Source organism: Dendrobium catenatum, unplaced genomic scaffold (assembly GCF_001605985.2).
Source record: "Dendrobium catenatum unplaced genomic scaffold, ASM160598v2 fragScaff_scaffold_1373, whole genome shotgun sequence".
NCBI classification, from domain to species: domain Eukaryota; kingdom Viridiplantae; phylum Streptophyta; class Magnoliopsida; order Asparagales; family Orchidaceae; genus Dendrobium; species Dendrobium catenatum.
In genome coordinates, this window is record NW_021319835.1 from 340,364 (window position 1) to 412,452 (window position 72,089).

At 35.7% G+C, this 72,089-nt stretch overlaps 1 protein-coding gene and 1 long non-coding RNA gene across 6 annotated transcripts in view; one reads left to right on the top strand and one right to left on the bottom strand.

The window, feature by feature from the left end:
• Positions 1-14,258: 14,258 nt before the first annotated feature.
• Positions 14,259-47,217, bottom strand: LOC110112224 (splicing factor U2af large subunit B). 3 transcript variants are annotated; one of them, XM_020844371.2, is made up of 13 exons: positions 47,028-47,217; positions 45,456-45,706; positions 30,608-30,730; positions 28,406-28,473; positions 27,730-27,800; positions 27,579-27,620; positions 27,454-27,513; positions 24,316-24,376; positions 24,114-24,226; positions 23,588-24,034; positions 15,719-15,851; positions 15,510-15,577; positions 14,259-14,594 (listed from the first exon to the last, which is right to left on the bottom strand). In XM_020844371.2, the coding sequence occupies exons 1-13, from the start codon at positions 47,133-47,135 to the stop codon at positions 14,457-14,459; spliced, it is 1,683 nt and encodes a 560-aa protein (XP_020700030.1). In that variant the 5' UTR covers positions 47,136-47,217; the 3' UTR covers positions 14,259-14,456. The 3 variants fall into 3 exon arrangements, with proteins under 3 accessions (XP_020700030.1, XP_020700027.1, XP_020700029.1); XM_020844368.2 differs by having other exon boundaries at positions 15,719-15,854; XM_020844370.2 differs by having other exon boundaries at positions 15,719-15,854; positions 45,456-45,703; positions 47,028-47,216.
• A 17,293-nt stretch (positions 47,218-64,510) lies between these two features.
• Positions 64,511-72,089, top strand: part of LOC114580882 — a 12,933-nt gene continuing 5,354 nt past the window's right edge. Inside the window, exon 1 of one of the 3 annotated variants that reach the window (XR_003702522.1) lies at positions 64,511-65,069. This is a non-coding gene — a long non-coding RNA (uncharacterized LOC114580882). Of the gene's footprint in view, positions 65,078-72,089 lie in introns of all 3 variants that reach the window. The other 2 variants (XR_003702518.1, XR_003702521.1) reach the window with 2 other exon arrangements.

Below are 72,089 nucleotides of genomic sequence, written 5' to 3' on the forward strand. Positions count from 1 at the left end.
TACAAATTTTTAATATCAATTAGTTTTTTAAGTTCAAAAAAATGTTATTAATGAAAACATAGCACATATGTGAAACAATATATGCATATTCATAGCAAAGTAAGCTGATTTAGAAGGAATCAAAATATAAACCTAAGGAATGCAACTGTTACTGAATGATGAATCAACGGAGGAAGAATGTTTGGGAAAATATATCAATAATTAAATTCTTTTTAATACAAAAGTTTAAGTTTAAAACTAAAGATTAATCACCTAATATTTTTAAATCAGCATATTTTTCCAACTCTTTGATGTGATATTAAGGTTTCGTCGTTTGGGATAATTTTTTTGCTGCTTCTTAAAGTAGCTTTCTAGTACAACTAAAAATATTTTTGTACTAGAAAGCTGTCTTAAGAAGCAACAAAAAAGCTGTCCCAAATGAAGCCTACACCTAAAATCTCAAGCGCCTTAACACCAACAAATCAAATAATTTACTTTTCCACGTTTTTTGTTTACTTGAACAATTGAATGATGCAACACCACAAGTCATAGCACAAAGAAAGAAAAATCTTGATGAGTTGCCATGTTTATTTGGCAAAAACAAACATTGGTATAATACAAGTTAAGCTTCTCTCTCCTTTCTCTTTTATGTTTCTCTTAGTGCTGAGTTTTCTGGAAATATTAAGCTTCGAACCTATGCCCTCTTGAACAATGGCAGAATCAGAATTTCAAATGAAAGGGGAAGAAAGGGTTTAACCAAGAGATAAGGCTTCTATAGTATACAAGATTAAAAGAAAATTTAACGATTACATTTTCAATTTATACCAAGCTACATACAATTTTCTCAAATCTAAGGAGACGAAAGCCAACCCCATCCCACTAATTCCATTAGTTCCTCCATCGCTCTCAAATGAGAGCGAAATCACCAACTATTACAACAATCAAACACTCATCAAAACTTTTTTGGATATTTAATTAGGAAATACAGCAAATTGCCTTATACAAAATCATAAAGATAAGAAAAATGGCAATTTCCAGAATCACAGATAAGAAGAGCACTTCAAGCGAAAATGAAAGCCGAAAGATAAGAAGAAGAAGAAAAAGAAGAGATTAATACCTTGAGCAGGATAAGGATAACCGTACTTCGGATCACTCATCGTCGAAGACAGAGAACTACCATTAAAAACAGAAAAATAAGAGAAGGAAACTAAAGCATTGAAGAACTTAACATGGCCTCGCAGAGCAAGCTATTATATACAAAGAAATAGAAGGAAAGAGAGAGGGTAAAGAAAGTTGGGAGCTTTGGAATAAGACTACCATTATGGACAAAAAATCAGATTCTTTGGCGAAAGAATAAGTTCCATATATACCTTTAGAAAAAAAAAAATGCTATGCAAACTTTTTTTAAATAACTATTAGATTTATTTTTACAATACTACTTGAAATTTGATCCGTTTATGAAAAAAAAATGTCATTATTTACTAAATGGGATAAATTAATATCCTTATTAATTAAATTTAAAATTATTATCTTTACAAACAAAAGGCTAAAGCATATGATTTTTATACAAATATTGTATTTAAAATAATCAGGTTTTATTTTAGATAGAAATTTGTTCATGTTTCAACCTCTTTGTTAATAAATATTCTTAAAATTTCTAGAAGAATTCCTTGAAGAATTTCTTTCCCACCGACATTCCCAGTTCGGTGAATGCGAGCACTTTGCCTCCAAAACAAGTTATCTGCATTTACACTACGGAGAAAGCTAAGAACTGTAACGTTTCAGCTTATTGTTTAGGCCGGGTAAGGTTGGAATACTACTACTACTACAACAACAACATCAATTTTTGTCCCACTACGTAGGGTCGGCTATATGAATCCTTTTTTTTCAGGGGTTTTCCACGTAAAAACTTTGGTGTCTCTTATGAACGTTACACCCTCTCACTTATCTGATTGTGTGCTGGATCTTCGTACAACGCTAAGACGTTAAACCATATATTTCTCTACCGCCGCGAATATTCCAGGACGCAACAAAAATATCTAAGTGAAAAAGACTAAGGGGCCGCTGAAAAAGGAATGCATAATAAAATGAATGCAGTGTGCAATAAAATTTAGGTGTTCGGTTTAATGAACAATGAATATAATGTAAAATTTCAGTGAATTTTATTTTCACTCCCTAGTTTATTTTTGATGTATTGTAAACTTGCCTAACTTTGGTCCAATTCTTTTTTCACCGCAAGCTATTTACATTGTGACAGCCTGCCACCATCATTGCCCACCCGCAGACCACCTTAACTTGTTGCCTGTCACCATTAGCCACTATCACCCATCGCCGCCTGCCAATCATCAACATTGTCATCCATCGCCAGGCATCATCATCATTTTACTTTACATTGCATTTATTTTGACTTCAAGTCAAACCAAAAAAATAATCTCTTGATTCATTTTATACTCATTCAAACAACTTCAAATACTTTAAATACATTGCATTCTCTTTTGAGCAAACCAAACAGAAGAAAAATTGGGGGAAAAAACAAACTAGTAAGTATAATCCACCAAACATTTAATTAAAAATGCATTATCACTACAATAATTTTCATTTATAATTTTTTTAAAATATTATATTACATATTCATATATATATATATATACAATATTGATTTTCTTGTAAAATAAGTTGTGCTACTCATATAAAGCAAATACCATTTAAGAGACCGCTCAAGCCCCCAGCTGTAACCCAGCTTCACTGGAATTATATGGACCGTCCATCTTCCATTCAAGGATCAGGATCAAATGTAGTAGCATGGCTAGGTGTTTTAAGAAAACTTTGGAATTAAATGAGTTTTAAATGAACAAATTTAAAAAAAAGTATAAATGCAAGTGGCACTTTCATACTTTTCTCATACATAAATGAAGGGAAGGAATAAGCAGATTCCCATTAATTTAGCTATGATATTCTTAAAAGTCATTGATAATCTCCATCTCTTCTACATTTAAATTTACACTTTACATCAAGGAACAAGATTCCAAAGCAACACATTCTCTAAAGCTCTCCGCAAGCAAATAAATAAATAATAATAATCAAATAATGATACAGAAAAGAAAGTACGCAAATGAGGTCAAATATGACTGTTCTCTAGGGGTTTCAAAAATTGACACGAATCGAAATCCGACCCGAAAAAAATTAGGTTTGGGTCAACCCGTTTGTGAAACGGGTTGGGTTCGGGTTCGGATTTCCGACCCGTTTAAAAAACGGGTCGGATTCAGATTGACTTGGAAATCCGCAGGTCTACAAAATTTGACCTGAAAAATGGCTTTCGTGGCGTCGCCGACCCTCCGTGTCGCATCTGGTCCGATGTCCGAACCCGCGTGGCGCGTGTCGGCTACCGCACATCTAAAGCCCTTGCTTGGCTTGCCCGCTGCGCTGGCCTCACCCGCGTTGGCCTCGACGGCTCGACCCGTGCTGGTGTCACCCGTAGGCCGCACTCGCGTTGGCCTCACATGCGCTGGCCACGAGCCCTCGACGCCTCGCCTGCAGCATTGGCCTCAATCGCACTGGAATCAAAGCCTCATCTGCCACACTCGGCCGCTGGCCTCGCATATAGCGAACATGTTAGGAATGCCGAATAGGTTAGGTTTCGCAGGTCGGGTCGGGTTGGGTCAACCCAGTAAACCGACCAGGTCGGGTCTAGGTTGGCAATTCGAACCCGTTTAGCTAAACGGATCAGGTTCGGGTCAACCCGTTTACATCTAGGTCAACTCGGGTTGGACCCGAACCCGACCCATTGAACCGAATTGACACCTCTACTGTTCTCCACTTTTATGTCATCAAAATAAATGAAGTTCTAAATTGAGCATCCAAAATCCCAAAAACAGCTTACTTGCACTTAATGGCAGAGCTTCAACCTTGTCCTGTAATCTAGCCTAAGAAATTTAGCATTGTAAACTTTAACATATTCTACTAGTTTCATATGAATGGATCCCTAAAATTTACAAATTCTATGAAGTTCATCAATATGGTGTCTCAATGTAGATTAATTAATTCTATGTGGACGTTGAATACCATCCGAAGACCAACCATAATGCACCACGTCACCCTTCTCTCGGTACCTTGACTCGGTACTGCTGACGTGGTGCACTCTGATTGGTCTCCGGACGTCATTTTGCATCCGGCCTCCGCACAGAATAATTTCTCCACAATGTAAACCAATTCATTATTTCTCATTAACATGTCATTATTTCTCACTTAGAAGCCAATCATAGGATTCAAAGTTGTGAATGGCACATGCAAACCAGAGTTTATACTGACATAAAAGCTAAGAGTTACAAAGATTGCATGAAATATAAATATATTGGGCAACAGTAACATGGAGCTACCTAAAATTTCACTTATTTCAGATCATTTCAGCTGAAAGATATTCAAAATTGACAAAAATTTCATTTTCTATTAGTTATAGCAGTTCCAATAAAAATTGCATAAGCTATGCTAAATAATCAAAACTCAAACAAAATCATCAAAACTTGATTGAAATCACTAGAAGTCAACCGAAACTTATCCAAAAAAATTGTATATATAATTTTAAATGTAGCAATAAATTAATTGTTTTAAAATACTTTTTTCTAATAAATTAAGGAGAATAGAAAATAACACCAAAATAGCCAAATATTATCAAATCCGACCAAATTCAAGCTCAAGGGACAGGATCGAAACAGAAATTAAGTTTAAAAAGATTGAGATTATTCATCTCCTAGAACTTTTAACCTGTAGAAAAAAAAAACTTGTAGCTTAGATTTCATTTCAGTAACGTCATTATTAACCATATCCCTAATGTTTTGGATTGGCTTTACAAATCTATAGATGCCCTAGTTCACTTTCTTTGGACCAACTAATTTCAGGGTTTTGAAAACAGAAAGAGCTTGTAGTGCTTGATCAGAGCTCAATGAAGGGTTCCCAAATGTGTTAAGTGTGGCGAAATAGGCCAAACGAAATTGTTTCAAACGTCAAAAGGGAAATATAACACAACATAATAAATAACGAATGCTAAAAAACACTTGAATTATACACATCACCGAATATATAGCCATATGGTATTAAAACCACCACAGATTCACTATGGTTGATTGTAGAGGTAAAAAATAACATAATTTCTATTTTAACCAATAAGATGATTCCTCCTCACATTAAAAAGAAAAAAAAAATAAAAAATAAAAAAGCTAAACAATACAATAAAATTTTCAAAATGGTTTTAATGAAAGAACTGCAAATATTTGACATATTTATGCACATCACGTCATCATTGAATTAATGTTCATTGTATTAACACCACCGCAGATTTCACTATGGTTGGTTGTAGAGGTAAAAAAAAATAACATATTTTCTATTGTATCCAATAAGATGGTTCATCCTGTGAAACCCCTTAAATATAAGAAAGCTACTAACAGCCCAACTCTTAACTATCGAAATATTGTCTCTTAGGCCTAAGAGCCTCACAATTTTGTCTTGTTGGTGTAACTTCGCGGTAGGTTAACCATCCCAGAATTGCTTTGCGATGTGCACACTTAACCGTGGAGTTTCTTAAATGAAATTTCAACCATTACACCAAAAGACGTCTCGATGTTTAAGAGTTTAGCTTTCATATACTTTAAGGGGTTTCACAATCTCCCCCATTTAAGTAACTGATGTCCTCGTCAGTATCATTATCCTAGAATCATCCACTAGACATATGAGATTCTAGATGTGGCCCTAACAAGTTCAAGTGAAGGCTCCTGTCATGTAGCACTTTATCCCAAACAGGGTTTAAGAGGTGCTCCCGTGACATAGCACTTTGTCTCGTATGACACTTAGTTCCCATCTTCTGACTGGTGTATTTCTCTGATACAATTTGTAATAGCCCAATCTCTTAACTAACGAGACATGTCCTCTTTGGCCAAAGAGCCTTACGGTTTTGTCCTCTTGGTGTAGGTAAGTGATGTTACTCAAAAACTATAAAATGGTGAAAGTCATGATTTGTACACATAGATGTTCTAAAATATAAGAAAACTGCAATTTTTTTAAGCTCCATGGGTCCACTCTTCTTCAGGGCTATAACATAATCCTAAAAAGGTCAGAATGTTGGATTCACTGCGTTCGTCGCAGTCACGAGTGTCGTAGTCGTTCTTTGCATAGGCTTCAGGAAAGGTGACAAGATCTTCAAAAGTTTTCTTCTCGCCTCATTTATCTGTAAGTCCACCATGATGTACCACTTTTTAGCCTGGTATTCAGTGATTTGCATGGAATTCCGAGTTCTTTGAGAATAGGTAGGCAAGTTGGTTATTGGGTAGCAATAAATTCAGTTTTACTATGTCTTTCATTAGTAGTTCCTTCCAGGTAAGTCGGAGCGATGAGAGTGTTCTTTAGTGCCGTATGATTTATGTATTGATCTTAACTTGACGGAGAGAGCAGACATACACATGTCTATGACATAAGGAACAATGTCCTTAATTTTCGCGTCAATTTCAGATATTTTATAACTTCCGAAATAGTGATATCGGTGGCGGAGAACTCTGGTCATTATATTAGAGATGCATGCTCAAAAGTAAGAGATGTTAATCTCCCAAGTTATAAACTTGGGAATCTTATTGCCCAGGATCATTATCTAGAAAAGTTGTAATTAGTTTTACAGAACGATTCAAGTGCTTTACACCTATGGCAGCTGCGAATCCAAAAATCAGAGAGATTCATACATAAGACATACAACCCAATAAGAAGAGCCGATGAGTTATCTACGAGCAAAGCCATCATTCTTTCAAAGCCTTCTAAAAGCGCAACTGAGAAAGAAGCTACTAAGAAGGATTACCAATCCATTATTTTTATGGACTCCCAACAAGTCCAATTAGTTGTTGATATTAACCTGCTACTGATTAAACAGCTGGAAGTAAGAAATGAAATAAGATTTTGACATCTTATGGGCAATAAGAAGCCCGAGTTCATACCTTGGTAGATTAACGTCTCTTACTTTCGAGCATGCATCTCTAATGCAATGACCAGAGTTCTCCGCCACAGATAACACCATTCCGGAAGTTATCAAACATACGAAATTGACGCAAAAATTAATGACATTGTTCTTTATGTCGTAGACATGCATATGTTTGCTCTCTACGCCAAATTGAGACCAATACATAAATCATACGGTACTAAAGAACACTTTCATCACTCCGACCTACTCGGAAGGAACTACAAATGAAATACATAGGAAAACTGAATTTATTGCTATCAAATATATGGCTTACTTACCTACTCTCAAAGAACTTGGAATTTCATGCAAATCACTGGATGTCATGCTGAAAAGTGGTACATCAGGTGGACATACAGAAAAATGAGGTGAGAAGAAAAATTTTGAAGATCTTGTCACCTTTCCTGAAACCTATGAAAAGAACGACTATGACACTCGCGACTGCTACGAAACGCAATGAATCCAACATCTGGATATTTTTAACATTATGTCATGACCCTGAAGAAGAGTTGACATACGGAGCTTAAAGAAAACTACAATTTTCTTATGTTTTACAACATCTATGTGCACCAATCTAGACTTGCACCGTTTTAAAGTTTTTGAGTCACATCACTTAGTTATACTAAGAGGACAAAACCGTGTGGCTCTTAGGCCAAAACAGACAATATCTCGATAGTTAAGAGTTTGGGCTATTACACCTCCTCTTTTTATAAAGAAAAAAAACTAAAAAGGTTGAATAATATAATAAAATTTCAAAATGATTCTAATTAAAGAACAACAAATATTTGACAAGTTTTAGACACTCCACCCTCAAATCCCAGGGAGGACTCCCCTGCCCAATCCATACGAAGACCTTACCACAAAGATCAATCCACAACAAAAATATTAACGATTTCTGAAATCAAAATATTGGCCCTACAGTGTCTTGGGTGGCAAAATCAATGTGACAGGTAAAACCTTGTATCTCAGCAAATAAAGTTTAGTAAGAGAAAAGTCATCAATTCTAATATAGTTGATGCCTCCAGATTTCATTTCAGCAACGTCATCATTAACCATATCCCTAATGTTTTGGATTGGCTTTACAAATCTATAGATGCCCTAGTTCACTTTCTTTGTACCAATTGATTTCAGGGTTTTGAAAACAGAAAGAGCATGTAGTGCTTGATCCTCTAAATAATGAGCTCAATGAAGGGTTCACAAATGTGTTTAAGTGTGGCGATATAAGCCAAAAGAAATTATTTCAAACGTCAAAAATGAAATATAACACAACATAATAAATAAGGAATGCTAATAAACACTTAAACTTTATACACATCACCGAATATATAGCCATATCGTATTAACACCACCACAGATTCACTATGGTTGATTGTAGAGGTAAAAAATAACATAAATTCTATTGTACCCAATATGATGGTTCCTCCTCCTTTTATAAAGAAAGAAAAAAACAAGCTGAACAATACAATCAAAATTTCAAAATGATTTTAATGAAAGAACCACAAATATTTGACATGTTTTAGGAACTCCACCCACAAATCCCAGGGAGGAGGAAGAACCCTAAATTGTTTGTTTCGGAATCCAAGCAAACTTCCTAATCTAAATTTCAGGAAAAACTCCATTGTTTTTCACTAAAGGTATCAAATCATCCAAAACCTAGAATGAAGATGATCGACATCTCCCATGAATGAAAATAGCAGTACAGTTACTTCAAATATCAATAAGGCTTGTTGTTATGATGTTTGGTATGAAATAAGCTTACAAGAAAGATTTCTTGTTAACCAAAACTAAATTAGTCCTACACAAAAACAAGAGTAATGATTCAATCAGTCGTGTAAACACTTCTAAACTGATATCTTCAGCATAAAACTCAATCTACCATAGAAGATGAAGTGTTTCAACTCAACGGAATAACAGTGGATCAATTGCACTAAACAGACCCTAAATATGATGAAGCATTTCTTCTTTAGGCTTCAAAAAAAAGTTTAAGGTAAAAAGCTCAACTCCTAAAATGCTTAAATCCTACAAAATACCAGTGTGAGACTGGTTCAAACATTTCATCAAACATGTGGCGGTCATTCTCTCCAACGGCCTCAAAAGGCTATCTTTCCCAATCGCTCCTTCTCCTAAGCCGCATTTCGATCTCCCTCCTTTCCATTCCTCTTCTCGTTCTCTTTATCTCCTCCATTTGATCCCCAAATCTGATCACTTATTTCGAAGGCCGTGCCGAAGACATCAGCATCGGCCTCGCTGCTGCTGATGCGGAAGCGACGGCAGCACATATCCTCGTACCTCTTACGGAGCTGCTTGGTTTTTTGCACGATCTCCTTCGCCGTGAAGTCTCCACCGACGGCTCGCCTGACGCGCTCCACTGGGGAGACCGTGGCGTCGAACGACTCCACCCGCTCTCGAGCAATCTCCAGTGCCGTACGAAGTAGCCGCACTTCCTCCTCCTCAGTCCACTGCGCTGTCTCCGACTTGTTTTCGCTGCCGCTAGCATCGGCGGCGGCGGCGGCGGCGGCGGAGGATGAGGAAGGGGAAACGCGATGGTCCTGTTGCATTTGGGAGAAAAAAAAAGGGAAAAAACAAAGAAGCTCATATGAGCTAAAAAGTAAATAGTCCTGCGCTAAGTGCATCTCCAACCGTACTTTTGGAGCTTGAATGGAGTCCCTCCTGCTGTTTGACTGCGGGTGAACAATGGGACATCAATATTAACATTACATTGCATTGTTTATCTTAGGGGTATCAATATTTGACACGACACGAAAATCCGACCCGGACCTGACCCGGAAAATCCGGGTTGGACCCGACCCGATTTCAAAACAAGTCGGGTTCGGGTTGACCCGACGGGTTGCCGGGTCAACCCGCAAACCCGTTTAATTTAAAAATTTTCGAATCCCGCCCCATGCCCGAATACCGTGTGACCGGCTGCCCCACTGACTCACCTGTCCCCCTGCGTGACCGATGCCCGCTGCCCGCGGTCGCTTCGGGTCATTTCTGCTGGCCCCGCGTCGCATCCCACCGCTTGATTCGTGACTACCCCGTGACCGTGAGTCTGTGACAGCTGCCACTGGACACCGAACATCGCTCCCGTCGGAAGCTGCTGCCGCGCTGAAGGCTCGATGCCGCCACGCTGAAGGCTCCTTGCTGATTCTGTGGGTTGGGTCGGGTTGACCCGAACCAGAAGTGGGTCGGGTTCGGGTCCGGTAAATCGACCTGTTTGTAAAAACGGGCCGGGTTCGGGTTGACCTGAATAGTGTCGGGTCATTTTCGGGTTCGACCCGAACCCGACCCCGTGACCCGAAATTGACACCCCTAGTTTATCTCCGTCATTTTTACCTATATATTGAACTTGCTTTGGAAAAGAAGAGGCGACCGTTACCTGCAAAAGAGTGAAAAATGGAGTTCGATTGGAGATGAATCACGGCATTTTGGAGTGAAAAATGAGATTTTCGGTTGGAGATGCTCTAAGGCCATCTACATCCGAAAAACTCAATTTTAAGTTTTTAAGTTTTAACTCTAAAATGCAATAATACTAAAAAAAATTGTAGTAACTCGTCTCCAATAGTAACTCGTCTCTTCATCAATTTTTTTGTTTAGTTTGGCTTTCTTCACCCCAATAGTTCATTCAGATTAAGAGTCACAAACATTATATTCTTCATAATCTAGATTTAGAGAATGAAGTGTGTCCACGAGATTGTTGTTTACTAGATTTAGGGGTTAGATTTTTTGACTTCAATGAGACATAACAAATGCTCAACATACAAGATGCATGTCGAGAACTAGATTGACCATCTTGAAATTTTTCAAATTTTTTATAATGGTCCACACATGGTCAAACTTCCAATTTAGATTAAACTTCTTATCTTGTACAAATAATAGTTTGGCTTAATCTAACTGCAAATTAATATAAATAATTATAACTAAATAAGTTGTGAAATGAATAAGAGATATTTTAAAATAATCATTAATACTCACAATATTTTCATTTAAACACCACTAATATGTCTATTTTCAACCTGTTGAATGCATACATGCATCTTCCTTGTTGTTTTCTCAATAATATGAATACAAGACTAAACAGATCTTTTTTAACACATCTCCCAACAATGATATAAATTTGTTGGAGTCTTTTCATCTATTTTCCAATCTCACTTAAGATATAGCTCCTTCATGTCATTACGTCATTCAGGGAAAATAATATAACATGGGTTATTATTTGGCTGATAATATATATCCAAATTAGTCTACTATTGTGTAAATTATTCAAGAATCACGTATTTCAAAGGAATAATATTTTGCAATAAAATAAGAAGCGTGTAGAAAAAATGTAGAACGTGCTTTTGGAGCTCTCTAATTTCTTTTCACAATTGTAGCAGGGCCAATACAGTTTTGAAGCAAAGAAGTACTACATGATATAATGACTACATGCATAACTTTGCATAACATGATAGTTGAAGATGAACAAAATCTCAATTGACCAATTTGTTGATTATTGATTAGGTTGGTAAACATAATCTATTATCCCAAGGTTAATCAAGAGGATGGTGAATTGGTAATTTTAAAATTTTCTCTTAGATTTTTAAATTTGAAAACCTTTGATGTTAATAGCAAGTTAATTAAGATTTAAAAAACAAAATTTTCAACTACAGTAAATAACTTGTAGTAAATCAAATATGAAAATTTAAAAGAAACAAAAATCTATAGTGGTTTGATCAAACACGACCTACATCCACTCCCTGAAGTCTTCCTCTTCAGGTATTACACTATTACCAAAGTGTCTATCCATTTGCCCCCACAGCAAGGCGGAGAAGCATTTATAAATCCTCTCTTCCACCAATCCCCGGTGCAGCAGAGAACTGTCATCCTTTCACACTCTCCAAGTGTCGGCAAAGAACCGTCATCGTATCACACTCTCCAAGTGTCGGCAGAGAACCTTCGTCCTTTTACACTCTCCAAGTATCGGCAGAGAACCGTCGTCTGTTTACACTCTGAGTGTCAATAGAGTACCAGATCTTCTTCAAAGATTTTTCTCATGAGCAACTAAAAAGATAAGAAGAATAGTGATAACCAAAATCACAAAGAGATCATTAACTTTGAGTAATCTTGTGAACTCTTCACTTTCTACTTGTAAGAAATCTCTCTCAAATAGTCTCTCACACACTCTTTTTCAATTGCCCTTGAAAAATCATGAAGACCAGACTTTTTCACATCAATTTTAGTGAACCTTTTATATCAAAGACACAAAAAACAGTTGAGAAAATTGAAATTTTTTATTTTGAGCGTACACGATCGTACAGTATGATCGAATATTCGTACGTACGAATAGTTAAAAAAACTGTTGTGTACGAACCTGTTGTGAATCTGTACGAAATAATTCGTACACGATCATCGTCTCGTACGAACTCAATTTGTACAATACGAACAATTAGAAAATTTTTCAACTTCGTCAGGACGAAGAGGCACCCCACAATTTCTTACCTTATATGGTGTACGTACGATGACGACATCGTACGGTACGATCAGTTATAAAATTTTTAAGTTCGTCGGGACGAATAGTGACTCCTCCATTTTGTACCCTGGACGGTGTACGTACGATGACGACATCGTAAGGTACGAACTGTTCAGAAAATTTTCAATTTCAGTTGGACGAAAAGGGACTCGTCCAATTCATACTCTGGAAGGTATGTACAAATGGTATTTCATACAGTACGATCTATACTTAGAAAAATTTTCTTCTTTATGTTCATTTGATTGTCCGAAAGGGAAACTAACTGATCAGATCGTCCCATACGAAAAGCTATCGTACAATACGATTAGTTTAAAAATTATAGATTTTTAATTCTCCCCCGATGTACGTGTGCATAGTTACTCAATTACAATCACACTCTCTCATACTCAATAAAATAAAAAATACATAATTCATTTACAATAATCTCTAAACTGATCTGATTTGAAGTTTTCAACAATCCGGAGTATGATTTTCCTAAAATGTTAGTACACACGAACAGCAAAACAATGCATCCAAAATATGTTAAGATAAATATTAATCAAAGAAATAATATTTAGAATCATAAAAAATAGACATGTTGCGAGAATATCAATAATCAAGAACTAAGTTGCAACAATCTCATCATAGTTAAAGTTGTGAGAGAAGCGTCACCCCTAGAGGTCGAAATGGCGGTGGATGAAAATACTCGATTTCAGGAATTTATCAATCGCTATAAACAAATCAAGAATAAATATGCCCTCATTGCACAGCGAAATGCATTGATTGATTATTTGTGGAATCAATATACTAATTTTAATGTTTAGTTGCCTTCATTAGCGGGATACTGTTATACCATCGTCAACTAACAACAGCTTTACTTGGAGGTGAATTAGGAATTAATTCTTTTCTTTTCATCACAGTAGGGGCCTCATTTGAAGTTGAAAGGGTACCACTACTGGATCGTAGAGGGTGAACCTCAAGTTGAGGAAAATCCGAAGTTAGCTGCTTTGATGCATTACCTCAAACACCAAGACTGCAAGATCCTGTAGCTTTGTATTGTAGAGATGAGAAAGAAAGGATTTCTACAAACCTGCACGATGGCCCAGTGGCCTAGTGTTCTTCATAAGCAATTACACTTTCCATTCCATTACACAAATATATATATATATAATAATAAAATATGAGAGAGAATATATAAAGAATATATTTTTTTGCGGTAGAAAATAAAGTTCGATTTGAGACAAATTGCTGCATTTTGAAAGATTACTATATTTTGGATTAAAAATTAAAATTTTTAGTTGCAGATGGCCTAAACAAGAAGCTCGTATGAACACATAAGACAAATCAAATGCTCTCAACTTTGTAATCTATTTTTTTATTAAATAAATCTGATTCATAAATAGAAAATTATACATGGATAAATGAATTTGATTACATTTGCCTAAATAAATCCAATAATTTATCAATTACATATAAATCAAACACTCAACATAAATTGTAATTTAAATGGCATTTTTAGTCCATCTGATAGATTCAAACCAAATAAATACCGATCGAGTGGGAGTTATAGGCTTCGCTTGGGACGATTTTTTTACTGTTTCTTAAAACAACTTTCGAATACAAAAATTTTAATTTTTGTACTAAAAAATTATTTTAAGAAACAGTAAACGAATCCATAATCTAACATATTGATCACAAGTTAGAGCCAATCTAACTGCAGATTTTAAGGAAAAAAATCAACTTTTATATAGCTAAAACTTCAATAAGAAAATATATCTAAATTATTTAAAATCTTATCCCTAAAAAAATGTCAAAATAATAACACCAAAAATACCAACCACAATAGTGCAGTATAATCTTATATGAACAACCTGTATCAACCTCAAAGCTCTCGAAATCTTAATCCTGAGAAATTATTAGGAAAAAAGTTCATAGAACAACAGGATTAGGACCTTTGATCACAGCAAAAAGTATCAATTTGTACAATAAACAATTACACTAGTCATCATATTCTCCCTGAGCAAACTTGATCTCTGGGTAAAAGATAGCAGTCACTTGGTTTCCACCAAATTTTCTACCGTGAAGTCCCTGCCTAGCTTTCGCGGACCCTTCGGTGTCCGCATATTCCAAAAATACCTGGGATAAAAAAAAAAAAATGAATCCGTATTGACATACAACACAAATATCAAGTTGTTGTGAAAATTTACAAGATTGGTTTATCTAGGAGGCAATATCTGATTCAGAAAATTTGGGACATTCCATAGGACAAAAATTTAGTTAGTTTTAGGCTGCGTTTGGGATGGCTTTATTACTACTTCTTAAAGTAGTTTTTTATTAAAAAAAAATTAAATTTTATACTAGAAATCTGTTTTAAGAAGCAGTAAGAAAGTCATCCCAAACGAAATCTTATTCAGACAATTTGGGACATTTGATTGGACAAAATTGCTTATCTAGAAGGAGAAACATGAAGAATAACATCCTTTCAAAGGCAACATCTAAATCAAATTTACTGTGTTGGAAATATAAAGGCTATTACATAAAATGTCAGCTTTCCGATGATCCGGTTAGGAGAGTGGATGTATTGGATTTGATTTATGTCAAGAAAAACAGAGGGATTATTCTGTGTGGATGCTGAACGCAGCTCTATATCAGGATACCAACTAGAATGAGCCACGTCAGTGATACCGAGTAGCGGTAGCGAGCCGCAATACCGCGATACCGAATGGTGCTGAGTCGCAGGCTTAGATATCCGAAGAGGGTTTGGCTTCCCACAATATTTTTTCAGAAAAATAGAGGTAGACCTAAAAAGACTTGGCTATAAAATATTAAAAATGATTTTTTTATTAGATTAAAATAAGAATTTGACTCTTAATAAGACACAATGGAGAAAAAAGATTCATATAGCCAACCCCACATTGTGTGATAAATGATTGATGTTTGTTGTTTGTTGTTGGAAATATAAAGGCTAGGTGGAAATGAGAAACGAATATAATGTCCTTTATCAATAAAGTTAGATGATTTTCAAAATGTAAGCGAAGTTTATGTACAAACCTTTCCAACTCCGGGAACTGGCTCGCCATTTGGACTAGGTCGAGGGATGACAGCATTCACCAAAGTTCCTGAAAAACATTAATAGATACTATGAGATCATAAGATAGGTAAACATGTACCAACTTCTGCAATTAATGAAGATCATTCTGCAAATAAAACCCCAAAAAGAATTTTCTTAATAGCATATTAAAATATATGCAAGGACCAACCATATTTGCCGCCTTCTCCCTTCATATCTTCCAATATATCTTCATATTCTTCATCATCTTTCAACTCATCCTCAGAAACCACATGTGTCAAGCATATCACCTTGGTTGGAAGGGATCCAGGTTGGTACACCAACTTCTGCAGGAACAGCATTTATTTTTTTAGAAAACCAAATTAAAAATGGATTAGGCTATGGAGTTTCTGGTTTTAAGCTTCACGAGAATGCGACAAAGTACACCAACTTCTACAAGAAGTACTGAGTACATGTTGACAAACAATACCATAAACTTCAATGATTAAATTCTATAAGCAAAGGTGAATATGGTATCAAGTTTATAAATACTAAATTTAATAGAGATAAGATCACCTACTCATACATTGCGAATAGACTATTTCATGATTGCCACATATAATCTTTTAAGTTACAATGGATGAAACTGGGGAACTTGAATCACACCTCACATTGCAAATACTTCAGTGCAGGGGCGGATCCCCCTGGAGCTCGCTGGAGCTCGAGGGGGGAAAACTGCCCCCCATAAAAAAGAAAAATAAATAAATTATTATTTAGGTAATTTGTCCCGCTCCATCTATTTTTTAGTCTTTATTATAAGAATTTTTAAGTAATTCCCCCCCCCCCCCTAAAAGTTTTAAAATACTATGATCTTTAAGCAATTGCTCCAAGCAAATAGTAAACAGAATTCATCATTTTATTTATTAATTTGAATTTCAAAAATATCCTTATAACCAAAATTTGTTCTGAGGGCATTGCCCCTTCGACCTTCCAGGGGCGCTGCCCCTTATTAATTTGAATTTCAAAAATATCCATATTGGTCGTATAGTGCTTAGGTTGTAATTTATCACGCTTGCTTAGTGCTCCACCTAAAAACAAATCTAGAGTCTTTGCCCCTTCCAAGATTACTTGAAAGGTAGAATCTCATTCATGCATTTGCGGTTAATTTTGTTATTAACATGAATATTTGTAGACTACTGAGTACTGACATTAGGTCACCTGGTCATTGCCTCTTATCACCAATAGAGAGGTAATGGGTTAGAAACGTTACGAGGAAAAGAAAAAAGGCCCAACATCAAACTAGTCCCACTTCTTCATTTCCCTGACACTTTATATTGGTGTCTCCATATGAAGAGTAACTGCTTCTTCAAGGTCAGTCACAAGGCCAATTATAATACAACAACCATTTAAATCAGACTAATAAGAGCTCACAGATAGTTCTCAATAGCAACACTCCAGTGATGTACCACCTGTTAACAGACGAGGTAATTCACTTATTTTTGGGCCTTACCAGAGTAATGCCACCTCTAGTCTCTAAGAGAAGAGAGCTTTCCCGCTGAGGGGAATTAATGGGAGACATCCATATTCCAGAGCACCTCCTTGTTGGTTTTGGTTTTATGTTTTGTTTATAAGTTGCTTCATATAATTGATTTCTTTGCACTTCCACATGATTTACTTTATCATTGCAGAGTTAAAAGGCCATTATATTGATTTTATCATTCTTTTGCTAATAAAATTTATATTTATGCTTGAACATTTAAAGACTATGCATTTAAAGATTCATGGTTAATGGACGATTTCACCATTTTGTAGTTGCTTTAAGAATTGGCCAAAATAATCTAAGGTTGGGTGACTCTTTTGTAAAGACCATGTTATTCCATTATAAAGTGTATAAAAGTGATTGGATCTCACCTTCAGAAGTGAGTTCCATAGTTTGTTTGGCTCAAATCATAAGAAATTGAGTTTTCAAACTCGCCTTCAAAAAGATGAGAAAAGAATTTCAATCTTGAATGCTAGGAAGGCACCTCAAACTTTTTTTTTTAACAATAGAATTGTTGTGTCCTAGAATATTCACGGCGATAGGGAAATATAAAGTTTAACATCTTAGCTTTGTACGGAGATCCAACGCACAATCAGATAAAATAGAAAGTGTAGTATTCATAAGAGACACTAGAGTTTTTATGTGGAAACCCCTTAAAAGGGGGAAAACCAAAGGGCCTGGCCCTATTTGAATGAATTCACTAAGGTTTGTAGTCAATTACAAATGAGACCCTTCCTTAGGGGAAGGCCTTGGTTTGATGTAGCAAATATACATCATATAAAGTGCATTACATGGTGGGAATTGGAAGAATTAGTATTGACATGTTCGTTTAGTCAGCAGGACCCTAGTCGGTGGGCGACGGAGGTAAGAAAGATTGTAGCCGGGTAACGGTGGTTGGAAGGATCATAGTCGACAAGAATTGGAGATCGGAAGGACCGTTATTTGGCAACGGAGGTCGAAAGGAACTTAGTTGACGGGCAACAAAGGTCAGAAGGACGGTTGTTTGGCGAAGGAGATCGGAAGGACTGTAGTCGGCATGTGATAGCAATTAGAAAGACCGTTGTCTACCAACCAAGGTTGAAAGAACCGCAGTCAGCAGGCGACAGTGATCAGAAAGAACGTTGTCTAATGACAGAGGTCGGAAGGATCGTAGTTGGTGAGCGACGAAGATCAGAAAGGCCGTTGTCTGGAGGTTGGAAGGACCATAGTCGGCGGGTGACAGTGGTCAGAAAGACAGTTGTCTGGTGACGGAAGTTGGAAGAACCGTAGTCTGCGGGTGACGGAGGTCAGAAGGACCGTAGTCAGTGGGTGACAATGGTTAGAAAGACCGTTGTCTAGCGATGGATGTTGGAAGGATAGTAGTCGATGGGCGACTGAGGTCAGAAGACCGTTGTCTGGTGACGGAGTTCGAAAAGACCGTTGTATGGCAACAAAGTTCGGAAAGACCGTAGTTGGCGGGTGACAATGGTCAGAAAGATCTTAGTATGGCAACGGAGGTCAAAAGAAACGTAGTTGCTGGGCGACGAAGGTCGGAAAGGCAGTAGTCTAGTGACGGAGGTCGGAAGGATCATAATCGATGAGCAACAGTGGTCAGAAAGGCCGTTGTTTGGCAACGGAGGTCAGAAGCTCTGTTTAAAATTGCGCAATTTGACCCAAAAACGCTTCGAGGCTTACGCAATTCCTCACCTGGCAGAGGCGTACGCCTCACCTGGTATGAGGCACACCTCAGAGGTGCAATTGCGCAATTCTGGGTGATGCGTACGCCTCACAGAAACGGCCCCACCTACTTAAAATGAATCCTCTTCTTCCCTTCATCCCGCACGGGTTCCCTGTTTTCCGAAAATTTCCTTCTCTGGTCGTGAAACAGACGGCATACCGCATCGTCGGCTTCCCTTCCCGCCGCCTCTCCTACCGGCGCCGCCTCTCTCCGGTGAAGTTGAAGTGTCCGGCCGCCCTCTAGTACTCCACAAACGATTTTAGGTATTTTTTTTTAGTTTAGGGTTAGATTTTTGAAGTGAAAGAAAATCTAATTTTTTTATTTTTTCGATTTGTGTTTTTGGATTTTTTGCTTTAGGAAATATGGTTAGAGGCAAAGAAAAGGCGAATACCTCTATTTGTACTTTGGGACATGATTTTATTGCATCTATTTTCTTACTTTCCACTATTTTCATATATCATTTAGATATTTTTATTGTAAGATAGAATATTGCTATTATTTGCCTGCTAAAATCCTTAATTTCTCATTTACGCAATTTTGTGTCCGTGAGGCTTACGCCTCAGACTGCCTCAAGGCTTACGCCTCGCCTCACGGACGAAAACCGCCTCGAGACTTAATTACGCAATTTTAAACCTTGGTCAGAAGTACCGTAGTCAGCGGGGCAACGTTGGTCAGAAAGATTGTTGTCAACAGGCGACGGAGGAAAGACCGTATTATGGTGATGGAGGTTGGAACAATCATAGTCGGTGAGCAACAATGGTCAGAAAGATCGTTGTTTGGCAACGGAGATCGGAAGGACTGTAGTCGGCGGGCAACATCGGTCAAAAAGACCGTTGTCAGTGGGCGATAGAGTTCAGAAAGACCTTAGTCTGGTGACGAATGTCGAAAGACCATAGTCAATGTGCGACAATGGTCATAAAGACCGTAGTTGGCGAGCGACAGAAGTTGGAAAGACCGTTGTCTAACGATGAAGGTCGGAAGGACTGTAGTTGGCGAGCGACATGACCATTGTCAGCGGGCAACAGAGGTTGGAAAGACCGTCGATAGTAAGTGGTTGGGTGTAAATCCAACATCAGTTGGTGGTCGGGCGGAAGTCTGGCATCACTCAGTGTCCTAGAGGAAGTCTAGTGCCAATCGGTGGCCGGGCATAAGTCCAGCAATAATTGGAAGCTGGGCAGAAGTCTGGGTCAATCGGTGGCCAGGCAAAATGTAATATCAAAATCTGCTCCAGGATCGTCCAGGACGATCTGGGATCGTCCTGGGACGATCAGTTGAGAATCTGCTCCAGAATTTGCCCAGATTTGCTCCAGGTGATTTTCTGTATGCATCATCCAGGCCGATCGAGGACTTCGGCCAGGCCGATTGGCACTGTAGAAAATATCGGCCGGAAAATAGTCCTGGGAACCGTCCAGGACGATCAAATTTGGTCTGATCGTCCTGGGACGATATGACGATCGGCCGGGCCGATCTGAGTTTTATAAAGCTGAAATCAATCGTTTTGAAGAGAGAGAAAATCAAAAACAAAATATCTGATTTTGAGGAGAGAGAAAGTCGAGGGCATTTTTGGAAAAGTTGATTTTCGGACGACGCGGAGCCGTTTTCGTCCGAAGAGACTGTTCAGGATTTTGCTGTACGCAAGGTAAGGCACATTCCGCCTTTCTCAATTTTCAGAACTGTCGTGTTTGGCGGTATTTTCTGTCCAGATTTTGTTTCCGTTAGTGATTTTCGTCCGTATCTTTTGATTGGTTCAGTTTTTACCGCGTAACTTTTTGTATTATGTTGCCGTGCCGGGTGTGCACGTTTTGACTATATTTTGAAGATTTTTGTCCGGGTATTTTTGATTCGACTGTGTTTTTAGTCGACTGGATTTTTCTGTGTAAGTGAAACTTGTCTGTGCAGTAGAATAAATGTTCTGAAATGTTGTTATCTATATTCTGTGCGAATTTGGTGAATTGTGATTTTCAGGAAAAAATTGTGTAAATTCCGTATACTGCCGTTGTGCTGCCCAATTTTGTCTGATTTCTGATTTATCCGGATTTCTTCTGAATTGATACGCTATCTGTATATGCTATAAAAAGGGAGTTATAAGGGGCCTGGATCCTATGAGATTCAGTTAGTGTCTGGGGAAACCTTAGATGAGCTCAAGTTGGAGAAATATCTGTTATATTCCGGATCCGATGAATTCTATTATTCTGGTGTTGTGAGCACATTTAGCTTAGCTATTAATTACTCAGAGAATTTCTGGTGCCGTGAGCACAAGGGAGACATAAGGGTCAGAATCCGTAGTGATTCTGTTTAGTTTAGTTTAGCTATTAATTAAATATCTGATTTGATATGATTCTGATTTCTGTATCTGTTCTGTAAGCAATTATGATTCTGATACGATATGATCTGTAATTCTGATTTCTGATTCTGTTGATGTGATCTAATCTGTTTGATTTGATAGCTGTTCTGTTTAGTTCTGTTCTGATTTGATAGCTGTTCCGTTTAGTTCTGTTCTGATTTGATATCTGTTCCGTTTAGTTCTGTTCTGATATGATCTGAATTTCTGATTTCTGTATGATTCTGACTCTGTTAATTTATTCTGTTCTGATTTGTATTCTGATGTGATCTGATCTGTACGACTCTGATTCTGGTTTAATATATGTCCGTATAAGTTCTGATTTGTTTCTGTTCTGGTTTGAGATACGATTCTGTTCCGATTTCTGTACGGATTTGTTTGATGAATTGGTTTTGAGATTCTGAGAATTTTGATTGGAGGTTTGTTGCTTTGCTGAGCTGTTGAGCTCACTCTCGTTTTCTGGTGGTTTTCAGGTTCTGGGAAAGGGAATGAAGTCCAGGACTAGAGTTCAGAGTCTGATTTGTGATAGGTACTTTTGTACTTTTGATTTTTGTACGGTCATGGCTTTTCTTCTGTATTTCTTCTGTTAGCCATGTACCGTATTTGTAGATGATTGTTTTGAGGAAAAGAAAGGAAAAATATAGATGTTTTATTCCGCTGCAATTGACGATTCATAGTAGCTCTGGTCTGTGTCTGTGTGTTGGTTTTTGAGTTGAAATAATTTGGAAGATTCAGTTCAGTAAGCAAATTCCAAAGCCAGATCCTGGATAAAAGATTTGGTCGCGGCCCGGTGCGAGCGGGATCCGTCCCGGGTCGGGTCGGGTCGTGACACAAAAGTCCGACGACGGTCAGTGTTCTGACAATAATCTAAAAGTCTAGTGGCAAGAGAACTCTAGTTTCTCTTCCTCTCTTGGGTCCCCTTTCCATGAGGAATGAGAGGTCTATTTATAGTTGTTTGAGAGTAGCATGACAAGTAAATAGGAGGGAGATCAACAGTATGTAGGGAGTAGTTTGAATGGACGGCCGGTATTGATCCCCTTGATCGTGGACAGTTTACTGGGCATTTGAATGTCTTAATGATGCTAGAATTCAACAATCTTGGACTAGTTGGATTCGTCTCGTCGAGCCGCTCGATTCAACTATAAGAATGTAATGTTTAGAAACCTTTTGGTCATCTAATTTATAGTTTGAGCCTTCCAAATACGTTTCAGGTCTTCAATTTGGATTCATTTGGGCTCGGATTGAGTCGAATTTGGTGTCGTTGGGTTCATATTTTCAAGATGTTCAGTTCAACTGTAAGTTTCCAAAAATCAGAGTTCAGATGGTCCCACATTTAATTTTGAAAGTTTCCAACTTGATTTTGCCTCAAGATTCGTGCCCGATCAAGATAATTTTTTGATGATATATCAAGAATAATATTAAATTAATAGGAATATAGATAAGGATATTTCTTCTACTTATACTAAAAATAAAATAATGAAAATTAATGATGGTGAATAAAATAGCTCACTGCAGCAGAAATTAACTTAGGACCTGAGTTCACAAGAAGTTTGCTCCTAGAAGCCAATAGATATCAAAACCTGTTTTAATGTGCTTTAATGCGGCTCACTACTAAACCGATATCCAAATTCTAACAGTGAAAATAGTTAGCACTAAGTAATACAGAGAGCTGTGACACAAAAGGTATTCTTTTCTCCCTTCTTCTGTGACACAAAAGGTATTCTTTTCTCCCTTCTTCATCCCACATCTCTTTCTTCCATTCTCTTTGTTCTGTTCGTCATGAATTTTATAAATTTTCAGTGCTCGACATGTATAAATGGAAAATGATCCACAATAATTGGTTTTAAAATGGGAAAAAAGAAAAAAAAAATCAATATACAACCTCAGTTTTGCCCTAATGGGGCTCACAGGTGGTGATGAATGTATTGAAATCTTGTTTAAAGCGTCTTTTCAGCACATTCTTGACACTAAGTGTGATCCTTCAAGGGACTACGGATGGAACAATAAGTCAGGCATAACAAAAGTTAAGTTTACCTTAAGGAACTGAAGTTTATCGGTATTTTTTCACTTAAAATGGTCTAGTTTTATTTTTGATTTTTTTTTTTTTTGGGGTTAAAAGAGGGTATTTGCTGAGTCTAAACTAGACCAGAGTTGTGATCCTATGAGATCAAAACAGTATGAATGCAAATGGAATATCAATAAAAATTTTAATATTTTGAGCAAAAACGTGAGTGACGATTGAGGGAGAATATAAAAGTACCATACTGAAGTTTTCGATTACTTATAGAGTGGTGGTTCTCAAACTCAAAATAGTGAAACTAGTAAAACGGGTACATTCAAACTGAAAATATCAAAACAACTACAATGATGACAGGAGATTTACACCAATGGGAACCAAACCTGATAGGAATTATGAGGGGCTCCAAGAAGGAAACTTCAATGAAATATTCAAGCAATGGTGAATAAAAATATGTGCAATTACCTGCAATGCTACCTGCTGTTGTGCCTGCAGCAATACAATTTCCTGCTCTGGTCTAGGCTGTGTTACACCTTGGTTTGCACGCCTAACTGTAAGGGTTTTATCTCCCATCTTGATGCCATTAAGTGCCGCACATGCTATATCCGTAACAGAGAGATCTTGGTAAACACAGAAAGCATAACCTTTTGAGTTGCCAGTTTCTCTGTCCTTGACAAGATCAAAACCACGAAGAGAACCAAATGACTCCAGCAACTCCCGCACCTGCGCTTCTGTGAAATAGTATGGAAGACCACCAACAAAAATACGATCGGGCCCTTCAAGACCCCCAGTCGAGCCAGATGATAGACCAACAGCAGCAAGGTTCAGGTTGGGGTTGGGCTGGCTAGGTCCAAGAGCGGCTGCAAGAGAAGGGTTGTAGTCACTTGGCCTTCTTACCTTCACCGGTGCCCCCTGGATCCACAGAAGTACCTTAATAGTAGAACAGCAGAAAAAAAAGAACCGAGTTGATTCAGCTTGATATTTCACTAACCTCAAAAATAATACCATCTAAGGCCATTGCATTGCTTGCTTCTTCCACGGACCTCATTTCCACAAAAGCAAACTTCTTCTCATGGTTTATATATACGTTAACAACAGCATCGCCTTCACAATGATAAAATAGGTTAAGTATATCTTTCATCATCTTTCACGAAAGAATAGTACATATGGACATAAGACATGTAAACTCTTACCTGGACCAGCAGTGTTCCCCCCAATGGCTGCCATAACTTGGCTAAAAAAAGTTGCCACAGACTGAAGGAAAAAAATTATTTTTTTCAAATGACCAATTTTGAAAAAGTACGAGTGACCGTGACTCTAATTAAGACCAATGATATTATCATCCAAGGCCATAATTCAAGCTTATAAGAACAACAATATGAAATTATTAATTGCCATTCATTCCAGTGATTGTTTCCTTTATACTGTTTTAATTTAATTAAGATAAAGGAACTGCTTACAGGGTGGATAACAGACGACAATACCATCAATAAAAAGGACAAAAACAAAGGTAAATAATATAAGCTCTTCCTTGTTGATGAAATTAAAAGGAAACAATTAAAATAAAGAAAATGACATTAGCGTTACAGAAAAATAATCATGTAGAATCAAACAATCAATAACAGAAAAACCATACGCACCTTAAACATTTGAAGAAACACAGATTCAAACCTCAAAATTCCCACAAATCAAGAACTATTTTTTCATCACAGATCCAACATGTATGTTGAGGTGCAGCTACATCTCCCAAATTAAGTTTCAAGATTTTCAATCGGTGAAAAAAACGTAAACCTTCCCAGAAAAAGTTTCAAGATTGTGATTAGGCTAAAAAAACCCGCCAGATAAAGTTTGAGTAGATCCACCCGGTTAAAACCTTAAAAGCTATCAACTTAATCTATTTTATCTTGATTTCAAGAACCTCTTGCTTGCATCATTGATACTAGAAATCTACCTTTTTTTTTGTTCTATTGTTTCTCCCCCAGCCACATGAGATTTCAAAAGCCTCTTTGGTTGCTTCAATGGCACTTTATCTATGATGCACAAATACAAATACCGTAAAAACGACAAAGACATTAGACACGTCAATTATTTAAAATATAGGACACGGATATGGCTTTGGACAAAGCCCCATAATTTTTAAATAATGCTTAGAAATTAAATAAACATAATATTAAGAATAATAAAAAATGCAAATCATTGAGCTCTAATATTAGCTTTGTAAAGATGAATGATCCATAATTAGTTGTCTAGCTTATGATATTAAAAAAAGTATAAACTTTTTAGTAGAACATCAAGATTCAATATTCAATAATCAACTATACACTAAAAGAAATAATAGGATTAACTTCATCATATATTTGTCTTTGATCTTCAATATTATCATTACTAAATAATATTGCTTCAAATTCTGGCTCATCCTGAGAAAAGTTTGCAATCTCCAAAATTCTCATATCATTGAGGGACTCAAAGCCATCTCCTGCAAGATCTCACATCTTGTTATCATCTTTCATATAAATTGGGATATTTCTTGGTAGAAGAAAAAAGTTTGTGCGCACATAAACTAAGCTTCAGTATGTTGCAGAATAATTTTGATCCTTATCATTAATTGAATGACTAAGTTCTCCAATTTAACTCACAAAAAGAGGAGGAAACATGACCAAAAAGTTTTATGACAATTATTTGAAGTAGAGATGGTGAAGCTCCATCATTCAACCACTAAATCTTTGGATCCATCATCCACCTATCAAATAAAAATTCTTGATCTTCCAAATCCTCTATATATCCAAAATTTGACAAGCTCTGCATTCATCATTTTGTCTCTCCTCTTTTGGAAAATGATATTTCAAAACATGCCAATCTAATATTTAAAAATTCTAAATCTTTATGTGAGGAAATATGTTGAGATCATATTAAAATAATTCTTTACTTGAATACCTTCCAAGAATATAAAAAAAGAGGTAATTACTATTTTACAAAATGATAATTCATTATTAAAAAAATATCAAAATTTTGTCTTGAATTTAAAAAATGAGCTAAGCAATCTAAAGGCATCTTACTTTGCCCCATCTATTCTCCAATATAGTATAAACAATACTTCAAAAACTTGAATCATTATCATTTGACTTTCTTTCTTGTCTATATATTAATTTCTTTCACTTTAGCCAAAATTAAATCTCACATCTCATAAATCAAGTGTAGTATACAAACAACAAATTCTAAATTTCACATTCCTTCCAGTATTCAGATTACAAACTGAAGCAATAGTCAAAGCCTCACAATTATACCAAAATAATAAAGTCAATAACAGGAGTTGTAGAAACAAAATGTTGAACCCAACAAATTTAAACATCCTTGTGTTGCAACCATCAAATGGGCTTTACTTCAATACTCCTCAAACTACTATCTATTGCATTTGGCAAACTAAATCACATACCTCATTTTTTACAAGGATAATGTTAGATTTCATATTTGCAACGAAATATATTCCAATATTTTAACAGCACAATGCACAAAGCAAAGAACTAGGCGTTATTCTGCTTCAAAGGGAAAAACAAGGGTCAAAGTAGAATTTATCTTTTGAAGTGCAAGCTTCAAAAAATTTCAAATCGCGCATACTTACAGTGGAAGACTTACAAGCCACATTTTTTGAAGCAAAATCAAATGGGTATTAATATCAGCGTGTACTAAATTAAGTAGAATAATAGAAAAACAACCAATAAGAATTAAATAATACATAAGATATACTACATCACTCAAGAAGCATGCATACTTAAAGTAGCAGTGAACAGGATCGTCCTAAAAGAAAGGCAGAAGAATAAAAGAGATCATCAAACAAACTCTAAAAAAGTATCAGCATGAAATAACAAAAAATAAAAAGTGTTAAGTTTCACCAGCATTTACAGGCAAAAAAAAGTCATTGCTTTGAAGTCAGAATCACCAAAAGAATATAAACTCAGTGAAGCTGAGAAAATCCATTAATAACAAAACGAGCATATAAGAACAACTTAAGTATGGCAACTATTATGAAAGTAGGTTTTATTTGAAGCGTCCTCTTGGATTACTTGATCCTTTAAAAGCGAATCAAATTTCCACATCTTCAGAACGCAGCTATATTCTACCTAGCATTTTAGGGTAAAACAAAAAATTCTGTGCCTCTAATTCAATTCAAGTCGAAAGATTACAATGTAGTGCACTCTTAACAACACTGAAATAGCCTGGCATAGTATGTTCTGCATCTAGAGCCAACGAAAAAGATGCGAAGCATGCTTGAAAATGTTGCATCAAGCAGGACGTGGAAAAAATAAAACAAGGCAGTATTAAAAGGTGCAAACCTGCTCATTAGCGCTAGGGGAAAGACCTCCAACATACACTCGCCGAGCATGCCGAGTTGCCTAAAAGTTTCAAAAGTTTACACAGTGTCAACAACATAATGAATGTTGCACGAATAGGATTATACCTGTTGGGTCATAGCTTGAACTGGCATTACCGGAAGAGAAAACTACATGAAAAAGATAACAAGCATTACATACTAATAAAATTATATTACATTCACCAACTGTTAAAAATAAAAATAAACACAGGAAGCTTTGCTTGATGAGAGAATTAACCTGTCCAGGTGTTAAAGGAAAGATATTTGGGAACATCCCAGGAACAGCAGTCGGTGCAACAGGTACCTGGCCTATAAAATACATTAAATGCCACGACAGGAAAATCATACTTACCATCCACAATAGAACAAAGATAGAAGCAGAATGAGCTTTGTAGGTCTTGCTGATAACAAATTTTTGCTGTCTTCAAACAAGAAGTCATTAGAAAAGAGAATGCTAGTTAAGTACTGGAGGACACATAAAGACTACCAAAAGGAAATAGTAGCTGATAGTAGATGAACAGATCCATCAAACCGATGCATTGATTCCTCCTTGTACAAAAAAGCTACAGTAGTCGGCTCACGCCCAGTGGCAGCACAGTCGGACAAGTAGCCCAACATTGCCTTCTTACAACCAGAATTATATACAAAACAAACAAACAACAACCAAAACAAAAGAACCAAATTCTGCTCAGTTTCCGCTTAAAAAAAAGCACAATAAGAAAAAACAAATCAATCAGACAAATTAATCTTATCTAAAATCCTGATAGCCAAAGAAACACTACGCTTAAAATAATAAATAACTATAGCCGCGTAAGGCAAAATTAAGAACATTGAAACAAATGTCCTCATTAGCTATCAGTTTATAGAATGCACTCACAAAAGAAAACCATATCATAAACAAATGGGAGACTTACCTGGTACTGGTGCAGCAGGTATCATAAGAGGTCCAGAAGGTGCCATGTCAAAACCACTAACACGCTTGCTGCACAGAAAGAGTAAATTTAGATGATAACTTTTAAAAAACTCCTAAGAGCAATGCAAGGAGAAAAAACAGGAGAGATCTAAGAAATGAAACAGCTTTCACATTTTATATCATAAATTAATATTTAAAATTAAAGGAAAATGACTTCAGATGCAATTGACATCGCATGGATGATGCCCAATCATCTCAAGTGGATGATGCACAGTCATGGATACGACATGACACGGACTCGGGACACGTAAATTATTAAAAATATATGGCACATACATGGGTTGGACATAATATTCATATTTTTATATTTTAAAAAAAGTGTATAAAAATTAAATAAGTATATTATTAAAATAATTTAAAAATAATAAGTTATTTAACTAGAATTTATGCTTAAAGTAATTAATATTAGGATGTCAAGAGCCGGACATCGATGTCGTGTATCAGGCATCAAGAGAGGAGACGACAATGCCGTCGAGAGTTGAACATTGATGTTATGCAGTAAATATTGGGTGTCGATGTCAAGAGGGCGTTTGTCGTCAATGTTGAGAGGACATTGGTCATCGATGTTAAGACGATGTTGGACAAAGATGAGCTGTCAAGTTGTGTTGTAAAAATTGTTAGCTTCGAGCATCAATGTCAAACTTTGATATTGAGATGATTTTGAAATGTCGATGTTGTAATATCGCCAGACATCATTGTTGAGATGACATTGGGCGTTCTTGAGATGACATTGGGCATTGTTGTGAAACCAAAGTTGCAACCCGCCAAAAAGAAATAAAAATGAGAATATTCGATAAATGAGGTATTGAGCGCGGGCGATTGATTTAGTGTTTTGGATAAGAAAATAAGAAATTTAATTTTTATATTTTAAATAAATAAAAAATGTAAATACAAGAATTTATATTTTAAATATCATCTATTATTGTTAAAAATCATTTAAAAGAGTTAAAAATTAAGTGGGTAGACTTATGAAGCTATATTGTGACAATGAGTAAATAATAAATATCACTCATAATCCAATTCAGTACAACAGACGAAAACAAATTGAATTGATAAATATTTCATCAAGGTAAAGCTAGATGGTCTAAACTGCATATCCTATGTATCCTCAAAAAATCAAATTGCTGATGTTTCTACCAAGAGACTCAGTGCAAGCTTTTATGAAAATATTTTCAAGCTCGGAAGATATCTATTATTCAACTTAAGAGGGAGTTGCAAAGCATTAAATCTCAAAAGAAAGCCCAACAGATACAAAGGAGCCTCAAAAGGGATTCCAACTAAAATACAAATCTGGATAATCCCAGCAAGCATATGGAAGGCACAACAAACTCATACAACAGCCCAAGGAATGTTTCTAATTGAATAAAACTCTAAAATTTATTTTCATACACATTAGAAAGGTGCTTCATATACATCAGGTAGGCTTTTACACATCATTCAAACAAGGATATCTTGGTAGAATATTTCTTTTCTATTTTCGTGTAGGATAGTTTCTTTTTTTCCCTTTCTACAGTAGTCAATATATACTGCCATGTATCTGCACTTTTGAATAAATGAGGAGAGAATAACATTCCAGGCCTTCTCTTTATCAAAAATTTTCCCGTAGTTACATTTAAGACATAAAAGTTGCACGAAAATATACATTTTCAAAGGCTAATACTCATTTAATAGCATCCACATTGTAGTCCTATTGAATTTAACTTAAAGTTTTGAGTCATGACAGAAGACTTTTAAGTTAAAATAGGAACCCACAAATGCACATGCATAGAATATAAAGTATATTGCTCAATTTTTTTTGTTTCAAATCCCTTAACCCGCACACCCCCAAACCGCAAAAAAAGGCGGGAAAAAAATGAGCAAATGCAGAATGAATGCTTGGGAATCAAAGCTCGTGGATATTGAGCCTACTTTTTACATACCAGCAATACTTCAATAATAAAGAAAGACGCAATAAGCCAATAAAACAAATCAGTTCTTTGGTAGTAGAAATAACAAACATGTATACGTATAATAAAAAAAGCCCATATTCTAAAACAAAAAATAAAAAACAAGCTAATTTTGCTTCTAAGTTACTAAAGAATACTCTCTATAAAGAAGGATAACATGTTGCAAAAAAAATCAACAATTATAGCAGTAATAGTACCTCTTTGATCTTGAGCGAGAACGAGACCTTGACCTATGTTTAGAATGACCTCTTGAACGAGATGTATGCCTCCTATGCTCGTCTCTATCTCTATAGTCCCTATCTCTATCAAGGTTTCTATGCCTGGAAAGAATTATCAGATGGATATTGACAATCAATATAGGCATTATTAGGGAATTTGCATAAGACAATGCAACAAAGCTCAAAATTCATTTCATAAGAAAATCATTTGCAAGCGGCTGATACATAAAAAAAAACATGTTGACAACCATATTTGCTGGACCTATTTGATATAGAAGTTGCAATATACTAATATTACATAAATACAACGATTTTATCATCCTACAAAGAAAATGATCATTTTTCGCCTAATTTTATTCATACATATAATATTTTATATAATACTCAAACTCAAGATCACACTGTTATTTGGGATCTAAAGCATAGAAATTGATTGAATAAAGTTTAATAAATTTTCATATTAATTTAACTATTCATTAAGCAAGTGAAAAAATAAGGTGATTTAATGATTGGAAGTTTGCTTAAAAGTAAAATTTTGCTCATGCATTCCATAAATCAAACAATTAAACAAACTCAAAATATCTAAAAACCATGTAACTACAATCCACTTTGAAGTCTATATGCATTAAAATCACAATTATCTTCTCCTGCACATGATGCTAAGTCAACCAATTCCTTTGACAACAACGACACTACCCTCTTCCAAATCATAAAATAAATCAACTTACCTGATATTCAATAATATATATATATATATATATATATATATATATATATATATATATATATTATTGAATATCAGGTAAGTTGATTTATTTTATGATTTGGAAGAGGGTAGTGTCGTTGTTGTCAAAGGAATTGGTTGACTTAGCATCATGTGCAGGAGAAGATAATTGTGATTTTAATGCATATAGACTTCAAAGTGGATTGTAGTTACATGGTTTTTAGATATTTTGAGTTTGTTTAATTGTTTGATTTATGGAATGCATGAGCAAAATTTTACTTTTAAGCAAACTTCCAATCATTAAATCACCTTATTTTTTCACTTGCTTAATGAATAGTTAAATTAATATGAAAATTTATTAAACTTTATTCAATCAATTTCTATGCTTTAGATCCCAAATAACAGTGTGATCTTGAGTTTGAGTATTATATAAAATATTATATGTATGAATAAAATTAGGCGAAAAATGATCATTTTCTTTGTAGGATGATAAAATCGTTGTATTTATGTAATATTAGTATATTGCAACTTCTATATCAAATAGGTCCAGCAAATATGGTTGTCAACATGTTTTTTTTTATGTATCAGCCGCTTGCAAATGATTTTCTTATGAAATGAATTTTGAGCTTTGTTGCATTGTCTTATGCAAATTCCCTAATAATGCCTATATTGATTGTCAATATCCATCTGATAATTCTTTCCAGGCATAGAAACCTTGATAGAGATAGGGACTATAGAGATAGAGACGAGCATAGGAGGCATACATCTCGTTCAAGAGGTCATTCTAAACATAGGTCAAGGTCTCGTTCTCGCTCAAGATCAAAGAGGTACTATTACTGCTATAATTGTTGATTTTTTTTGCAACATGTTATCCTTCTTTATAGAGAGTATTCTTTAGTAACTTAGAAGCAAAATTAGCTTGTTTTTTATTTTTTGTTTTAGAATATGGGCTTTTTTTATTATACGTATACATGTTTGTTATTTCTACTACCAAAGAACTGATTTGTTTTATTGGCTTATTGCGTCTTTCTTTATTATTGAAGTATTGCTGGTATGTAAAAAGTAGGCTCAATATCCACGAGCTTTGATTCCCAAGCATTCATTCTGCATTTGCTCATTTTTTTCCCGCCTTTTTTTGCGGTTTGGGGGTGTGCGGGTTAAGGGATTTGAAACAAAAAAAATTGAGCAATATACTTTATATTCTATGCATGTGCATTTGTGGGTTCCTATTTTAACTTAAAAGTCTTCTGTCATGACTCAAAACTTTAAGTTAAATTCAATAGGACTACAATGTGGATGCTATTAAATGAGTATTAGCCTTTGAAAATGTATATTTTCGTGCAACTTTTATGTCTTAAATGTAACTACGGGAAAATTTTTGATAAAGAGAAGGCCTGGAATGTTATTCTCTCCTCATTTATTCAAAAGTGCAGATACATGGCAGTATATATTGACTACTGTAGAAAGGGAAAAAAAGAAACTATCCTACACGAAAATAGAAAAGAAATATTCTACCAAGATATCCTTGTTTGAATGATGTGTAAAAGCCTACCTGATGTATATGAAGCACCTTTCTAATGTGTATGAAAATAAATTTTAGAGTTTTATTCAATTAGAAACATTCCTTGGGCTGTTGTATGAGTTTGTTGTGCCTTCCATATGCTTGCTGGGATTATCCAGATTTGTATTTTAGTTGGAATCCCTTTTGAGGCTCCTTTGTATCTGTTGGGCTTTCTTTTGAGATTTAATGCTTTGCAACTCCCTCTTAAGTTGAATAATAGATATCTTCCGAGCTTGAAAATATTTTCATAAAAGCTTGCACTGAGTCTCTTGGTAGAAACATCAGCAATTTGATTTTTTGAGGATACATAGGATATGCAGTTTAGACCATCTAGCTTTACCTTGATGAAATATTTATCAATTCAATTTGTTTTCGTCTGTTGTACTGAATTGGATTATGAGTGATATTTATTATTTACTCATTGTCACAATATAGCTTCATAAGTCTACCCACTTAATTTTTAACTCTTTTAAATGATTTTTAACAATAATAGATGATATTTAAAATATAAATTCTTGTATTTACATTTTTTATTTATTTAAAATATAAAAATTAAATTTCTTATTTTCTTATCCAAAACACTAAATCAATCGCCCGCGCTCAATACCTCATTTATCGAATATTCTCATTTTTATTTCTTTTTGGCGGGTTGCAACTTTGGTTTCACAACAATGCCCAATGTCATCTCAAGAACGCCCAATGTCATCTCAACAATGATGTCTGGCGATATTACAACATCGACATTTCAAAATCATCTCAATATCAAAGTTTGACATTGATGCTCGAAGCTAACAATTTTTACAACACAACTTGACAGCTCATCTTTGTCCAACATCGTCTTAACATCGATGACCAATGTCCTCTCAACATTGACGACAAACGCCCTCTTGACTTCGACACCCAATATTTACTGCATAACATCAATGTTCAACTCTCGACGGCATTGTCGTCTCCTCTCTTGATGCCTGATACACGACATCGATGTCCGGCTCTTGACATCCTAATATTAATTACTTTAAGCATAAATTCTAGTTAAATAACTTATTATTTTTAAATTATTTTAATAATATACTTATTTAATTTTTATACACTTTTTTTAAAATATAAAAATATGAATATTATGTCCAACCCATGTATGTGCCATATATTTTTAATAATTTACGTGTCCCGAGTCCGTGTCATGTCGTATCCATGACTGTGCATCATCCACTTGAGATGATTGGGCATCATCCATGCGATGTCAATTGCATCTGAAGTCATTTTCCTTTAATTTTAAATATTAATTTATGATATAAAATGTGAAAGCTGTTTCATTTCTTAGATCTCTCCTGTTTTTTCTCCTTGCATTGCTCTTAGGAGTTTTTTAAAAGTTATCATCTAAATTTACTCTTTCTGTGCAGCAAGCGTGTTAGTGGTTTTGACATGGCACCTTCTGGACCTCTTATGATACCTGCTGCACCAGTACCAGGTAAGTCTCCCATTTGTTTATGATATGGTTTTCTGCTCGAGCAAGGATGAAATCAGTATATGAGAGGGAATTGATGGCCATCGTGTTGGCCATCCAGAAATGGCGGCCCTACCTACTGGGAAGACACTTCATTGTCAGGACAGGACGGATCAGCGGAGCCTGAAATTTCTTCTGGAACAGCGGATGGTGACAGAAGAGCATCAGAGGTGGTTGTCCAAGTTACTGGGGTACGATTTTGAGATTCAGTATAGGCCCGGAGTGGAGAACAAGGCGGCAGATGCCTTGTCCAGATGTATGGAGGAACTACAGACAATTGCTCTATCTGTTCCCTTGATGCTTGATTGGGAGGCCATCAGAGAAGAAAGCGCTAGAGATGAGAGTTTGGGAAAGATCAGGACTGAGTTATTGAAGGAACCAGGTAGCCACCCGGGGTACTCACTAGAGGGAGACAAACTGCTGTATCAGGGGAGATTTGTGATGCCCCGGACGTCGATCCACATCCCAAACCTACTCTAGGAGTTTCATGGGAGTGCAGTGGGGGGCCACTCAGGCGTACAGAAGACATACAGGAGACTAGCTGGGGAGCTGTACTGGAAAGGGATGCATAAAGATGTAGAAGAGATGATAGCCAGATGCGAGGTCTGCCAAAGGAGTAAGTACCTAGCTATGTCACCAGGAGCATTACTACAACCGCTAGCTTTGCCAGGTAGAGTATGGGAGGAGATATCTATGGACTTCATAGATGGGATGCCTCGTTCAGATGAGTTCAAGGTGATCTTAGTGGTGGTGGACAGGTTGAGCAAGTATGCCCATTTCATTCCCCTCCGACATCCCTATACCGCAGTAACAGTAGCAATAGCCTTCATCAGAGAAGTGGTCAGATTACAAGGAGTGCCAGAGGCGATCGTATCAGACAGGGACAAGGTATTCCTCAGCCATTTCTGGAGTGAGTTATTCAGATTGCAGAGAACAGTTCTCAAGAGAAGCACAGCCTACCACCCCCAGACGGATGGCCAGACAGAAGTAGTCAACAGGAGCTTGGAGACGTACCTAAGATGCTTCGTTTCATAAACACCAAAGCTATGGGCAAAGTGGCTATCCTGGGCTGAGTATTGGTACAACATGTCATTTCACTCAGCTTCACAAATGACCCCATTCAAGGTGTTGTACGGACGGGATCCCCCACACTTGATACACTTTGGGAGCAATAGTACTCCTGTTTCGACAGTAGAGGAGTACTTGGTGGAGAGGGATCGAGTGCTCGAGGAGTTAAAGAGGCATTTGCTGAGGGCGCAACAAATCATGAAAAAGCAAGCAGATGGGCATAGAAAGGATATCCAGTTTGAGGCAGGGGATAAGGTGTTCTTGAAGCTCCGTCCATACAGGCAGAAGACAATCGCCAACATGAGGAATGAAAAGCTGGCTCCAAGGTACTTTAGTCCTTATGAAGTGATGGAAAAGATTGGGGCAGTAGCATATCGACTGAAATTACCCCCATCGACGACTATACACCCGGTTTTTCATGTCTCACAGTTGAGAAAGGTCATTGGTGATCACATCACCATTCCCGAGCTGCCGGCCACACTTACGGAGGATTTAGAGGTGATCATGGAACCCTTGGAGCTGAGGGGTGTTCGCCAGAAAGAAGATAAAATTAAGGAAGTGTTGATCCAGTGGAAGAACCTTCCTGACTACGAGGCCACGTGGGAGCCATACGAGAGGACGAAACATCAGTTTCCTGCTTTCACCTTGAGGACAAGGTGATTCTTTGGGAGGGCAGTAATGTTACGCGTAACTTTGGACCGGTCCCAGCTGGACCGGTCCGGTTCTACACCCGGCGGTCCAAAGCCGGGCGGAACCCGCCGATCGCAGAAACAGCGGACGAAGGAGCGGGTTAGGCGGCTTTTGAGCGTTTCGTTGGAGGGAATTTTTGAATGAAGAGGGTGTTTATGTAATTTGTATCTTTCCTTTTGCTTTAATTAGAGAGTTAAGAGAGAATTAGGGATTATCTTGAATTTGAATTCTCTTTTGAGATCTAGGGTTTGTATGCTTGGGCTCTTGGCTTCGCCGGAGAACTTTGGAGAGTTGTTCTTCCTCTCGGATTGAAGAACAAATTGTATATTTGCTATTTTCATTGTCTACTAGTAAAATACAAGTGTTTTCTCCTCATCTCCTGCAGTTTTCCTCTATATTTCTACTGTTTTTTGCTCATTTCCTGCTGTGGACAGCAGTTCGCTTTGAGATTGGTTGCTAAAGTGATTAGGGAATACTTGAAATCAAGTATTTCCTATCAGTTTCAGATCCGGCCGGAATTTCTTGATATTTTGCTGGTAAGCTCCCTATTTCTTCAAATGCACCCTCTACTACTCATGATCATTAGCCCGCTTCATCCCAGCCGCTGGCAGTAAGCCCTAATGTTCCTGCTTTTTCTAAATATTTCAAAGATGCCCTAGTTGGATCTAATGGTAAAGACATAAATGCCATTACAATCTCTCATATTTCTTCAAATGGTTTGCCTGTGGCAATTGTCTCCGATGAGGATATCTTAAAGCTTGACTACAGTAGGATTTTTTTCATTTATGAAATCAATTTTTTTTTCCATATGGAAGAAATCAATTTTTTTTCCATAGCTTAAAACCCTCTGGAACATTTTCAGTTGGATTGTTAGATGCTCATCAAGTTTTTATCAATCTCTCAAATGACCTTGACTACATTAGGATTTTTGCGAAAATATTGTATTATGATAAAGGTTGTCAAATGACTAAATGAGATTGCTTAAATGGACTCCTGATTTTGATATTAAATATGAGTCTACATTTGTTCTGGTTTGGCTTTCTTTACCTAACCTAAGAAAATATTTCATTAATAATATATTTCTGCAAGCTATTGGATCATGGTTGACCCTTCCAGGTTCACCAAGTAACAACTAACAAAACTTGTCCTTCGATTGCTCAGATTGGTTGAAATTGACATAACGAAGAAATTCCCGCAATAAATCTGGATTGGTTCTAAATGTCATGATTACATTCAAAAAGTCAATTTTGAAACTTTCCCAGGTTTTTGTACTCATTGTAAGTCTCATAGTCATGATCTCTTTGAATGTTTTATTGAGTCTAGGCTTACAAGATCAAATGCTTTTGTTAGGACAATTTCTCATGTTTAGAACTATTATTCAGAATGTTAGAGGTGTAGGTAAATTAGAAATTCATTCTTGTATTCGTAATTTATGCATAATCCATAAATCTCTTGCTTAGCTCTTCTTGAACTTATGATTGACCCTGCCAAAATTTCTATTTGTCAAAGTCAGTTGGGTTTTGCCTCTTCTTTTGCTGATTCCAATGATAAAATTTGGGTGTTCTTGAAGAATAACATAAACCTATCCATCATTGATAATTTTGATCAAGTTCTTCATTGAAATTTTGATTTTTTTAATATTTTTGTTATAGTTTCTTTTGTTTATGCCAGTTGTTTCAAATTGGGTAGGACCCCTTTATGGCAAAACTTGGTTGATTTTGACAGCTTTTATAAGGGCCTCTAGATGGTTGACGGTGATTTTAACATCATCTCTAAAGTCTCTGAGAGGAGGTGCTCCTGGTAATTTATCTACTATGGATGATTTTAATGACACTATTTTAGATTGTGATTTAGTTGATATTGACTCTCTGATTCTAATTTTACTTGGTCCAATAAAAGAGTTTGGAAAAGGCTTTGATAGAATTCTTTTTAATAATGAATGGTTATCTTGTTTTCCTACCTCCTCTATAACTCATCTTAGTAGGACTGCTTCTGATCAAGTCCATTTGCTCCTTAAAGTTCATCATAATAACCCTACTGATTTTCCCCTTCTCATTTTCAAAACATGTGGTTCAAGGCCCCTGATTTTTTTAAATTGGTGAAAGATAATGGAGATAATTAGCTTGCTCTTTTACATTATTATTAAGGTAACAATGATATGATTTATTTTGCTTTAAAATTGAAGCGCATTAAACAAGTCCTAAGATGTTAGAACAAATATATTTTTGGTAATATTTTGACAATATTGTTAAAGCTGAGTAAGAGCCTAAGAGGTTATTCATCTTGAAAATTTGTTCTCTGATGTTTTATGGGAGTAATTGTGCAATGCTAAAGCTCGTCTTCTTAACACTTAGCATTTGGAAGAAGAATTTTGGAGTCAAAAGGCTGCCTCCAATCATCTTGTGAAAGGTGATTAAAACACCAAGTATTTTCATGCCATTGCGAATTCAAAAAAATCTATAACTTTCATTAATAAAATCAAATTAGACATTAACGTTTAATGATCAAGATATGATTAGCAATTCGGCTATAGCTCATTTCCACAAGACTTTTGGGTGTTCTAAGATTGTATTATCCCTTCCTTTATCTCCTACGTGGATAATTCTAACATATCTAAAATCCATGATGAGAATCAGATTTTTATTTCCTTGATTAATATGAATAAATATTTTATGGCTGGCCTTGATGGCTTTGTAAAAAATGTTGGCTCATCATTATGGAAGATCTTTGTAAAGCTATTGTTACCTTTTTTAATGGAAATAATATGCCTAAGTTTATTGGGTGTACTTCTATAATTCTTATTCCTAAAAAGGATAATCCTGAAAATTGGAACGACTTCGAACCCATTAACTTTTGTACCACCTTTAACAAGCTGATCTACAAAATTTTAACTTCTAGACTAGCTAGTATTCTTCTAAAAATTATTTCTTTAAACCAAACTGGGTTTGTTAGAGGCAGAGTATTTATGATAATATTTTATTAGCACAAGAGATGACTCATGACATCAATAACAAAGCGCCTGGTCATAATTCCATTATTAAGCTTGATATATCTAAATCTTATGACAACATCAATTTGTCTTTTATGTTTAATATTCATCTTTTTGGTTTTGAAGTTAATTGCATTAATATTTTTAAAGGTATTGTTGAGAATAGTTGATTTTCTATCATTATCAATGGTATTCCTAGAGGCTTTTTCAAAGCTGCTTAGGGTGTTAGATAGGGAGATCCTCTTTCTTCTGCTTTGTATATCATTGTTGTTGAATACATGTCTAGAGGCTTGGCTCATTACTTTGCTTTATATAAAAGCTTGTCTTACAAAATTTCTGGAAGCCTTAAATAATCTCACCTATGTTTTGTTGATGATATTATTATTTTTTGTAATGGTTTCATCAATTTCATCAAAAGGATTAAGAAATTGCTTAATATTTTTGAAAACAAAAGAGGTTTTAAATTTAATAATAATAAAAGCACTTTCATTGTTGGTAAAGGTATGTATTTGATGCAATGTAACAAAATTTGTTTGATTACTGATTTCAAAAAGTAAGTTCTTTATTTACTACCTTGGCATTCCCTTGCATAAAGGTCACAAAAAAAAATTTCATTTTGATTAAATGTTTTATAGCATTTCTAAAAGGTTATCTGTTTGGGAATTTAAATTTCTTTCCACGGGGGTTAGACTTGTTTTGATCAAGAGTGTCATTTGCTCCATATCCATTTATCTCATTCAAACTTTGAACCCCTCTCTACAGGCGTGTGATAGATTGGACAAGCTTATTAATAAGTTCTTCTAGGGCTCTTCTTTTAACTCCAAAAAGTTACATTGGTCTAATTGGAAGGCTTGCACTGGCCCTTTTAAGGAGGATGGTTTAGGTTGTAAACCCATAATGGATAAAAGAGATTCATCTAGTTGATCCCCCGTAGTCGGATAAAGGGTTGATACTACTATTGCTGCTATTGTTGTTGTCTTTATAAGGAATAAGAACCTGTTAAATGAACATAAAAATGTATGGATTAAATAATTATTATAGATGTAATACTATTCTAACTGGATATTTTTCGATCACTTCACAACAACTCTAATACTTGTCAATGCTCTATCAATCATCATTAATATCTTAATAACTTCAACAAACCCTTGGCGCACATTTCTTCCATAATGCAGTCAAATCAATTCTTGTAGTAGTAGATTATATGCCTTCTCAAAATCAATAAAATAATATGAAAATCCTCTTATCTATTTTCAATATCATTCCATTAATTCTATTAACAAGAAAAATCACATTCATGGTAAATATTTCTAATATGAAAACAAATTGATTAGCCAATATTGATATATTGAGTTCTGAACCTATGCTCTGTTAATCTCTCATAACTTCATCATATGAATCACAAGTTTGATTCCCTGATAATTAGTATAATTTTGAACATCTACTTTGCTCTTCAAAATTAATAATAAAGTATTGTTTCTTCAATTCCTTGACTTTTTTTTTATTCTTTGAACTTTAACTAAAAAGATTTCTTAACCAAAAAATTATAATATCACCAAAACTCCAATCTAATAATTACTCAAAATAATATTTTTTAATTTTCTTAACATCATAATCATTAACTAAGATTCTATTATATAATCTTCTAAAGCAAGTAACTTGCTAAGCTTCTAGATCTCTTATCCCTTGCCTTTGTTATTTAATATAGCTTATGATGTAGCATATCAATAGTTAAATCCAATCAGGCCACATGACTCATTACAAGAGTAAAAACAAAGGACCAAAACAACATCAGTCTATGAACAAAAGCCCATGACAAGGCCCTTTGTTTAAATTATTTAAACGTATTTTTATTTTCTTATTTTTTTCTACGCCCTTGAAATCATGTATTATTGGCCACCTTGATAAAGGAACATGATTTAAAAAAAAACTTTAATCAAAATGTTGGAAAACTCCTACTTCATTAAGTGCCCAACTCATCCCTCTTTCTCAAACTACTATTTTATATTATCTCCTAATCTAACTTAAAGTAAAGCATTAGCCACATTTACAATATTCATGATGTCTTTAGTGAAAATTAAATTAATAGCAATCTCTCATTCATATTGTTAACTTTTAAAACATAGGATAACTTCTAATATTCCATAATGATCCATAAGTTTTCCCCCACTATTTAGTTTCTAATAAGCAAGTAATATTTATTATTCTTCTAATCAGCCATGTGTAATGCCTAATATGCGAAAAAATTAAAATTGGATTCATTTCATCAATTTTGGCATAAAATTTTACAACAAGCTCTCAACGTAACACCCCAATATAACCTGCTCATTTGGGCTTGGAACCATCAATGGTGATTTTCTTTTCAAGCTTAACACACAACATGCAAGTTACCATAAAATAGTGTTGAACTATCATGATTTAAATTCATTTGTTGCTATCTTTCTTCCTTATGCATGGCATTTATTAGTGTAGTGAAAATTATGCTAATCATGACTAGCTTAATCCAATCGTAGGCAATGCATACTTTTATAAAAACATAAAAGCTTTCCACACTCCTTCACAAATAACCAGCTTTGTGATGCTAGCAAAGCAACAATTTTAATAGCTCCTTATTTGAAATTTGAAAACTAATGGCTTCAAAGTGAATTATAATTCCTTGTCAATGTATTAACAATTAAAGAGGTTTCTCCAAGGAATAGCATTGCGTTGAGGCTACTCAAGGGATAAGCGTACACCTTAGGGCTACTTCTAATATAAGCTATCTTGTTTGCGATAATCTCAGATAGCATTACCCTTTATAAGGCTACTCATGACAAAAATATCACCATAAATTCAATCAAGAAAACAAATTTAAGGTGAAGCTTTATTTATTTATTTATTTGTGGGTAGGGGGGCAAGAATTACAACTTCAAACTATTATCAACCAGGGTTGAAATTTTGAATGGATTTAGCACCATGTTGAATGTAGGTAATATTAAACAATTAGGTATAATACAAGTGATGGATCATATATTTGTTTTATTTAAATATATCTTTATCTAAATAAGATCTGAGATTCATTTTGTTGTATTTAATACTAGTTTACAGAATTACACATTTTTTGTCAGATAATCATATGATTGGATCTTATTACTTAAGAAATAACAAAAACACCAAGTTAGAAAGTAAAAATACATTGATATCCTACTTACTTTATGTATGCTTGAATTGTTCTTACTAACCAACTTTTTTCAAAATAAAGGCTTAAGCTCCTTCAAGTCTGTTTAAAAAAAAATTACGTACAATCCAAAATCTCAACATTGTTCTTAAAAACTTCCTAATTTGTTTATTGAATTATCCTTAGCTTAGGCTCACACAAAATGAAGCCTTAGAGGAACTACTTGTCAATATTAATTTCAACATCATTAGAAAATAAAGGTAGAAGACAAATAATTATATTGGACATTATAATCACTCGATTTTAAACATTGTGCATCACTCACAATTGACAATTGTATTATATTCAAGAGAATTTTGGTAAAAAGCCGGATTTAAAATGTTGCACACCAAGTAAGACATTATAAACTAAGTGATTGTCATAGTTCAATGCTATTTGATAACGATTTTATTTGCCAAATGTTTGGTATTTGGTTTGGTGTTATTATACTAATAGATGCCAATATTATCTAGAATTTTAGCACTTTGGCTTGATGTTATATCTAAAGTTCAGTATAATAATACTAAAACTAGCCTCCTACAGTTTAAGGCTTCATTTAGGGATGTTTATTATTTTTTGTTTAATTTTTAAAACCACAGTTTCAACAATACTACCCCAAAAAATAACTTTTTAAAAGCAATTTTTTTTTAAATAATGAAAAAACTATCATACAACAGAGACCACTTTTATTTGGCTAATTTTCTACCACAAAAGTAATAAAAAAACTATCCCAAATAAAGCCTTAAGTTATTTTAATTAATTACTTTATTCACATTTACAATTAATATCATAATATTTAATTCCTAATTTGAGAAATACAACAACAACAACATCAAGCATTTTTCCCACTATGTGGGGTCTGCTACATGAATCTTTTTTCTCTATTGTGTCCGATTAAGAGTCAAATTCTCATTTAGATCTAATAAAGAAATGTCATTTCTAATATTTTCTAACCAAGTCTTTTTAGGTCTATCTTTAACTTTCTTAACATAGGTTAAATCTAATACATCTACTCTCCTAACCAGGTCATCGAAAGACCGCCATTTCATATGACCAAACCATCTAAGGCGACTCTCTCTAATCTTATTTGCCACTGGAGCTACTCAATCTTTTCACATATATGCTCATTTCGTATCTTGTCTCTAAGAGTAAAGCACGCATCCACCTGAGCATCCTCATCTCAACAACACTTAACTTAATATTATGCATCTCTTTTAATGGCCAACGTTCTACGCCATAAAGCATTGCAGGTCTATCCACCATCTTATAGAATTTTCCCTTAAGCTTGAGTGGTACTTTCTATCACACAACAAGCCTAATGCATTCCTCCACTTCATCCATCCAACTTGAATTCTACTAATAATATCCCCATCTATTTCACCATCACTCTAAACAATAGACCCAATATATCTAAAATGTGTACTCTTATTAATGACTTCATCGCTCAAAGTCACAAACCCCGCACTAGAAATACATTCCAAAAAAATTGATGAAGAAGCATCATTAGAAGAAGAAATTCGTACCAAAATATATGATAATTTAAATAATTAACAAAAAATATCTAATAAGACTCAAGGGTTATGACATTTTTAAATATCAACAGTTAAGCATATAATATTTACATTCTACTCACACCCTTCTTCTGCATGAATTCCTACATCTTAGAATTACTCCACTTGGGTTTTGCCTTGTGTTGTTTCTGACATATGCAATTCTTAAGATTTATCGCTCGTGCAAAAATTGATCAAAAGAGGAGCAATCATGATAGAAAGATGTAAGGAGCAAACATTGAGAATTAGGTTCAAGAGGGCAGCAGATTTAAGAAGACAATAACATATAAATGTTTACCAATTAGAGTGACATATCTAACTAAAAAGGGCATATCATTCAGAGTTGTCGAAAAACCTAGACAATTGACATCTCATAAAGAGATGAGAATATATCATAAATGTCAGTGAACCAAAAAAACTAATAAGATATCACTAGTTTGGAAGAGAAAAGCTAAAAAGTTGCAGCCAATCAACAATTTGTTCTCCTTGTCATCGTAGTGCCATTTTCCTTACCTCATAAAACCCTATTCTTCCATTTCATCCCTTTATCACACTCATCAACATAAAATTACTCTCTGGGAATACAAGCAAAGAAGAGGACGGCTAGGCAGCATAGTCCGGCAATGTAATATTCCTCACAGGTTGACCCTCTGTTGTAAACCACCAAGAGCACACATCTAAAGAATAAATAAGAAACCTTTACCTTTTACCTAAAGCTATAACTTGACACATGTAATTTGCTTCAATTTGTTAGTTGTTAAAAAAAAGGAATGAGTTCACCTACCATGTTTGAAGCCACTAAATGGATAATTATAAAATTATCTGACGCCTATGAATAGTAAGTGGGAAAATAGGGAATATGGTAACACTGGCATATGGAGGGTAGCCTGGAAAGCTATGATGAGTAATACATTAATTATTCAAACGAAGAGTGAGGAAAAGTTAGATGAAAGAAATCCTCATGAGATTCCTCAAAAAACTGTTATCCCACTTCAAAAATTCAATAACTTTCACCTTGACAAGCAATAATGGAAAAGAGGCACATAAGGCCCAATAAGCACCAAAAAAACATATCTTCATTACAACCAGTTAATTATATACTAGTAAAGATAGGTTGGCTGATATGTGGACTGCGATGGAAGCCAAAGACCTACATCATGAAATCAAAATAACTCTAACAAACTTATTGATTAGAAACAATTCGTTTGGAACAGTTTCTAAAGAAATTGAGAAAAATATTTGTCATTCAATGGTTCATAACCCTGCCTCATTTTATTGTAAAAACACCCTACTTTGCATTGTAAAAGAATCCCCTAGTTTTATATTAGTAAATACCAATTTTACATAATCTGAAGTTGCCAACAACCAAATAAAAGGAATCATTCGTGCTTCATTATCCAATTTGAATGATAAAATTCATATTCATATTCCCCAAAATTAAAAGGCATCTAAATGGACATGTAGAATTCTCAATTGAAATTCCACATCTGAAATATGTGCAAAGAGAGATATATGATAACTTATCCACAAAACAAATGTCCATACCTTTCATAGTCTCTATCACGAGAATGATGGTGATCTCGATCATCATATTTTTCTCGTTCATGATCTCTTCTTCCACTTCTATCACCATCTCTATCTCTATGGTGACGATCACGCTCCTTGTCTCGTTCCCTCCTCTTATCCCGATCTCTATCTCTATCCCCTTCCCTATCCCTATGCCGCTCCCTATCTTTCTCCTTTTCCCTTCCTCTGCTTTTGGAAGATCCTCTTTCATGATCTTGATAATCATGCTGCTATGGAATAAACATATATTAGGAGAATACAAATGCAAAAATATCCATCAACAAAACTGTTTGAAAAGACAATGGTGGTCAATTTAGCACTAACAAAGAGTTTACTTGATATATGAAAGTATTAAACACTCCATCTTCATACAAAAAGTGTACATCTAGGCGACTAAAACAATATTTAAAGGACTATTAGAAAAATCTAAAACCCAATAGATCATTCAACAGATTTTAAAAACAAATCATTCATCATGCACAACAAACACAAAATTTCTTTAAATACCAACAAATTGATTTGTTCTCGAGATGAAAAAATAGCAAATTTTCTAGCATATTAGAAAAAAAATGCTAAACCTTACATGGGAAGTAACTACTCATAAAAAAAAATCATTTGAAGTTTTTTTTTTTTCATTTTGGGTCACACAAACAAACTATTCATGATACAAACATATTAAAAGCCAAACATAAATGAAAAATAAATAAACTTCCTTAATTCCTCACTATATAATTTTGCAGAAACCTTTTGAATCATGAAGGGTAACAGCTAAGCACATGAAATTTCCAAATTAAGCATCATTGAAAATAAAAAGGACCATTAAATCATCATCATCAACAGCCTTATTCAATCCATTCAGGTCAGTTTAAGAGCAGGACTTTTTCTCTATGGCTCATTCCTCTTAAAACCTTCATCTGTTTTCTACTAAATTGGATAGATTTGTTCAGCTTATAGCCATGTTCTCTATGGCCAACCCTTCATCTTACCGAAACAACTGTGATAATCCCACCCCTAAGCATTATGGATGTAATTTCAAGCACTTAAAACGCTCTAAACATGACAATCTATACTTTTAAGATCTACCCCAAAGTTTTTCGATATTGATATTCGGAACTTTAAAAAAAAAACTAGTTTTTTTTTTCTTTCTTCAGATTCATCTTAGCATGCTCATTCATTATATAGTGCTACTGTTTGTTCACGAATTCTTTCCATCCCAACGATCTGTTCATATTGAATAATAAAAAATTTTCCCTTGAGCAAAGTTATCATATTTCGATCATACACTCGTGGTCTCTCTCCATGTTAACCATCAAATAATAATCAATTATCATATGTAATGATCTTCAATATTTATATAGGCCAAATATAACCTAAAAGAGCCCTCCAAGAGATAAACTATAAAAGAAGATACTAACAGATAGCAAAGATTACATCAAACTGTTGACTTCCAAAACTCTAACCTTCATATAATTTCACGGTGTTCAATTCTTTTGAAAAAAACGAGAAGGAATCAAGAAGCGGGAAAGATGATGAGGGTTAGTAGAAGAAAACCTGAAAATTCAGATCCCCGCGGTCATCGAAGCCACTGCTCCGCGGAGGAGGAGAAGAGACACCATAGTCCTGGTAGTTTCCTTCGTATCGTTCCTCAAAATCAGCCATAACTTATCTCTCCCGTCTCTCTCTCTCTCTCGCTCGCTCGCTTTCTCGCTGTGCTCCGGTTTAGGGCATACCTATGTACGGTCTGGTTAATAAATAAACATAATGCTCTCTCTAACCTTTTGTCTTTCGGCTTTTTGCTAATTTTAAAAATAATAATGTATTTTAAATATGTAGAATAATTAGGTTGCACTTTCAAAATACTATTACATATTTAATTGAGTATATATATATATATATATATATATTGGTTATCCTATATTTTAAGCATATTAAGTATGTACATATAACGCAGCTCTTATTGATTTATTAGCTATGAGTTTGACTCTCAACTAAGAAGTTTTGGGTTCAAGTCTCATGTATGTGTTGTGCGTGTTTGGATGATGCCTTTAATTTCCCAAAAAAAGGTATGATGAATGTTGAATGTGGTTGGGTGTGTTCAGTATTTGATAATTATGACGGCGATAATGATTGAAGGCGTCGATCGACAATACTGACTAAAGGCATCGACTGACAATGATGGAGGGGAAGGCTAGCTAATGGAGGTTCTTAGGGACAACTGTGGTAGTGGTTAGAAATCAACAATAGTGAGTGGGAAGGGTGAGGTCATTTGTCGTGAGTTTTCTCTGCATTCGATTGATTTTGACACATTTCAAATTAACATATATTTTAGGATATTCCAAATCAAATATCAAAAAAATTTAAATTTATACAATAACATCAAGCATTTGTCCTACTATGTGGAGTCAGCTACATGAATCCTTTTTCTATATTGTGTCAAGTTAAAAGTAAAATTCTCATTTAAATCAAATAAAGAAAGATAATTTCAAATATGTTCTAACCAAGTCTTTTTAGGTCTATCTCTAACTTTCTTAACATAAGTCAGATCTAATACCTCCACTTTTCTAACCAGGTCATCGAAAGGTTGTAGTTTTATGTGATCAAACCATTTAAGGCGACTCTCTCTAATCTTATCTTGCACTGGCTCTACTCCAAACTTTTCACGTATATGCTCATTTTGTATCATATCTCTAAGGGTAAAGTAAGTCATCCACGTGAGCATCCTCATTTGTGCAACACTTAACTTAGTATTATGCTTTTCTTTTAATGGCCAACATTTAGTACCATAAAGCATTGCAGGTCTCACCACCATTTTATAAAATTCTCTCTTAAGTTTGAGGGATACTTTTCTATCACACAACAAGCCTGAAGCATTCCTCCATTTCAACCATCCAACTTGAATTCTACTTATAATATCCCCATCTATTTCACCATCACTCTGAACGATAGATCCAAAATATCTAAAATTTGTGCTCTTATTAATGACTTGATCGTCCAAAGTCATAACCTCTTCACTATGTCTATTACTACTAAAATTATACTCAATATATTTGATTTTAGATATACTCAAGAAAAACCCTTTAGACTCAAGCGAAAAGAATTGATATATATATATATATATTATTTTATCATCATAATGCTTACAGTCATACAACCTCTTAATAATTTGATTCAACATATATTATTTGTATTATTATTATTATATTAAGTATCTTTCTACATAATAAAAAATAATAATAATGGGCAATATTAAAAGGTTGTCGAGTATGATGCAATATGAAATTAAAACTTTCAAAGATGGCAACGAGTGGCATGCCCATTCTAATTATTTCTATATAAATATTGATCCGGCATCAAATATCATCTTGGTTGAGCGTGAATCTAAATGCAATTTTGGCACTCTTAATTGCCTCACAAATTTTCTGTAGTTAATTTTGAGTAATTTTAAAATATTTATAGCTTATATATATATACCTTTCAAAAAAACTTTACTATGCAAAATTATAATGTGTCAACACTCCTTAGACATCAATGGGTGTAAAAAGAAAAATATCTTTAATTATAATTTTTAATGTTTCATGAAGTCAGTGCTTCGATCGAGGCAAAAAAAAGCAGAAAATTTGATTAGAAGATTCATGAGGCTCTAAAATTGTAAAAATTTAGTTCAAAAACATAGAAAAATAACTTTAAAACCTTAAAATCATCGAAATAGACTTATTAGAGAAAATTCTTTGTTTACAATATCATTGCATCATATTTAAGTTGTTCGACCTGGGAATTAAAGTTTTATATTTGTTGCGGGCTAGAATATACTCGGCGATAGAGTTTAAAAATTTTTTGTCTCAGCGTCGTACGAATATCTAGCACACAAACAGAGGAGAAATAGCAACACTAGGATTTTTACATGAAAAATCCTGAAAGGGGAAAAACCACGGGGCCACACCTAGTTGAAAAAGCTCTACTAGTGTTTGCTTGGAATACAAGAGACTGACTCGTCCTTAAAATTTAGGACGATCAGATTAAAATAAATCTTTTTCAGGATTGAAAATCAGTTACAACGTCGAGCAGAGTTCCGGCGTCGTTCCGAAGTTGAGCAGAATTTCGGTGTCGTCTGAAAGTCTGGTAGAATTATGGCGTCGAGCAGAATTCCGGTCTCACTTGGGAAGAATTCCGGCGTCACACAGGCATTGGGCAGAACTCCAGTGGTGGTCGAAGAGGAGTTATTCCCTCCTATCATTCCCTTATGTTCTTCTCTTCTTCTTGCTTGGATCCCCTCTCATGTGAAATGAGGGGTTTATTTATAGATTTTCTGTAGTGGCATTGATCGTAAATATGGGGCTGATATTACTTCGAAATTTGGAGGGGATGAAGGATCAGGGGCAAATATGGAGTGGTTCGGATGAACGACTGATATTGAATCCTTCGATCATGAACCGTTTATCAGGCATTTGAAGGTCTTAATTACTTCGAAATTTGGCGATCTTGGACTCATTGGATTTGTCTCGTCGAGCCGCTCGATTTGACTATAAGCTCATCAAATTCGGAAATTGTTTGGTAACTCAAATTGTGGTACGAACTTTTCAACAACGCTTCGGGTCCTTGATTTGGACTCATTTGGGCTTGGATTGAGTCGAATTTGGTGTCGTTGGGTTCGTATTTCCGAGACGCTCAGTTTGACTGTAAGTTTGCTGAAATCGGAGTTCAGGTGATCACGGATTTAATTTTTGAAGTTTCCGGTTTGATTTTGCCTCGAGATTCGTGCCGGATCAAGATAATTTTTTGATGATATGTCAATATTAAGTTTGGCTCTACTAATAATTTTACTCCATTATTAAATCAAGCAAGACTAAAAGGTTTTAGATAACACAATATTATAGAAAATTAGATTTTTCAATGGCGTGCAAGTACAAATTTTCATATTATTGTTGTGATGTCCATAAAATCTGAAAAAAACCAAAAAAAAAAAAGTAGAGTTCATAATGCCATAAAACTTTCAAGTAAATGAATAATTGCATAATAATATCATATTCCAATTTCCTCATAGGATTAGATCCAAATACCTATAAGTTTATTTTAATAAACACAATAACATATTTCAATACAAATTTGTGGATAGATTAACCTTGCAAGATAAGAAACAAGATATTGATATAGTTATTCTTATGGGCTTTATGTTGATTTAACTCTTAAGCCATTTAAAGAAGATTTCAAAATTTAGCCACATAGTGATGAGTTTCGACTATGTTTGCTCGGACACATAGAGGAGATATAATACTTACATCATGCCTAAGAAACACCAATATATATGAAAAGTCATTTACATTTACATAAGAGTACATATTTCTCAATTTTTGATATTTGGGAAGGGTTAGAGACACTAAATTATCAGTATATTTTGAAGGATTAGGATCGTTTCATAGAATATGATTACTTTCAAATCAGATGTTGACAAGATATTGGTGAATAGCCAATCAAGATAGAAATAGTAGATCATGAAAAGAATGAAATATACATTATGTATATAGAAAAAGGGACAATAAAGCTAAAGTCATGGCTAATTTTGGGGATAATGAATACAAGCATGTGTGTGCATAAAGGTATCTCATATTAAGAGTTCTATTACTCTGAAGCATGCGAAGGCAGACACGAGCTCTCTATTCTTTTGTCTAGCTATTGTAGCATTGGTGGCTGCTCGTAGTTATCATGCACAATTATTTTGGCAAGGCATTTTATTTTGGTGTTAGATTTGGCTTTGATAAAGTTGGCATGATAGTGTGGCTATGTGCTTTGTGCTATGACTTGAAAGGCTTCCTGAGAGAGAAGCATTGTTGAGAAATCTTGAAGTGGAAGAAGCTTCTTGATCTTTCTTAGATGAGCGGAAGAGGGAGAGAAGGGAGAAAGGAGTTTTGGAGGAAAATAAAACTCAACTTTATTCAATTTCCCCCTATCAAACACCTACAAGCCACTCCTACTTATAATAAAATAATTTGAGGGGCAAAATAATAAGACCTAAACTAAACACTTAATTCTATATCAAATATTAACAATCTCCATCTTGATCAAGATCAAACTTCTTAGGTTTTTGGAGGAAGAAGAAGCTTCTTCTTGAGATTCTTGGAAGAGAGGGAGAGGGATAGAAGGGAGAGAGGGGTTTTGGAGGAAAACTAATTTAAAGCTTTATTCAATTTTTCCCATCAAACATCTACAAGGCACCCCTACTTATAATAATATAATTAGAAGGGAAAAATAGTAAAATATGAACTGAACATTTAAATCTAGATCAAATATTAACAGTCTCCACCTTGATTTGGTTTTACAATGTCTAAATAGAAAGACAGATTTCCTTGCTTCCCTGTCTAGACTTAGAGCTGCTTCCGTCAGAACTATGTCCAAGAAATGGCCCACCTGCTTACACCCGTGTAGCCCTTGGCCTGCATACACTTGTAGTATGTGTGTGTGTGTGTGTGTATATATATATATATATATGTATGTATGTATGACACTTTACCATTCAAGAAAAGCCTCATTGCTCATTGGTATGACTTCCTGAGTTAATTATTCCAAGAATTGTACTTGAGCACAATATGAGATAATTAAGAATTAGTTTGGGACATCTTTCTTACTACTTCTTAAGTAGCTTTTTAGTACAAAAATTTTAAAAATTTATACTTAAAAACTGCTTTTAAAATAGTAAAAAGTTATCCCAAACAAAACCTAAATAGGATACTGCATAGCATTTGGAAGCTATGAATTCCTAGCATCTGCTATAAACTAGCAGCATTACAAAGATAGTTGTAAAACTCCTGATTGTCATAGTAGGTGGCTAGGTGCTATGTGAAATCTATAATAAGTGTCTGAGTGATTTGATTGGCAAAATATAACAAGTTCATGCTAAGAGAATGAGTATTTAGGGAAAGTATTAGAGTGATATGGGTTTTATTTGGGATAACTTTTTTACTACTTTCTAAATTATTTTTTAGTACAAAAATTGTTTGAATTGGAAATTTTTATACTAGAAAATAATTTTAAAAAACAGTAAGAAAATTCCTAATCAAGATAGGAACAATTATTACGTCCTCTGACCGGATGTAGAGCTATGTTCGGCCGCCAATAACATGTCGTCACGTGCTCTTACTCTATACCACGCGGCCCGACGACTTAACCCGGACCGGAACCCGGGAATGCTATGTTCGCGTATTGCGAGGTATTACTCGGTATTTGCTCAGTATTGCTAGGTATTGCATGACAATAACGAGAAATACCGCTCTGTGAAGACCAATACCGAGTAATATCAAGTTGTACCGAGTTTTTCTAGAAAAACTCGGTACAACTCGGTATTTGCTCGGTATTGCTCGGTAGTTGCTCAGTATTGATTATTGCCAAGCAAAATCGACCAATACCTAGCAATACCGAGTAATACCGAGCAATACCTAGCAAAATCGAGAAATACCGAGCCATCCTGGGTCCATCCCGGGTCGGGTTGTCGGGGCGCTCGGTAAATAGTGAGAACGCGTGGCGCGATTCTACCGGCGGCCGAACGTAGAGCATGTCCTGTGATCGGACCAAATAAAAGTTCGTGCGGTAGCTCTAGATTGACCTTGAGAGATCTCTGGAGAGGATATACTGAGAATTCCTAAGAGCAAGAAAAATTCAGTGCTTTATCTTAATTTTCATATGACTGGTCCATGTCTAAGATGATAAAAAGTATTTATATGGTAAGGTTTTGAAATGTCCACACTTCACACCTTTTACAGCTTATAGAATGCTCATGCTTCCTCGAGTCTTTTTTAACAGCACTTGCTATTTGTAAGATGGATCCAATGCACGACAAGGGTGCCACGTACAAGTTTTCTCCTCCAAAACAGGTAGATAGATTCAAATCAAATCAAAGAAATTAAGATATTATAAGAATGAATGTGTTCTTACACCCGAATGAACACTATGCGTGATGAAGCCGAGCTCATCAAACATCAAAATATTAATGGATCTTGTCATTCCGAAGCAGGCACATCTTATCTCTCATTTAGATAAAAAATTATCTCTTAGATCCTTGCAAAAGAAAATGGCTTGACTGCTGGTTTTGGAATTGGAGCTCTTATGGTTTATATGTGTGAGCATTTGTTGACCCCTAAACATCAAAATATGGAAAAAGATAGTTGAATGGGAGGAACATTCATGAATAAGATGTAAAGGACTTGTGACGAATCTGAAACTTATGATGAACAAGATCCGAAATATAATTTGTTTGCAAAAAGAAAAAGCAACAAGGTTTCAACTTGCAAGCAACGACATAAATATCTCCAATATTAAGAGTTATCATGAGGATTGGAATGCAAACGTAAACACTGTAAGGCCCATCATGCATGTTGCAGACCACCTTCAAAAAACAACAAAGAATTTATAATTAAAAGTTTTCAAACATGAATTTGCAACCCAAACTCTTGCAAGCGATGACGACCAATATACAATGAGAATGAATCATATGTGATGAACATGATAGTGCCTTACAACCAATATTACAATACAAGCAAGCATATTTGATCTTGTAAACAATGGAATGGGAAGGGGAAGTATGATCACGAACAGATGTACAAAGCGCCTTAAGTAAATTGCATAAAAATGACAGTAGTCGATGTGTGAAGTTCATACAAGTCATGAAAGAGAATATGGAAGTCCCTGCAAGCGATGCCAACTAAAATGCAAACATCAACGAACAAATTCACTATATAAAACACAAGATATCTTCTAAGGCAATGAAAAGCTTAGGATATGTGACATGACTCACACCCAAGAATGACCAATGAAAATTGTAGGGGATATGACGATATACTTGCAAGCAGTAGTGCGGAACGTCCAATGAATAATACAACTAAATCGCAAGAGGCAATGACTGATCTATAGCGTCATGCTGCAATTTGCCTATAAGCAAAAAATAGGGAATTCATAGCACAAAATGCATCCCACTGATAAATTGAGGCAACAAATTTGTCATGTCAGGTTGTCATGCCGAATAAATCAATTTACTTGCATACAAGTGGAAGACTCTTGATACATTGTGTAGAGTATTTGTCGGCAGAAACACAACCCTACAAGTTGAGCGTCAACGAAGATGACGATGACAACTTGCATAAGATGAATGAGGTAAACCACATTGTCAATGTGCTACAAATGAAATTGAATGCGCTATAACACCATGCAATCGGATCCGCAACATACATACATGCGGACATGAGGCGTGTGTAAATTTTCAAGTGAAGTCCTATGCATTTCTCAATAACAACTCATCTGCAAGAAGCAGCAAAAAATCATAGCACAACATAATGCCACCGGATTTGCAACAATGCTCACAAGCGGACAAAAAGACATATATAGGATTTTAAATGAGACCCAGCGTACTACGATACCATACCACCAAATATGCTATACGTACAAGCAGACATAATACGTCTACAGGATTTCAGCTATAATGTTGTAAGCACTTAAACAATAGTCGACAACATAAATGATCAGTACTAAATATTTTAAAATGACTTCGCACATGCATTGCAACATGCAAAGCTTATTATTTAAACATGCAAGCACTCATGAAAAATGTATATGCACATATGCATATACGGTATACATATTTGTTCTACATTTATGACAATCGTATAATTGCATCGTACAAACTGCATGCAAAATCATATACCCGAACGGGCCCCGACGAGCGTATTATGGGTATACACGCGATATCTGAGGCCGTTGCGCAGGTCAAAAACAAATTTAAGCTCGAGTATGATCCTTCTATGCGAGTAAATATGAGTCGATGTGGCTTGAAAACAAATATGTGTTCACGATGTAGAGCAAGTATTTATTTTAATATATTCATACTAGGTCTTCAAGACCCATGATAATGAAAATTCACTAATAAAAGCATACAAACGACAATGAACCTGATCCTCTGTTGACATATAGATATAATCGATAATATTCAATCAATGAAATAGGCCATAGTAACTCTGTGATGGCCGTATTAAATGTTTATCTCAACCAGAGGAGATCCCCAAACAAGAAAATGCCTCATGAATACCCATAAAATTTATAATATTTAAAATTAAAATAAATTATCAAACACTTAAAAAAAAAATCCATCCACCCTCGACAACAATTTATCGAGATGGATAAATTTTAAAATTAATTTAGCTCACAAAGAGCCAACATCCAGTCAAGAATATCACTTGTACTCGTTCTCAATCCATTTATTGTCATTTAGGATGTGGCATTGGTCCTCTAATCGGTGGTTTGGACAAATGGCTCCTCAAAGAACATGTGGTTTTGCCAAATGGCTCCGCATGGTTAATGATTACGACCGTGACTCTTTGGTCTATTGGCTTGGTCCAATGTCTCAACTATATTACAGTTACGGTCATAGCACGTATGTCCCTCAATGGCCTCAAATTCTTGAGATATGAGTCAACAAGATATAATCGATTAGGCACAAAGCCATCTGTTAGTTAAGGTGTATTCAAAATTTTCCCCTTAGATATATATTCATCCCATATCTACAAGGTATCCTTGGATGAAGCAACACATGGCTGCCAACAAAGATCCTTCTATCAAGTTGGGTTGACTACCTCCTCTGATTAAGTAGACCAGGGATCGCGATGGCCTGGGACGACAGAACTATAGGATCTTGATCGGGTTCATCATCATTCCCCCCACCATCCGCTTTAAGTAAAAGATGATGAAATTTCTAATTTTAATTACATTAGGATCTGTTTGCAACCATGCTGCTAGTATACACTAGATACTATATATATGTTTAACAACTAGTCTTAATCAAAAGTTGTCTCTCGTTATCGGGAGGGGTAATTAACTATAGGGACTTGCACTTATAGGAAACCTAAACTCAGATTTAAAGTTCTCGCAAAATGAGGGTGAAATCTATGGGTAGTGTGTTATTTCAAACCCAATCTGTCTTTTGAAAATTTGTCTCAAAACTTGTGCTTTAAAACTCTCCTCGGCCATCCAAAACGGAAAAAGAAAGAAAGGGGGGGGGGGGGGGGGGGGGGGTGGTAATTAAAAAATTATCCCTCTTTTTTTTCAGAGGCCCACAACATTACATATGATCGAATGCTTAAGTAAATTATATGGAGCCTTAGTTTTTAATAACAAGTTAGTGTTTTTTCACATTTTACACTCTCTAACATTTAAAAGTACCATCAAATTCATAATGATCATCCAAAAATTTAAAAGAGGTCCATTAAATATTTTGGAGAGGCCTACAAACTTATTTGGAAGCCCGAATAATTTTTTTAAAAAGTTTTAGATTCTTTGTATCTTTACAGAATGGTGCTAGGCTTTGCGGAGGCCCGCAAGAGCGACTCCAGCATAACGCCTTACAGTCCTTGTAGTCGCTCATTTGCTCCATCCTATCGGCAAAACACTCGCCATTCACGTGAGGGTGAATAATGTGACGCTAATATTGACGTCGCACTGTTCTCACGCTATTTTTTTAAGTGTATTTTTTTTAAATAAAAAAATGATAAATAGAAATATATGATTAAAATTAATTATAAAATAAAGTATGAGAAATAATATACAAAGAATATTCTTTTTTTAGTGTTAGAAAATGGAGTTCGGTTGGCGGCGAGTTACTACATTTTGGAATATTACTGAATTTTAGAGTGAAAATTGAGTTTTTCAGTTGGAGATGGCCTAAGCTTGATAGATGCTTGTGAAGACTGATTATTTGCTTAACAATTTTTTTGCAAAATGTTAAATCCTGATCAATATGTTTATATCCCATTCACTTATGCTTAATCTCTCAGCATTGACTTTCATGTTCTTGGCCTTGATGCTAACTTGGAAGGCCAAAGCATCCTTTAGTGATCCAAAGCATTCTTTATGGAACTAACACTTCTTTGAGACTTTGGGAGAACTGTTTTAGTCACGGCGCATAGTCAAAGAGTTCACCCGTATTAACATATGGAGTTGCCTTTTCTACAAAAATAATTCTTTCATCAGGCTGAATTCTTCTAGAACCTAACAACTATCTTCTTACTATTACAATCATTTCTATCTTATTAAAAAATAACAATTATAGAGTAAAATGGAAGCCATTGGACCTCATATTTATAGACATCAAATTGCTTCTAAACTTTCAAAAAGAATTAGAGAATCAAGGAATCGATGTACACCCATAGCCTCTCTGATTAGGCTCATCTAATCAAATGATACTTAGGCTTCGTTTGTGACGCTTTCTTAAAGCAACATTATAGTACCAAAATTTTTAATTTTTGTACTAAAAAATTGATTTATGAAGCAATAAAAAAGCCGTCCCAGCATCTATGCTGAAATCTTATTATGATGACGAAAAACTACTTAATCAAAAGGAGGAAACTTTGTATAATTTATATGAATTCTACCAACATCTATGTTGGCTATCATTTGAAAGATTTCTTGAGAGAGAAGCATGGTGGCACCACCACAGTCATTGCAATGATCGACTACTAGAACTAATGCTCCAATAGTGTTTCCTATTATGCTGCAGGGTTGTTGTCTACCTTGATTTAATGCATAAGGACAGTACACCTGATAATATTGCCCACATATAAGGCCACCATCCCATAATTCATCATTGACAGATGCCAAATAAACTCCGTTTTTCTGAAAATCGAAGCAAGCAGAAGCTGCAAATCATTAATGATCACATATATAAATCATTTCTTAAGAACAAATGAAATCTGAAAAATAATATCATGTAAAGACATCATTGGCACTTACGAACATAAGGTTGAGAGTAGTAGGAGGCCTCTCCTGTCTGTAGATAACGTGCAATTGATGCAGGGCAAAGGAAGATTAGAAAAGCAAGAATAGTTATGTAATTTTCCATAATTAACGGTAACTTTTTTCCCTTTGGGAGAGCCAGACCCTTTATAGGAGAAGATGCCTGTGCTAATTTATAAGAAAATAATTTCTAATAATTTTATTAAAAATAATAATCTTTTGATAAATTCAAATTCAGTACCAGACAACATGGAATAAAAGTCTCCTTTGTAACGGCATAAAGATCTAAGAATTCTTCAACTTTATACTTAAAATAAACATGCGATAATCATATATATTATTTTTTTAAAAGGTATGACTTGCTCCCTCTGTTGATTTCTCATTTTGCATGCACCTTGATTTGAGCGCGCTGCCTCGAAGTTCATGTTGTCGCCTTGGGAGTGTTGATTTTCTTGTGAGGGTTGTTTTGCGAGCGGACGTTATTTGGGCAGTGTCGCGAGTCAATTTCGGGTGTTGGTTGCCAATTTTGACCATTTTGTCCGATTCTACTGTGAGTGACCCTTGTTAGGCAAATTTGAAGTTCTGATCACAATGACACAGTTCGTTTGGTGATTGGAGTTTGCTTGAGCACTTAAGTGAAGCATCACTCTTGCTTATGATCATGTGTCGCCGATGATTGCTCTCGTTGATTGTCGCCTTCGTCAACTTCACTCCCACCAATTTGTCGTATGTTTGGAGGTCAACAATCACATACTGCAACAAAGAAGAAAAAAAAATGCAGTAAAGATTGAAAGAAGAAATAACATTATGACTTAAAGTGGAAAACTCAAAATTGAGAAAAATACTACCAAGCCACACAGCATAAAGAAATTAACTTTGAAAATTGATAGCAATTAAAAAAAATCTTTCTTCCCACCTCTCACTTTTGTCTCTCTTCACTTCATAAACTATTCTTCACACAAACTAGACAAAAAGATGCACTTGTATTGTACCATAAGACACAACTCTTCAAGTGGAATAAGAAGAAGTGGGAAGAAAATTGCTCAACCCAACTCGCCGTGTCGTGGCGCTGAGATTTGGAGCTCCACGATGCTCCATTATGTCTTTGTGTCCATCATACGTACAATGTCATGGCATTGTCACCTACAGTACCACAACACTCTGCTCTCCGTCTCCAACTAAACACTATAATGCTATCGTACTAAGTATGCAATGTTGCAGCACAGTAGGCTGTACAAATAGAAAAAATTTGATTGTCAAGATTTTACCATAACTTTTTAGATAAAAGATTTGCAATAATTTTTTAATGTAAATAAAATTGAGATGGTAATTCACAACACGAATTTTTTGATGAATTTTTTTGTTTGGCTGAAAGGCCGAGGGAAAAATTAAATTTGTTCCGGCCTACCTGCTGAGAAGTTGATGGAAAAATTAAATTTGCATTGACCCTATCATTATAAAGCCATGAAATATTTTTTATCGTCAAATTGTCCGAAGATAATATAATGAAAATCCTGCAATTGCTGTCAGTTAACGTCGAAAAGACCATTTGTAAATTTGTCACGAGCCTAGTTGGATTTTTAAGGATAAGCATTGTGGCTATTTTTCTTATAGAATTTCAGTTTTTTGACAGCCTTAGCGATGGAAAGCTCTTTGAAAAATTCTATCCTCATAATATTTTTTCTTTTAATACCTAGACATACTGACCATTTTAAATAACAAAACATCTCTTAAATCTCACCCATGGTTCAAAAAGAATAATTACATATAAAAAAAATTATGTACTCATTCTATTATTTTCAAAATGATGGTGAAATAAATATAGACATTATTAGTAGAATCTAAATTGGATAGTTCAGGCAGAGGAATGCATCATGCTTGTGTGATAGAAAAATAACGAGAGATTATTAGGTACAGAGTGCGGACGGGGAGAATCGTCCGCATAAGCATTGGGTACCTAGCGGTACCCGTACTTGGTACTGCTGGGTACCGCTAGGTACCAAGTACTTGTGCGGACGATGTGCACTCCGCACCTAATAATTTTTCGAAAAAAATACCCCTCAAAACTTAAGGAAAAATTTTATAAGATGATGATGCGACTTGCAACATTTTATGGCTCATATATAGTATTGGCCATAAAAGACAAGCATAAAATTAAATTAAGTGTTGAAAAGATGAGGATGCTCAGGTAGACCAGTAGTTTTATACTTGGACACAATGCGAAAAGAGTATATATGTAAAAATGTTAGAGTAACTCCATTGGTAGATAATATTAGAGAGAGTTGTCTTAGGTGATTTGGTCAATAAAATATTGTCCTCCTGATCATAGGCGGAGGGAGGGGGGGGCAAGGGGGGGCACGTGCCCCCCCTAAAAAAAAAATTTACTCAAGTAGAGCTGCACCTTATGGGAGCTCCCATAAAAGGTATCAGGATTCATTTTATTTATTACATGTTTTTTTACATTTTAAGCCTTTAATCCACCTACTCTTAAAGCTGTAGAGAGAGAATGAGTAATGGAGTAAAATATTGAATGGGAGTGAGGAATGACTTTCCATTGTGAAAAGAATGATGAAAAGAGATTTTAACGCAGAGTTAATGGCTATTTGATTAATTATTATTTAAATTTTTTAATTATTTAAATATGATTTATTAGAACTTTCATAATGAACTAATTATTTATTATCTAATATTAATATTAAATATTAAATTACCACCCAATTATTTAATTATTTTTTCATTGCTAATGATTTAAGGTTTTGATTTTGCTCGCTTTTTTTGCGCAACGAAAGTGCTGCAGCCGCTCATTCATGACAGCGTACTTAACTAAATCAATACTATGTATATTCAACACCTCTCTCCACTTCCATACTAAAGCTAAAATTGAAAGCCTAAAGGGGCTTAAAGATATTATTTTGGTGACTTAATAGAGCAACAATTTTGTCAATGAGAAATCATGCTCTAATTTGTATAATTCTTTCTTTTAAATCTATTTATTAATCCATATAAGCCATTTTTTTTCTGGATACATGAAAGCATTAATGGTTCGTTTTCCCCTTTTCTCATCTCTCGCGACTCACGAGTTACGACCTCGAGAACGGCTTTCATTAGGCCCCCCCTAAACAAAATTTCTGGCTCCGCCACTGCTCCTGATGATCCGATTAGGAGAGTAGATGTATTAGATCTAATCTAAGTTAAGAAAGATAGAAATAGACCTAAAAAGATTTTATTATAAATATTAAAAATGATATTTTTATCATATTTAAATGAGAATTAACTCATAATTAGATGCAATAGAGAAAAAAAAAATCCTAACATTTCTCTTTCTAAATCCAATATTTTTTCTAAATCCAATATTTTTTAATCAAACAAAGTGATTCTTACTGATAGTTAATCCCTGTAATTTCCAGTTTAATTCTTTCCCTTAGGCTCAATTTTGATCTGTAGCATGATCTGATTATCTTCATGTGAGATTCTATATTTTTTTTCGCCAAACTGCCCACATGAATTTCCTAGTTTTTTTCTTTCTAAAATCAGTAATTTGTAATCAAGCAAAGAGATTATCACTGAGAGTTTCCTCTCTTTGCTTTTCTGTTTCATTCTTTCCCTCAAGCTCAATTTTCATTAACAGCATTGTTTTGCTGTCTTCTCATAAAGAATTGTTAAACAGAGATGCTTAATCCAAGAAGCACTTGTTCTTGCGAGCTATCTCCTTCCCATTGGGTCGAAAAGCCTTTGAGAAGAATACAGAAAAATAAAGAAGAAGATCACAGCTCAAAATCGCCTTTGTGAACGGGGTTTCTTATTATCCGAAGGAAAAACGAATGCCTCGGAAAAAGACACAGATGGGTTATTAATAGCCAAGTAGAGGACAACCCTCAATTACAAGAAGACAAAAAATAACTTGAATAAAGGACTAAGCTAAAAGCAAGAAAAGACTGAACAAAGAAAACCTTCAAGACATATCTATAAGCAATACAACGATCATACACTTAGAATAAGAAGAATGCTGCTGATTTTAAGAAATCAGGGTTGTCAAGTTAGTTTTTTCGTAGTATTTTCACAATCAACTTTATAAAAATACTGCAATCATCTTAAATTTAAGGTTTCACAACTGAATTAATTTTTTATGATTTTTTGAAGCCCTCTATTTATACTTTCTCCAAAGACATTATAAGTGTCTTTTGCATGCATTAAGTCATTTTTTTCTGGAGAAAATTTGAAGATAGAGCCTTGGGAGGGGGAGACGAAAGGGTGAAGTTTGAGAGAGAGAATATCCTTGTGGGTTTCAAGGGAGTGTGGAAGAGGTTTCACACTATTGCTCGGACAAACTTGCATCTTAGTACCATCGAATTCAAGATTTGTCTTGAGGAAAATTTTGGAAAAGAAGAAGGTCTCTTTGGTGTCAAAGGACCCAGCTACTCCGCCGCACTGGATAAGGTGAAAGTGATTCAAGGTTCTCTGTCTCACTAGGAGGGTGAAAAGGAGTCAATGTTCTCTTCCTCACCAGGAGAGTGAAAAATGAGTCAAGGTTCTTTGCATGTGAAAGGAGTACGGTCCTCTGTCGCACCGGGTTTTTGGAAGAGAGTTTGTAAGGGCTTCTCCTCCTAGTTATGTGGGCTAAAGGAGAGACACTATAGTGATAGTGTAATACTCGGAGTGAGCGACTTCGGGGAGTGTACATAAGTCATGATTTGACCAAACCATTATAAAATCTGGTGTGTTCTTTGTAATTTTATTTTCTGCCGTTTATTTTTCCGCATTTATTTTATATTATGACTGTTTGGTTGAAAATATTTGATTAATATTATATTGTATTCATTATATTATCATCACCATCTTTATAACTTTTGATAAATATACTAGCTTCCGCATCAAGTGATGATATTACTTTTGTATTAGTGAGCTTTAGAGACAGTTCATTGAGATCTTACAACCTCCTGTTAGCACGCTGTCATTTACCCAAGCATTATCTTATTACTGTTTTACCATCTTGTAATATATAAATACTCTTGTAAATACTTTTCTCAATAACATACTTTTTCATTTTTCCCTCTCGAGAGTCTCCTTCTTCCTTCCGCTCGAAGGCTTCATCGCCTCTCTGACATGGTATCAGAGCTACCAATGGGGGATCAAGATTCGGTTTCTTCCCTCCCTCCCCCCTCCTCTCTCGCAGCAATCAACACCGAAGTTGAAATTTCCATACCTGCGACCTTAAAATTTCTCATCTCTCACATCAAGAATCTCATTCCCCACCCTCTTACATCTGAGAATTACGCTATCTGGCGAATTCAGGTTCTTCAGCAGTTCACGGCAACAGGGTATGCCGGACATCTTTCCGGAGCAGCTGCACCTCCAGCCGACATCGTGTCTTCCGCTCACGCGAACTGGCGTCTCGCGGACAGTCTGCTTCTATCAGCATTGTTTTCCACAATCTCCCCCGCGCTCCTCCCTCATCTTTATAAACAGCCTGAAAGAAACAGTAAAGCGCAAGTAAAGCGCAAGTATAGCGCAACTATAGCGCAACTATAGCGCAACTATAGCGCAACTATAGCGCAACTATAGCGCAACTATAGCGCAACTATAGCGCAACTATAGCGCAACTATAGCGCAACCATGGCGCAACTATATCTACAAGTTCAGTTTTTTTATTACTTAAAATCAATAATGAAAGCTAAGAAACAACAACATTATATTCTCTTTTTTTTTTTTTACTTTTTCGACAAAAGAAATTTATTAAAAATCGCAAAATCAGAGATCCTAAGACTAATGAGCTGAAACCTACGTCTTCTATCTGCGGCGATAATATTAAAACTGACTGTTTACAACTTTCTAACTTACCGAAATGTTGAAACCAGAGGAATTTCCGGCTACGTTAGGTTCCGATTCCGATTCATGCACTACCCCTTGCGATTCATGCATCCTTTCCGATTCATGCACTCCCTCTTCCATTCCCTCTTCGACCTCCCTCTTCGCTGAGCAGTCCATTTCTTCTCTGCAATTTTCTGGCTCATTTTTTCTTCTACAGCAGTCTTTATTTGCGTCTTTCGCGGCTTCCAAAATGAAAAAATAGGGCGGCAAATGATTAAAAGTTCAAATGAAAGGCGTTATCGGGTCGGGTCGCTAATCTGACAAGACATAAAGCGTTAATAATAAATTAAAAAAACTTCTAACAGATGTCGCATTTCCATTGGCGACCGAACGGAGAGATGACTTCGGTCACCTGACCCAATAATTTGCCCTCTCTGACACCTCCAAGGACATTTAGTTTGCAAATGGAAGGGCCTTATGATCCTACGGCTAGGGTAGAGAGTGATTTGGAGGCGGTTTGGACTTCTGGCGCGGATCAATCAGAGCCGAGGTGAGTAGATCGGGCCTCAATAGAGGAGGCGACAGCTTTGACTTGCAACTGGAAGGATCAGAGGAAGCGTGGATGTAGAGGAGGCGAAGTTCCGCTATAGAGGTGGAATCCGGCTTATTGGAAGAGAAAGATCGGGAGGAGGTCGGTCGACAGCTTGTGGGCGTGAGTTCGGCCGGTTCGTGGAGTCCTTCGGTTTGGTGAGGTTCGGTCGCAAGTTAGAGAGGACAACGAGTTCAGTTTTGGGAGGAAGAAGCAGTCGGCATTGGCTACAGGGAAGAAGAGGAAGTCGGGTGTGGAAGTCTACGAGCGGATATGGAGCGTGGTCGGAGGTTGTAGGGAATTGGGCATTGGGCAAGAGGAGTTGGACGGCTTCGATTAAGTGCAGCGACGCTCGAGATGAGTAAATCACTGGATTTACGCAGGAAACACGCAGGTGTCGCGATATTTGCGGGATTCGATGACAGAACGAGGTAACGAGGTATATCGCTGCTGCTCTGCATTAATTTTTTTATTTGAACTTTTGTTTTGTTTTGGATAATTCACATAGGTCAACACATTCACATATGATCAATGCTCAAGTGAATATTTACATTGAAGCCTTAGTTTTTTTAATAACTGGTTAAAATAAATATAATAAAGTTTTTCACATTTTTACACTCATCTAACATTTAAAAGTATCATCAATTCCACAATTGATTTCATCTCAAATATTTAAAATCCATTATTATTTTTTTTTTCAAATTTTGATATTTGTGGAGGCCCCATAAATATTTTGGAGAGGCCTACAAACTTATTGGAAGCCCGAATAATTTTTTTTTTAAAGTTTTAGATCCTTTGTATCTTTACAGAATGACACTAGGCTTTGCGGAGGCCAGTAAGAGTAACTCCAGCCGAACGCCTTGCAGTCTTTACAATCACTCGTTTGCTCCATCTGATAAGCAAAGCACTCGCCATTCACATGAGGGTGAACATTGCAACGTCAATATTGTCGTCGCACTGTTTATACGCTATTTTTTTAAGTGTAATTTTTTAAATTAAAAAAAAATTGATAAATATACATATAATATTTAAAATAAATATAAAATAATATATGAGAAAGAATATACAAAGAATTTTTTTTTTGGTGTTAGAAAATGGAGTTCGGTTGGAGACAGAGTTATTACATTTTTGAATATTAATGTATTTTTGAGTGAAAATTGAGTTTTTTTTGTTGGAGATGACCTAAGCTTGATGGATGCTTGTGAAGGCTGATTATTTGCTTAACAATTTTTTTTACAAAATGTTAAAGCCTGTGTTTAGATCCCATTCACTTAGCCATAATCTCTCAGCATTGCATTTCATGTTCTTGGCCTTATTGCTAACTTGGAACTAACACTTCTTTGAGGCTTTGGGAGAATTGTTTTAGTCACGGCGCATAGACGAAGAGTTCTCCCTATTAACATATGGAGTGATCTTTTCTACAAAATTAATTCTTTCATCAATCTTATAGGCTTTTACAATAGTCTCTTTCTCAAAAGCATAACGCTACACTTTGTTAACAGATAAACAAGAAAGTACACTTCTTGCCAGCTGTCATGGTTGAAGCTTGTATGGTCCTCCACTTAGTTTCTATAAATACCCATGTAATACATGTATACAACTATCATTAAGAAATGAACATTTCTCTTCTAGTATTTCCTCTGTCATCTTTAGTTCCTGTACGCTTTACTGCCACCGCAAGATAACATGGTATCAGAGCAGAAGAACACCGAGGTCTGGTCTCTTTTCTTTTCCCTTGTCTGCTCTTGTCCCGTCTCCTCCTCTCTCTCTCTCTCTCTCTCTCTCTCTCGTCTCCAGCATGTTTGCATTTTTTTCTCTCTTCCTTTTCGCTCATGGAAGGATCTGCAACCTCTCTTCCCACCGTGGATTCAAATCCTCCTTGTTCCACGATCTCCATACCACCACAGCTTAAATTCTTGATGAGCAACATCAAGAATCTTGTTCCTACATCTTTAACCGCGGATAATTATCCAATTTGGCGGTCTTAAGTCGAGAAAAATCTTCCATGCGAACGGCTTCAAAGGATTTCTTGATGGCTCAACTCCCTGCCTACCGAAAATATCTCTCACCAATGTTTCTTCCTCCTCCGCCGCTCCTCCTCAGCAAGACACTTGGATCTTAATCGATCAAAATCTTGCCGCCAGTTATTCTCCATTATTACACCATCCATTCTTCCCTGCATTATGTCTTTAGCTCACTCTCAAGAAATCTGGGCTACTCTAGCTCACCGCCTTCAATCCACAACTCAATCTCGTGTAATTCAATTAAAGAATGAATTACATCACCTCTCCAAGGGAGATAAACCAATGGTTCAGTTTCTTCTTGACGTTAAATCTAAAGTGGATGCAATCACAGCCGCTGGAAGCACAATCGACTCCTAAGATGTCATCCTCTACACTCTCAACGACCTTCCCTCCTCTTATCAGTCATTCAAAATGGCTATTTGCACAAACTTGCAGCCGTTAAATCTTGATGACTTCTATAGCCTCTTATGTAGTGAATGACAAAATATACTGCAAGATGCCACCAAAGATCTTCAATCTCTTCACTTGATGGACAACAATCTTGCGCTCACTGCATCTAGAGGTCGAGGATGGGGTCGGTTCCACAATAATCGTGGAAATCGTGGTCGACGATCACAACAAGCACCATGACACGGAGAAAGAACTGCAAATCGCAACATCACCTGTTAGATATGCAATAAAAATGGCCACTATGCAATTCACTGTTGGTATCAGACTGATCCGACGTATACATATGCAACACCAAACTCCGCTATGTTCAGTCTGTCTGATACTCCCCCTTAAAACGATTGGTTCTTGGATAGTGGAGCTTTGGTACACCTCACGTCAGATGCCACTCAATCAAACAACACCGAACCTTACACAGGATCGTCTCAAGTAGTTATCGGTAACGGACATCATCTACCCATTCAAAACACAGGTAAATGTCTACTTCCAACTCCCTCAGGTAATCTCTACCTTCACAAACTTCATCATGTACCAAATCATGTGTTTAATTTGCTTTATGTACATCAATTAGCCACTGATAATGATTGTCTTATATCTTTTTCTCCGCATGATTATCAAATAAAGGATTCGAAGACCAAGCATCTTCTTCTTCATGGAACATGTCATAATGGCCTCTACAGAATTCTTCACACTACTAAGACTTCAAATCTTGCTCTTCTTTCTGTGCAAACCATACCAGATCTTTGGCATAGTCGTCTTGGTCATCCTGCCTACTCCACCATCCGCACTCTAGCTCGTTCTCAATCGTGCATTTGTACTGATTCGTTACATAAATTTTGTAATACATGTAATGTAGCTAAACACAAACGTCTCTCTTTTCTTCCATTAGTCATCAATATACTTGTCCTTATACACCATCCCAAAATGGCGTGACTGAAAGGAAACATTGTCACATCCTTGAGACTATCCGAAGCCTTTTAATCCACTCAAACACTGCTTCACATCATTGGGTTGAAGCTCTTCACACTTCCATTTATCATATCAAACACCTTCCTACCATATCACAGCATATCATTCTTTCAATTATACAACAAACAACCTTCCTATATGCACCTTCGTACGTTCGGCTGTCTGTGCTACCTTTGGCTCAAACCCTATTCTCATTCCAAGCTATCACCCCTCTCAAACCCATGTGTCTTTATTGGATACGCTCAAATGCAAAAAGGCTATCACTGCCTTGATACTTCTACAAATCGCATCTATATATTGAGGCATATTGTATTTAATGAGAGCATCTTTCCTTACAAAAGATGCTAGCATAATCCTTCCATATCAACCAATACCAAGACCCCTCACGGTCTTCCTCCTCTATTATTGGTTCCTGCGTCAAACACCTCTTTATGGGCTCAAACAAGACCCAAGACAGTGGTTTGAAATGCTAACAAGATTTCTTCATGAACAGGGATTTGCTACTAGTAATTCAGATCTCTCCCTCATGATATATCGGAATAATGGTTCTAACATGTATTTTCTAGTCTATGTTGATAACATCATCTTAATAGGAAATGACAACAAAACTATAGCAAAGCTTCTTCAAGCTGTCCAACAACGGTTCAACATGAGTAGTCTAGGGGCTCTCACGCAATTCCTGGGCATTACCGCAGAATGAACATCCACCGATCTTCTACTTCACCAAGACAAGTATGCATAAAATATTCTTCATCGGGTTGGGATGCTCAATTGCAAACTAGTTGCAACACCATCCCAGACAAAACCACTGCCGCAAGCCAATTCTCCCATGTTCTCCAACCCAAAACTTAATCGTCAATTGGTCGGAGCACTCCAATATCTCACACTTACTCGTCCGGACATCACATACGCCGTCAACAAAGCTTGCCAACATATGCATCAACCAAACGATCTCAACTTTGAAGCACTCAAACGTACGTATTCTATGTTATGTACGAGGGACTCTACATTATGGTCTACATCTCAATCCTCATACCACTCTCACACTCCGAGCTTCTACATATGCAGATTGGGCATGAGATCAATCTGATCGCAAATCCACCACAGGCTACTGTATGTTCTTGGGAACCACTCTCATCTCCTAGAGTGCAAAGAAACAAACAAGCATTGCAAGATCATCCACTGAGGCTGAATATCGTGCTATTTCTATGGCCACAACCAAAATTATGTCTTCATCATTTGTTACATGAACTCGACTGCACACAACATTTGCCAACTATGCTATATTGTGACAACACTTGCAATAGCCCTAGCCAATAACCCTTTCTATCATGCTTGAACAAAGCATATAGAGATCGACTGTCACTTTATTAGAGAATGTATAAAAAATAATACTATTCAACTTCATCATATTGCCTCAAAGAACTAATTAGCAGACATCTTTACAAAAGCGTTAACCATTTCTAGGTTTAACTACCTCATTCCCAAACTGATCGACAAGTCATTGTCATTAACTTGCAGGGGTATGTTAATAGATAAACAAGAAAGTACACTTCTTGCCGGCTGTCATTGTTAAAGCTTGTACGGTCCTCCACTTAGTTTCTATAAATACACATGTAATACATGTATACAGCTATCATTAAGAAATGAATATTTCTCTTCTAGTATTTCCACTGTCATCTTGAGTTCCTGCATGTTTTACTGCTACCGCAGGTTAACACACTTGAATGTCTACAAGATCCTCAATTTGTTCAGCGCCCACTTTCTGGTGATAATTCTAAAAAACGAAGAGTCTGCTGCAACCTTACACGCTTCTGAATTCTTCTAGAACCTAACAACAATCTTCTTACTATTACAATCATTTCCATCTTATTAAAATGATACTTAGCTCTAAAGCTTAGAATTTACCTATGAGTTGAAATCACCTATTGGCCCGGGATTTTAGCTAATTAAACAAAGAGATTCTTTGCAACACATTTCCTCTCCGTTATTTCGTTCTCTTTCTTGGGCCTAATCTTGATATCTTCCTATAGAGAATTTTGGATCCAACAGTCGTCTAATATTTTGAAACTTGGAAGAGTCTTTTTTTTGTTTGTTTTTTCTACAAACCTTCACAAAAGTTAATGTATTACTATGATAATATGTAACATAAATTGCAAAAAAAAAAAAAAAAGAAGGCCAAATAAAAGTAGAGCTCAAACGCCATTCAGCTTCAATGAAAATGAACTATTCCTTGATGCATCCATCATTCAAAGCATATTCGATATTCCACATAGAATTACACAAATACACATTTATTTTAAGATGGCATCAGATTACAATCAAGCACAAGATAATATTACATGTTTGTTGACAGATAAACATTGCTAAATAATAAACAAAACACTGTCGAACATCATTGATCCAACAGTCTGTAGAAGCCTAAAATTTCTGCAAAATACAAATAATAATGAAATAAATGCTATATGACAAAGTCCAAACATTAAAACAAATACAAGAGAATGCTTAATCTGAGAGTTCAATGACTAACTGTTAATATATATTTCTCTAATTCTCTCACTTCAGCTGCTGAGTCATCTCACCCAGCCGTTATCAAGATTGCCACGTGTCACTTTTATATTAGCTAAGCTATTGTACCTTTGCTTTTCATTCTCTATATATACAGTCTGTTGTAACCTTCTTTGTATGATTTGAAATACAATATTATGTTTCTTTATTTTTTCTTTCTTGGTCTCTCTGCTTGCGTCCTCCTGCGATCGCTCTCTTATGGTATCAGAGTAGGCGTTCTTGTGACTCAGCTCAGGGCTCGATTCTCTCTTCCATGGACACATCCTCTGCGTCCCTCGCTACTGCACCAGAAGATTAACAACATTTCGCCACCTCCTCTAATTCCCAACCCATCCCACAATTCAACTTTGCAATGAACTTAATCATCTTTCCATGAAAACTCAAACAATGTCTCAATACCTTCTCATTGTTAAATCCAAGGTTGGCGCTATCGCTTCTACTGGATCACCTCTTTATCCCGAAGATGTTATCTTCTACACCTTAAATGGTCTTCCTGCTCAATATCAATCTTTCAAAATGGCCATCCGCACAAATCTTCAACCCATAAGTATTGATACCTTGTATACTATACTTTGTAGTGAAGAACAAAATCTTGCTCAAGAAGCGACAAACGAACTCCAAAACCTTCATATCTCCGAACTAGCCGTGGCTCTTGTCGCTCCCCGTGGGCGTATTCACGGTCGTAATCCTTCAAGTTGTGGACATCCAACTTCTTCAAACCGATCCTCTTGGTCTTCCCATCACCACCTCGACAAATCTATCTCAAATCCTATAAATTGCCAAATATGCTCCAATTATGATCACTCAGTCTTACGATGATGGTACCATCATGATCCTTCATATACAAAAGAATCCCATAAAACTGCTCTAATCTCTCCTTCCAAATCCAATGCCTCTCCCGATTGGTACCAGGAAGTGGAGCATCTACGCATCTCACCTTAGATTCTTCTCAGCTTCACTCTATGAAGACGTATGCCAGACCCCATCAAATCACCCTAGGTAACGGTCATCAACTGCTCATGCAACATTGAGGTAAAGGAATTCTACCTACTCCTCAAGGTAATCTCAATCTTCACAATCTTTATTATGTTCTAAATCTATCATTTAATCTTATATCCATTCACCGCCTTGCTTTTGATAATAACTGCATTGTCAAATTCTCTCCTCATGACATGAGTTTCAAATACAGGATTCGAAGACGGGTCATCTTCTACTCTAGGGACCTTGCCTTAATGGTTTGTATCCTATTTGGTCGACTATCACCAATCAACATCTCGCCCTACTGTTGGCTCAAGATGTTCCACATCTTTGCCATAAATGTATTGGTCACCTGGCCGCCGCACATTAAAACATCTGACAAATTACATCTCCTCTTTATGTACTACTGCTTATAGCTCTCATTGTAATTATTGTAGGCTGGTAAAAAGCCACCGATTACCGTTT

What these genes read in the sequence shown, in the direction of transcription:
- LOC110112224 (XM_020844368.2), bottom strand. Translation starts at nt 47,135, where the DNA reads ATGGCTGATTTTGAGGAACGATACGAAGGAAACTACCAGGACTATGGT. An exon ending in TCTCGCTCAAGATCAAAGAG is followed by an intron (nt 28,474 to 30,607) that starts GTACTATTACTG and finishes CTTTCTGTGCAG; the next exon opens with CAAGCGTGTTAGTGGTTTTG. An exon ending in CCCCTAGCGCTAATGAGCAG is followed by an intron (nt 24,377 to 27,453) that starts GTTTGCACCTTT and finishes TTTTTCCTTCAG; the next exon opens with TCTGTGGCAACTTTTTTTAG.